Raw genomic sequence first — 71,469 nt, forward strand, 5'->3', positions numbered from 1 at the left:
TTTTGATGTGCTGTCTAAAATCCTGCTGTGTTTAAAAATGTGCTTTATAATCGACGTCTTAGGTTTCCTTGGGCATTTATATTACTATAGCATCTAGCAATCCCAACATCAAGCCTATTAAGGCCTAAAATAAACGTGCACAAAAAGGAGACATTTGTATTGTGGTACATCAAACATCGTTTTTGTAAGAAGGTGTTACGTGAACCAACAAAGTTTGGAAACCCCTGGTGTAATGGATTAGGCTGGGATTCAGGACACCTGGGTTCAAATCCTGCCTCAGCCACAGACTCTCTGAGAGACTTAGACCAAGTCACTTAATTTGCACTATCATAGTCCCCATCTGTAAAGTGGGGGTTGTACTTCCCCAGCTCACAGGTGTGCTGAGGATAAATCCATTAATGGTTCTGAGTTGCTCGGATGCTACAGTGATGAGAGCCATAAAGTACATAAATAGGAATATAGTGTTTGTTTTTATTCATGATTAGGCTTTCAGAAAAGCTACAGCCAACCAGTACTCTGATACGGGGGGGTGGTAGTGACAGCTCTATTTCAAAGCCACTGTGTTCCTTTCCCCCAGGTAAAGTTCCTGATTTATAGGTGGTGCATCCCATAAGTGTTGCAAGATTTGTTCCTTCAGCTGGCTGTCAGTATGTTTAAGAGGCTCACCAATGAAAATAAAGCCCAGGGAAAGAAGGGCGGTTTGAAGAGTTTAGAACAATGTTTAATTTTATGAGACTTGTTAGAACAAGTAAAGATTCTGCTTCAAAGCTGTAAGGAAGAAAGAAGTCTCACGACTGCAGCCTTAGAAATATTTAAATGGTATGGCCTGTAAATGGCCAAGAGTGACTGTGGGTGCATCTCATATGAAATATAAAATTGTATTTTAAATAGCCTCAGAGGAGTGAGAAATACATGTCGGGTTAGGGGAAGAGCCACAGGAAAATTGGTTCCATATAACAGTAGGAGTGAGGTTTTCATAATCACTCAATGTTAGTCTAACTTTGCCACCAACTTCAGTGGGAGCACAGCTAGGCCAATACTGAGTGCTTCTGAAAATCTAGCCCTACTGTTCCTTCTGGCTTTGTGCAGCCTGGTTTTAAATGTCGCAAGCAATTGTCCTTGCCATGCGCTTTGGGTGTAAGTGAGCTCACTGGCACCGTGTTCTTTTCCTGAGCTCTAGCACAGGGGTAGGCAACCCATGGCACGGGTGCTGAAGGCGGCACGCGAGCTGATTTTCAGTGGCACTCGCACTGCCTGGGTCCTGGTCACCGGTCCAGGGGCCTCTGCATTTTAATTTAATTTTAAATGAAGCTTCTTAAACATTTTAAAAGCCTTGTTTACTTTACATACAACAATAGTTTAGTTATTATAGACTTATAGAAAGAGACCTTCTAAAAATGTTAAAATGTATTACTGGTATGCGAAACCTTAAATCAAAGTGAATAAATGAAGATTCGGCACACTGCTTCTGAAAGGTTGCCTATCCCTGCTCTAGTGTTAGTTCTTCTCATTAATGTCCACCCTTGTCCTCCTGCTATCACCCTACCGAACTCCTCTGAATGTTCTCCCCAGGCTGGCTCCCTGGGGACCGTGGTTCCATCGATCGCTGCATGAGCTCAAGTCATTTAACTTTGCTGGGCCTCCGTTTCCTCATCTATAAAATGAGGAAGGGTGCTACTTCACCCCCTTTGTTCAAGTGCTTTACAGTCTGCAGAGGGTTGTCTGTCTAAGGAATGAGGATGCCCATTATAACTGGCTGATTAAAATGAATGGGAATTGAGCATCCTCATCCCCGCCAGGGCTTTGAAAATCCCATATCAATACAACAGCCAGGTGCAGAAGAGGCGAGGCAGGGTGAGGCCCAGCTGGGGCGAGCCTCTCTCAACGACACTCATGGGTCATCTCCCCAGCCATTTGATGTCACTTACATCCCTGGGTCAACCTCAGCTTCAGTGAAGTGTATTTAACGTCTCGGCCAAATTGTGGACTCCTTATTCACACTACTGAGCAGTTTCTCATACAAGTAAGTTGATTAGATTGCTCTTGTGAGCAACTGCTCACGAATGTGAGTAAAGAGGCCACAGTCTGAGGCTTTGTCCTTTTGGAAAAGTCATTCGCACCTCTTTGCTCTCCCTTCCCCTCTCTGCCACATGGTCTCCTTTGCTTCCTGAAACAAGGAGCGCCAGCACCATGTGATCTGCCAGCTCTCCTGCAATCACAGCACACAAAGAACTGTGCAGCTATAAGGAAAATCCTCCCAGCTGCAGATACAGATATTCGAAGTGACACAATCATCCCATCTGATCTCATTCCAGCCATGGCTATTCCCTAGGTCCCATTAAGTATTCTGAGACAGGAGCCCTTGCTGAAGTTAGAAGATATTGTTCAGCATTCTGAGTAATGACCTGCCCAGACCCATCTGAAAAGCAGCAGAGAGGGGTAGGTGCAGGCAAATGAAACCAATCTCTCACTGAAACAAGGGAACTTGCTCTGTCAACTCCAGGTTGCAATCACGTGCTGTACAGGGCAACTCAGGAAATAATTGCTATGATGCTTTTTTTTTTTAAGGTGTTAATAGAGCAATTTGTGCTTTATACAAAGGCTCATGAAAAATCATTAATTGGTCTGAGGGGTACTGACGTGAGTTCATCTATCACTTTATTTGTTTTCGATTTTCCCATTCTTTGGTACCATACTGGCTTGTTTTACCCAGGAACCTGGGCTTGTTTTTTAAATCATTACTCTAATTGAACTAACAATCAGAGGCCCTTTTTCTCACTCACACATAATCTCAGAGACATGCGTTAGTTCTGTGAGAAAAATGTAATTTGTCAGGGATGCAGTTATTCACTTTTAGCATTATTTGATTTGATTTGAGGAGAGCAGTAAAAATGATATAAGGTTTAGAAAACCTGGCCTGTGAGGAAAGGTTAAAAAAACTGGGCATGTTTAGTCTTGAGAAAAGACTGAGGGGAAACCTGACAACAGTTTTCAAATATGACAAGGGCTGTGGTAAAGAGGACAGTGATCAATTGTTTTCCATGTCCACTGAAGATGGGACAGGAAGTAATTGACTTAATCTGCAGCAAGGGAGATTTAGGTTAGACATTAGGAACTTTCTAACTATAAGGATAGTTAAGTACTAGAATACACATCCAAGGGAGGTTGTGGAATCCCCATCACTGGAGGTTTCAAAGAACGTGCGATGTTGTGTCTGGAGTATTGGTGAGTTTGCTTAATGCTTTTTAAAGCTCTCTGAGATCTTCACATGAAAGATGCTGGAATGGGAAAGTATTGGCATAGTTGTATTTCCCAGTACATGCAGTGTAAATGTATAGTGTGTTTTGTAGTCTTAAAATATTAAAGAAATGTGATCCAGTTGCCTGAATTCTCGCTATGCATCTCTGGGTACTGTAGGCAAAACACCAGGACTGAGACAAAACTGTGCATTTTGAATCCTGCCCCTTTTTACTTACATTAACAAAGAATAGACAAATACTTAAGCAAGTGAGCAATATAAATCCTATCTGGCTGACCTAACGAGTGTAATCTTCCAGTGTCCCAATGTGTATGTGATCAGGACAAGCAATCCTACTCAGACACTGTACTGTGAATCTTCTATACTACTCATTTACACTGACAAACATGATTTGTGTTTCCTGTGTTACAGCAATACAAATGTGTTACTTAAAAAAGAGGTGCATAGTTATAAGCCTCAATAAGCAAATCTTGAATTAGATCTAACATATGGTATTGACTTTACAATGAAACATTTCTTATGCTTTTTGAATAGGACTGTGCCTTTAAGAGCTGGGAAGACTAGGAATTCTCTTTAAAGTAGGGGTTCTCACAACAAATTTTTGGTGTCCTCGGAGTGCAGCGAGCAGCTCTGACAATTTTTCCTAAAATACTTAATTACCTTTAGGAGAAACAAAGGAGTATGCACATATACATGTCCAAATCATAGTGATTTAAGTAGGATTTTTTTTTGCAGACTCAATAATAAAAATAATGTACAGTTGTCTATTCTTTGCTGGACCTAAACAGAACAGAAACACAGATAAGGTGCTTTGTCCATTCTTGTCTTTTTTTTCTTTTGCCCCCCCCCCCTTTTTTTTTAAGACTTGCTAGCTACTCAGTCTGCTGTGAAAAGTACACTAACAAACACATAAATATCACTCACTCAGCCCTGGCAATCCTGGGACCCATTGAGCTCTGGATGGGTTGGTGGGTACAGAGGTAGTGGGAGCCAGAGGCAGCAGGGGCCAGAGGTGTTAGGAGGGGTGATGAGCTCAGGAAATGGAGCCCAAAGCCCCATGGCTGGAGCCTGCCACCTCAGGGCTAATGCCCAACCCTACACCCCTTGGGAAGGTGGGGAACTCACTGGCTGCCTGTTCCACCTTTTGTTACTCCAGAAAGGGGGCACTGTTTTCCCCTTCTGCCATCCCCCACACCAATAACCACCCAGGAGGCTGTGGCTACAAGAAAAGTGGCTGCATTTGAGAATTGCTGCAGGTATAGAAGAACAATTGCCAATCCGAAGGAAGTGTAGTGGTGAATGAAAGACCTGTTAGTGCTATAGTAAGGGAGCTCAGTTTGGAGATCCTAGCTGCTAATTAATGGAAATTTGGGCCAGATTTTTAAAGGTACTTGGATGCCTAAAGATGCACATAAGGGCCTTGTATGATTTACAGAATGTTGAATTCCTATTGAATTTCAGTGGGAGTTAGGGTTTGGCTACACTTGCAGCTGTACAGCGCTGGGAGTTAAAGCTGTCTTCGTACAGCTGTGTAGGGAAAGCGCTGCAGTGTGGCCACATTTGCAGTATTTGCTGCGGTGTTGGGAGTGGTGCATTATGGGCAGCTATCCCAGCTTTCAAGAGGCTGCAACGTGCTTTTCAAAAGAGGAGGGTGGAGTGTGACAGGGACCGTGGGGGAGACAGAGAGAGTGGATTTTTGGAGCTGACACTGTCAGCTCCCTGCCTTGCAAGTTCTAAGGACTTGAAGATACACAGCACCAACCTTCAATCATTTTAAAAGTTTTGACCCTTTCCTCCACCCCTCTCTCATTCACTAAATGCAATAGCCTTCAGACCAGCTAAGCAGCTGCTCCAAAACGGACCCCCCCACCTCCTCCGGGCTGCTTTTCTCCTCAAGCAAACACTAGCTGTGGACATTCATCCCCCTGCCTGCCTCATTCATAGCAACCAGTAGCTGTGTTTGTTTTTTAGATAAGCAGCTCCAGGAGCCCCACGTTCACAACAAAACGAAGAGAAGCATCACAACAAAACAAAGAGTGTTATCTTTACTTAAAAAGCATTATGGGAAGGTTCCAGAGGTCAGTTACAGCGTAGTAAGATTAATCACTGTTTACACTGGCACCTCAGCACTGCAAGAGCAGCGCTATAGTCGTTATCCCCCAGGCCGAGGTGGAGTACAGCCAGTGCAGTAGCCAGTGTGGATGGGGAGTAAGTTACAGCGCTGTAACTCTCAATTGTAGCCAAGCCCTCAGGTGTCTAACCTGCCTGGACTTTGTTAATCCCACTACTTGTCTATCTGCATGTTTAGATGCCTAAATAATCTGGCAATTGGTTTAGTATCCCATGAGTGCTTAGGCCCTGGTACTCTTTGTCTTAAAGTATTTTCCTTTAATTGTTTTGTGCAATTCAGCCACCTCTTGCCCAGAGAGTGGTAATCGGGACACAACACGTTGCATGAGAAGTGAGGGGCAGTGGAAATTTTGACAAGGATACCACCGCAAGCCCCTAATCTTATTAAAAAGCACTGCAGCCTCTGTAACATCCAGCAGACAAGATCAAGGTTGTTCAGGTCTCAGCTGAAAGAGCCACACAGGGAAAGTGCACTGAACTGATGCTTATCTACCTTGGCAGGATAAAACAACCATGCTGGGATTCAGACCTGTAGCCCCAGACTACCTAAGCCTGTCAAACCTGATACTGACACTGCTCATCTACTTTAGCTGTAAAGCTCCCTGAAAGTTTCAGGTTTCATTTCTCTCTAGGCAAGTCAGTCCTGCTGAGTCTCATGTGCTATCCTTGCCCTCTCTCCCATTTTCTTCCCCATTAAACTCTGCTTTCAACTGCTACATTGCTCCACCCCTGCCCTTCCTAGTTCTTTCCTCCCTCTGGGCATCAGAACAAGCTAGGAGTTGTCTAAGTAGCTTTCTTTGAAAGTCCGCAGCCAATCTCTTTTATCCGGCAGAGCGGCCCAATGACAGGCTACAAGTATTTCCCTGTCCATTGCTCACAATGTAGCAGCAAATGTTGAAAGGGAGAAAGCAAAGCAAGGAAGTCTCACTGCAGACACAGTAGCTACAATGTCATCTCTCCCTGTTCACAGCCTGTTGAGAGGCAACATGATAGTTAAAATGCCACTGGTTGCTAAGTGGGCACCTTACATTAGTTCTTCCACAATTGCTGCCCCCGTGAAGCTGTACTGGTGTTTGTGCAATGCTGGGAAATGTGAGGGGAACATGCTTGTGTTGACAAGCCCAGCGCTGTCCATTCCCAGCTGGAGACCTTCCGTGTCATAGAATGATTCCAGCTGACCAGTTTGCAACTGCATTTCTGCTCCTATTTCAAAAGAGGCCCTTGCTTCACAGGCAGATATTTTACTTTATTGCCTGCTGCTCCATTTCCCTGAACTTATCATCATTCCCCTCGCTCAATTAACTCAAATTCCCCGTTACTGTTCTTCCTGGCTCCCAGACCTGTGCTCTTCTGCAGTAGTGGAGACTAGATTGCAAGGCTCCACCTTAAACAGATTGCCTCAGAAAGAGTGACTGTCATTAATGTGGCTCATCTCACTTCTTATGTTATTTGGAGAGATGTATGAGCACAGGCCATGCCCAACCTGCTCCTCAAATGCAGTCCACACACTGGGTTGAGTCCAAACTCGTCCCCTGCCTGCTATACAGTTTTATTAATAGAGGAATGAACAGCAGTCCAACATTCAGTTAATATGTATGGCTAGGGTGAACACATGTCCCGTTTTTAAAGGGACAGTCCTGTTTTTGGGGACTTTTTCTTATATAGGCGCCTATTACCCCCCACCCCGTCCCGTTTTTTCAGTTGCTATATGGTAACCCTATGTATGGCTGTTCCTAGGATTGCTTAGCTCACACCCTATTGTCTCTTACCCTATCGCACCAGCATGCTGTGCAAATTTCTGAACTACTTAGATCTTTACATCTTTTTCCTCTGCTCCTGCCATTTCTGGCTTTGCACTTGTCTGTGTATAAATATGAGCCTCAGAGGGGATGCTTCCTGTATTATAAGGCTTTATCCAACATGCTCCTTTAAAATGAAGGCAATTTAAACCTCGGGCCAGCTTTGCTATGTAAACATTGCTCTGGCTTTCCTGCACTTCTTGATAGCCCTTATGAGTATGACACAACTAAGAGCATAGCTGCAAGCAACATTTAATCCGGCACTAGTGTCGTTGTGACAGTGCTGATGCTAACAAGTAGCTGATTAATCCCTTCAATAACCCATAAGGTATCATTATTATTGCTGGTATTGTTATTTCCATTTCATAGATAGGAGAACCCAGATGTGGAGTCTGTGCCTTAGGCTGCAGAGGGATTAACAGCTTCATTCTAAGGCCACAAAGGTCCATTGTGGTCATCTAGTCCAGGGGTTCTCACAAGAAATTTTTTGGTGGTCTCAGAGCGTGGCCACCAGCTTCTGCTGGTGGCCGCTCTGACAATTTTTCCTAAAATACTTAATTAACTTTAAGAAAAACAAAGAAATATACACATGTTGTAATTTATTTATTTTGGTTTTTTTCACAGACTCAATAATAAAAATGATGTACAGTTTTCTCTGTTCTTTAGTGGACCTAAACAAATAATGTGTTTTGCATGTTCTATCTAGTTCCTTTTTGTTGTAGTGTCTTTTGCTTTTTTTTTGGTTGTTTACTTCTTTAAGACTTGCTAGCTCGTAAGTCTGTTTCTGTGAAAAGTGATATTTGTATTTTGTTAATATTTTTCACGGCAGCAGACTTGCTAGCAAGCAGGGAGGCAGTGAAAAGTGGTATTAACGAACATACAAATATCACTTTTCACAACAGACTTAATCAGCCCTGGCAAGCTGGAGAATGAATTAAGCCCTGGATGGGGAAGTGAGTAGAGAGACAGCTGGGGGCCAGGGGTAATGGGTGTGTGTGAGTCTGGGGACCTGAACCCTGCAGCTGCACAGCTGGGAACTGGGGCCAAAGGATGCAGTGGGGACCAGGGGTGATGTGGTGGGGGAGGTGAGCTTGGGGCTGGCAGTCATTGCTGCATGGCTGGGAGCTGGGAGCTGGATCGTGTGTCCCAACAGCAAGAGTCTGAAACCCTGCGGCCAGGGGTCAGAGCTCACTGCTGCACCACGGAGCCCAGGCCCAGAGGAGGCAGTAGGTGGGGGGTGGGATCTGAGCCTGGGGCCGGGGTCAGGGTCCAAAGCCTATGATCAGGGGATGGAGCCGCCCACCACCCCAGTCTGAAGGCCAAGCCCCACCATCTGCCTGCTCCTACAGCGTTTGTGGCTCCAGAGGGGGACAGGGCCCAAACCCTGCTGGCAACCCTGGGAGAAGAGCCATTGCTTTGCTCTCCCTACCCCATCACCACCCAGGAGGTTGTGACCTCATGAAAAGCCCCTGGTGGCAGCATTTGAGAAATGCTGATATTCTAGTCTGACCTCTTGTATAGCATACGCCAAAGAACCTCATCCAGGAATTGATGCATCAAGCCCACAACTTCTGTTTGAAGTAGAGCTTGCATTGTAAAAAGAGATCCAGTCTTGACTAAAAGACTTCAAGTGTTAAAGAATTCACCACCACCTTGGGGAGTTATTGATGGTGCTATAGGTGTTGACTTCTTCTCTACCTGGGAGGTGCTCGACCTCTCCTCCTCCCTAGGCCCGTCCCAACTCCACCCCTTCTTCCAAGCCCCGACCCCTGCCCCACCTCTTCCCCAATCACACCCTGTCCCCTTTCCTCCTCTACTCTCCCAGCTGTTCAGGGGCGTGCAGGAGGCGCTGGGGGAGGGGGGAGAAGTTGATTGGAAGGGCTACTGGTTGGCGGGAGACACTGGGGACAGGGTGTGGGGGCTGGCTGCCAGAGGGTGCTAAGCACCCACTAATTTTTTTCCATGTGTGCTTCAGCCCTATGGATGGTTTAGCCTTCCCGCCTTCCTAGCTCCAAGGTTGTTTTCTTTCCAATGAAAAAATCTCTGAGAGTAAAAGGCCAGTATTTTACACTTGTTACTGATATGAACCAATGGAAACATACCTTAGATTTACAAAATAAATGCATGTGACAACCTTAACAATACTTAATTCGTATGTAGCACTTCTCAGCTGTAGATCTGAGAGTGGGGTCTATGTTCTCCTTTTACAATTAAGGAAACTAAAGCACAGACAGGTTAAGTGACTTGCCTAAGGTCACAGCGCAGGCTAGTGGCAGAGCTAAGATAAGACCCCATCTCTCCTGAGTCCCAATCATGGCCCAGCCATTGGACCACACTGCCTTATACTTATACATTCAAATGCAACCAGCTCTGGGGTGAAACAGGGCAACTGGTTGACAATGCATCATAACACTATCCAACAACTTAAGAAAGGAAATGAAGTATATAACATCCCATTGAAACCACACACCAAACTGGAATTTGACATCCAAATAATAACTTTGTTTAAAATGGATTTTCCTTTGAGGTTTCCCATCCATATACCGATTCTCCCATAGCCTGCCATCTTCAGTGGCTGTAGTTGCTGGCTAACATATTTGTCCGTTAAAGTTTCTTTACTTTTACAGTGCCTGTTGAAAGCTTTGTATAACAGGCACTGATTGCTTGTTTGAAGAGCACAGTAATTGTCTGAGTTCTTTAGGTGATTGAGTTGTGCAGTCTCTGCAGATTATGGTATTAGTTAGAATACAGACTACAGATAAACAAACAAATAAATTAACATGAATGGAAACACAAGCAGACAATGACAGAGCCATTTTTAGCTCTTCCAAGGAAGTGATTCAGATATCAGTGGCTGCTAAAGAAGGCAGCATTGGGGGTTGCACAGAAATTGCTACGATTAGGAGGTGCCTCTGGCATAAAGATCTAAAACCAGCAGCATATGCCCAGTTGTTAAAAGGAGATTAAAACAACCTTTGCACCACCCAAAAAGAGGACATAAAGGGGAGCATTCCCCCCAAGCCAGGGAGAGGAGATGGGAGCTTCTTTCTTTTAATATCCCTTGAATATTCCTGTTATCCAGGGTGTCAAAAGCAATAGGGTGAAGTGAGTTATTACGGTAACCTCTACAACTCCACAGTGTCAGAGCGTGGCTAGACTTCAAGCTGGGGGTGTAATGCCCAGCTCAAGGAGAGACAGTGGTGCTGTCATCCAGCTAATGCACTAAAAATAGAAGGTAGCCTTGCCCTTGGCAGCATGAGCTGTGGGATGGTCTAGGGCAGTGGTTCTCAAATTTTTGTACAGGTGACCCCCTTCACACAGCAAGCCTCTCAATGTGATCCCCTTGGCTTATAAATTTTTTTTAATATATATTTAACACCATTATAAATGCTGGAGGCAAAGCAGTGTTTGGGGTGGAGGCTGACAGCTCGTAACCCCCCCATGTAATAACCTTGCAACCCACTGAGGGGTCCCCCCCTAGTTTGAGAACCCCTGGTCTAGGGTCTCCAATGGGCACATATTCGAGGCAAGTTCAGGAGCTCGGCTCGGGGTGGGCGATTTGTGTGTGTGTGTCTGTGTGTGCGTGTGTGCGTGCACAGGGCTAGGATCAGGACCTTAGGGTGGGGAGGTGCAGCCAGTGCACAGGGCCAGGATCAGGTACCCTGGGTGAGGCATTGATGCTGGAACTCAGGGTGCTCTTGCACCCCTGGCTTGGTTTCCATCATATACAGGGTTTACAGTTTGGGCCAATGGCTCTCAGCACCCGCACTGTACAAATTATTCCATCACCCCTCCGGTGGGGGCAAGGGGTGATCGGGGTCCCAGGCTGGGGGATGCAGAAGGGCAGGCTCAGGGGCTGTAGGAACGGGTGGAGGGGGCAGGGGCTGGGGGAGGGGCAGAGGGGCAGGATCAGGGGCTGTGGGGCGAGGCAGAGGGGGAGATCAGGGGCTGTAGGGGGCAGAGGGGCAGGATCAGGGGCTGTAGGGGAGGGCACGGGCAGGCCAGGGGCTGTAAGGGGGCAGGGGCAAGGATCAGGGGATGGGGGGAGGGGCAATATCCTAGGCTTCCTCCACGTGCTCTCGCCTCTCTCTGCTGTGCCCTTGTGTGGAGGAGGGAAGTGGGTTCGAAAGGCGCCTGCGCAGCTGCCTGTCCTGGCCGCCGAGCCGGGGCAGGAGAGGAGCTCGCCGGCGGGCAGGTCTCGCGAGATGTGACTGTGTCGCGCAGGGGGCGGGGCGTGCGGGCCGTAGTGTATCGGTTGAATGTCTCAGTGTTCGAGAAGGGCCCGGTCGGGCAGCACGTGGGGACAGCGCGGCTCGCGGGGAGCGGCCGGGGGGTGGGCTGGGCACGGTGCGCACTAGGTCTCTGCACCGGGGGCGGCGAGCACCGGACGGATCGTGAGTATCGGCCCGGGCGGCCGCGTTCTCCGGGAGATGAGGGGGTGAGGGCGGGCCGGGCTCCCCGGCCCCGGTGAGAGCAGCGGGCCGGGCTGGGAGCTGCGGGGGCTGAGCCGCCGAGTAGTTTGGGTTTCCCGCTGAGCGGTGACGGGCAGGCGCCGGCGTGGTAGGCAGCTGTCAGCTCTCGAGAGGGAGCCTCCCCCCCGTGTGCTGCCAGACCGCGCCCGGGGTCTCCCCTTCCCTGCTGCCCCATGTGATGCCAGACAGGCCCCCCCAGCCCTTGGGTCACCCCTTCCCTGCTGCCAGACAGGCCCCACCTGGGGTCTCCCCTACTGCCACGTGTGCTGCCAGCCCCTCCTCTCCCACCTGCCTGGGGTCATCCCTTCCCTGTTGCCCACTTGGGGCCCCTCTCCCTTATATACTGTCCGATTCTGTTGGCTATATCTCCCCACTTCTGGGAGTGCAGCCCCCTGGAGCTCCAGGCTCCCTGGCTTGTTGCGAATTTGTCCCCAGCTGCTCCTTGACTGGGGTGCAGTCAGCCCTTACTGGCCAGCATGGTGCTTATAAGGGGGCATTAAATGGCTCTTCTTCCCCGTTGTATCCCTGTTCCTAAACTCTCTCCCACATATATACTGTAAGGGGGGAAATCGATGTTGCATGGTTGTTCCTATTCCCCTCTGTCTGGGTGTGGCCTGCTTGGCTTTCCCTTTTCTGGACTCTTGGTAGCAGGTTTTGGCTTTACCACTGTAAATGGGGCAGGAGGTAGCCTGATTGCATGGTGTGTGGGTGCTGAGAGTTAATTGCATGGTGTAAGTTTCCCACCCAGGTAGCTGTGTTGTCAGTGAGTCTGGCATTGTTGTAGCCAGGATGTTTTATTAACTGTCTTTATTTCACCCTAAGAGAGTGAGGTTGGTGTCAGGTTTGAAAAACCCCCCTGGCCCCATAACAGGCTGTGTGTATAGTGACCCCTTGACCCTTGCTATTTATGCACCGTCTCTGTGGGATTGCATACCTGCAACAGTGAAAGGGGCTGGCAGTGCTGATTTAAAAGGTTAGGATGAGAGGGCCTCCCCTTACAGTCCGTGCCTTTATCTCTGGGAGCTAGAGGGCGTCAAGATACTTTCTTGACCCCTAGCCTGTTGGGATTTGCAGAGAAATGGCTCGAACTCCTTTTTCCCAAGGTCACTCTCCCTTGTATAGGTTTACTGTTTCAAAGGTCGTGTATACCCAGACTGAACAGGTAGTGTGCTGCAGGAAGCAACCTGAGCACCACAGCAGGTCTAGCTAGCAGAGGGCTCAATACAATAGTTTGTTCCCTTGTTCTGAACAACTGGTGTAGGTCACCTCTTTCTGCTCCTGAGCAGGGGCTGGTGTTAAATGGTAACTTCAGGAATGTCGCTCGTCTTCTCGTTGCCAAGTCTGTGCACTTGGCTTGGGCTCCTTTGATCCCAGATCAGCTCCCTGTACTTGTTTCAACCTGAAACAGAGTGCTTCTGGGTCTCCTGGCACAGCCTTACTGAGGGAAGATGAGGGACTGGGCAGGCATGTACCTGCTGCTGTTGTAGATGTGACACAGCTTTCTAACCCACGCCGTCTGGCTTGATGGCGCTTAAATTAGCGAACGAATCAGTGTGCAATCCCAGTCAGGTCTTGCTTGGCTTCATCCATGGCTATTGACCAATGGCTTTTGGGTTTGCTCCTTGGTAAGAGTTGCAGTGTGCACAAATCAAATGAGAAGTGCACTAGCCCAGAGCACATGGAGATACTTCCCACTTAAAGCCAAAAAGCAAGCACCTTTAAACTGCATGGCCAAAAGAAATAGGGGGTGAAATCCTGATCCCATTGAAGTCCATGGTGAAATTTCCATTGGATTCATTAGTCAGGATTTACCCGCTGGTCTGCTTGAGAACTGATTCATATCTGAGTAAATTATAGTTTGGGTTTTTGTTTTAAATCATTGCAGAGCTACTACAATTTGTTAAAAGGCAGCTGGAATGCTGTGATGTGAACTACATGAGTCTCTGATCTGTAAAATTGGTGAGTAGGTAGATGAGACTCAGATGAAGTGCAACATGCCATAGCTGTCTTAGGTGCTGGATTCAGAGTTTCCTGCCAATATGTAGATCTGTTTCTGTAATATCCAGAGGGAATCTTTCATTTTTCAGTATCTGTGTGCGTTAAGCCAGTTAAAGACAGTAGTTAATGCCAATGAAGTCCTAGCTCTCCATGTTTTGTTGAGGAAATACTAGCTGTAGACTCTCAGAAACGCATTATACAGACCAAGAGTCCTGTGAGAGTCAGTGCATGGTGTGATTTCATGTCGGCTGGGAGCTCTGTTGCAACAACTTAAAAACAAAAGTGAGGGTTGACAGATGTGTTAGGTGTGGGTTTACTAGTGCAGACTAGTCCTGTCTCTTTTGTTTGTACAGCACCCAGCATAATGGGGCCCTCTAGGCACTACCAGAGAGTAAACAGAAACTATAATTACCTGACTCTTCTCACACTTCTACGACCTTTACCTGCTTATAAGGCCAATATGTAGCTAGAGGATGCAGTGAGCAAGAGAGGAATTATATTGCAGCACAATCCAGCGGTATTTTATTAGCCTGCTTGCCATGTTTCTTTCAACTCACAGGTAAAAATATAAACTTGAGTTTTTTCTAGCGTCGTCATGAGTTTTGAACAAGTAGATTTGTGCCTGAAATGGTAAACATTCATGGCAGTTTCGCAAAGTGTAGGAAGCAGCTGCCCTCCTCAGTAGAGAAGACACAGTATCTGTAGCGATGTGTAATTGGGGAGTCTCTTTCCCCCCACAAGAAAGCTTCATACCAACCAATCCATAGTAATATGAAATAACACAGAATAAGTGTGCTTAGGGTGACCAGATAGCAACTGTGAAAAAACAGGGGGTAATAGGTGCCTATATCAGAAAAAGTCCCAAAAAATGGGACTGTCCGTATAAAAAATGGGACATCTGGTCACCCTAGGTGTGCTGTACCATAGGCTGTATTGTTAAGGAAGAATCAAGGACAGCAGAATTAAAGTAACTTACATGCTTTGACTTTCAATGTTTCTAGGGGTTGGCTGACTTTATGCTGCTGCTCTAACACCTGCTAGGTGTTATCAGAATGCTGTGAACTTTGTCTCAGGGGAAAGGAAAGGACTTGTTGCTGAGGAAGGTGGTAGCAAGAGAACTAATTTCATATTTCTCCTGTTTGTTTTGTGTCTGTGAATGATCTACAGAGTTACAGCCAAGCAAGCCTGCAGAGTGAAATGAGAAGTAAAGCATATGACCTGCAGGAGCATGGCACGATTACTCCAGGAGGACAGTCTGCCTTTTCCTCAGTAGAGAATGGGTCTTGGCAGTTAGAGCAAGGGATTTAGAGCTGGGCATTCCAAGGACATGTGTACACGATGGATGCTGCGACTATGTCTCTGTAGCGCCCATAATGTATGTGTTTCCTATTGCAAAGGAAAGGGTTTTTCCATCACTGTAGGTAATCCACCTCTCTGAGTGGCTGTGGAATTCTTCCATCCACCTAGCTGCATCTGCTTCAGGGGTTCTCAGATTTCATTGCATCACGATCCCCTTCTGATAACAAAAATCACTACACGATCCCAGGAACAGGGACTGAAGCCTGAGTCCATCCAAGTCCTACTGCCCCCAGGGGTGGGGGGGAGGGAATTCCAAAGCCTGGTGGGGCCCAAGGGCTTCTGCCCCAGGCAAGGGGCCTGTAACCTAAGCCCTGCCACCCAGGGTGGTGGGGCTCGGGCATTGGCTCTGGGCCCCAGCAATTTGTCAGCCCTGGTGACCCCATTAATATGGGGTTGCAACCCATTTTGGGTTTGAGAGCCATTGGTCCCACAGTTTGAGAGCCATTGGTCTACATCATCTGGGATGGGGTTGGCCTAGCTACAGCACTCAGGATGGTGAATTTTTCACACACCCGGGCACCATAGCTGTGTTGACATAACTTTTAAGTGTAGACCAGGCCTTAGTTCTGTTCACGGCTCTGTAACTGGGTTACTATGATCCTTGTCACCCCCATTCCAACCTTGGGCTCTAGCAGGCATTGGTCCTTCCAGCCCTTCCCAACGGATTGGGAGGGCACTCTGCAGAAGGTTCTGCTTGTTGGCTGGATCAGAAGAGTGGCCCTGAAGCAGATTAAATTTAGGCTGTTTATCCAAAAGTCCCGTCTCTGGAGGACCCTAGTATATGTGAGCCTTTCCAGTGGGTGGTGCTTCTCTGGAGGTGTTACAACCTGAGTGAATTTGTCTAATCAACCCCCAATTTTCTTAATTCCTGGAGGGCTCTGGTCACCCTCCTCCAGGAAATTCCATACAGGCCCCGACCCACAGTGATACCTAAATGTATTACAGCAAGGTATTGCAGGAAATTGCTGCATCTGTCTTATTATCCTCTACTCCAGTCTACAGATTTCAAGATACCACTTCCTATCCTGGCACCAACCCTCTCATTCTCTAGCTAGGTAAAGAGCAGTTTCCATTTCCTGTGTTGTGTTATTGAGCACTGTTGATGCTTTTCTTCAGCATGCTTTTAAAAATCCTCACATGATTCTGAAGCTTGTGAATGGATCAAGATGACAGCCCTGGAGACTGAAATCTTGTAATCACAGCACAGGCAGCGTCAGGACTGGCTTCCTCCTGACCATTCACCATTGCCAATGCTATGCCTCTCCTTTGGCTTTTACGAGTTGAAGGAGATCTCAGACTCCATGTCCATTCAGTTTCTGGTGTTTGCTCCAGGTGGCCAGCTTGACTGGATAAGCTTCTGGGGGCTGGGAACTGCTGACTGTGTTTGTACAGCATCTAGCACAGTAAGACCTTGGCCCTCTGGCTCTGCGACAATACAGTAACTCCTCCCTTAATGTCGTCCCAGTTAACGGTGTTTCCTTGTTATGTTGCTGATCAATTAGGGAAGGTGCTCGTTTAAAGTTGCACAATGCTCCCTTATAACATCATTTGGCAGTTGCCTGCTTTGTCGACTGCTTGCAGGAAGAGCAGCCTGTTGAAGCTACCTGGTGTGGGCTTGGAATCAGAGTGGACCGGCAGCCCCCCATCAGCTCCCCGTGCCCCTAAGTTCCCTGTGTGGCGGCTGCCTAGCAGGCTATCAATTACTGTGTGTGTCTGTCTGTTTGCCATGCTGTCTTCCCTCCCTCCATTCTGCCTTGTAGAGTGTGAGGCTACATTAACAACGTGTTAACCCTTGAGGGCTCAGCTGACTGCTACTTCATCATTTAGCAGTAAGGCATTCTCTGGGAAGTATCCCACCCTCTGACTTCACCACCTCAACCAAGCTTCACAATCATCATTGCTGTGTACACTATTAAATTTTGTTTAAAACGTATACTGTGTATGTGTGTATGTATGTGTGTATATAAAAAAATCTTTTGTCTGGTGAAAGGTTCCACAGAAAGTTTTAACAACCCCCTTACATTAATTACATTACATTAATTCTTATGGGGAAATTGGATTTGCTTAGTCGTTTCGCTTAAAGTTACATTTTTCAGGAACGTAATTACAATGTTAAGCAAGGAGTTACTGTGTAGCTATTGTCCCAGTGAAAACCAGAGCTCCATTGTGCTGGGTTCTGAGCAAACATATAAAGGAATCAGTCCCAAACCTTTCTGGACACGCTTTTTTTTTCTTCTTCAACATTTTGATTCTGTAGTTATTTGGTGCATCACAAAGATTTCAACTCTGTAACGGTTTCTTCTTATGGAATCACAGGACTGGAAGAGGCCCCGAGAGGTCTTCTAGTCCAGTCTCCTGCACTCAAGGCAGATTAAGTGTTATCTAGACTAGTGCTTCTCAACCTGTGGGCCATGTGCGGCCCTGTTAGCGCACAGATGTGGTCCAGCTGTGTGCTTAAAAAGAAAAAAAAAATCTGGGTCCCGGCTGCCTGGCCCTGTGCGTGGCGGGGTCCTGTGCCCGGGGCTGTGATCCTGGTCTCTCTCTCTCTCTCTGAAGGAGTCTCTGGGCAGGGGTTACTGGACATAGGGGTTTGTCACAGGGTTTAGTGAGGCTGACAATGATAAATAAGTTTAGAACCACTGATCTAGACGATGCCTAACAAGTGTTTGTCTAACCTGTTCTTAAAAATTTCTAATGACAAAGATTCTGCAACCTGCCTAGGCAATTTATTCCAGTGCTTAACTATCCTGACAGTTAGGAAGTTTCTACTAATGTCCAGCTTAAGCCTCCCTTGCTGCAATTTAAGCCCATTGCTTCTTGTCCTATCCTCAGATGTTAAGGTGAACAATTTTTCTCTCTCCTCCTTGTAAAAACCTTTTATGTACTTGAAAACTGTTATCATGTCTCCCCTCAGTCTTCTCTTCTCCAAAATAAAACCCAGTTTTTTCAGTCTTCCATCATAGGTCATGTTTTCTAGACCTTTAATAAAGTCCTCTCTGGACTTTCTCCAATTTGTCCACATCTTTCCTGAAATGTGGTACCCATAACTGGGCACAATATGCCAGTTGAGGCCTAACCAGCACGGAGTAGAGCAGAAGAATTACTTCTCATGTCTTGCTTACAACACTCCTGCTAATACATCCCAGAATGATGTTCTGATTGGTGTTTTTTTGTTTTTTTGTTTTTTGGCAACAGGGTTCCACTGTTGACTCATATTTAGCTTGTGGTTCACTATGACCCACATATCCCTTTCTGCAGTGCTCCTTCCTAGGCAGTCATTTCCCATTTTGTAAGAGTACAACTGATTGATCCTTCCTAAGTGGAGCACTTTGCATTTGTCTTTACTAAACTTCATCCTGTTTACCTCAGACCATTTCTCCAATTTATTTAGAAGGATAAAACTTTCACAACTGCCTAAGTGACTGTCACTTTTGAAAATGTTACCCTAAGGTGCTTCTTTCATGTGAAAAGTGATTTCAATGGACTTTTGTCTTTAAAAACATTATTTTTAAATGATGCATCTGAATTTATCTGCAGCTCTCATCCTTGTGTTTTTTCTCTAGCATGACCCATTTACTTATTAAGATATTTTTGACATCTCCAAAACTCCTGGATAAACAGGCTGGTAGCGTGTACCCTGAAGGACTCTTAACAGTCTCCACTAGTAATGAAATAATTAGACTTGAAGCACTACCTTCTAGACTTGCTGTTAATACCTGCTGATCTAAATGTAAGCATTCTGTGACACTTCTCAGTAATACAGCCAATTACAGTTTCAAAAGTGACTACTGATGTTAGATGCCCATCTTGAGACACCTTACAGGATCCGGATTTTCACTGTGGGTGCTCGGCACTTAATACAAATGAGGCCCTTTTAATTTGTTTCATGTGGGGAGCCTGCAAATTGAGAAGCCCCAAATCACTAGTTGCTTCTGAAAACTTATGCTTTTTTCATATGTGTTTTTGACAATGATAGAAAAAAAACAACCCCTAGGCCTTATTATGTTCCATTATGTGGGTTCTGTTTAATTTTTCACTGTCGCAGCAAAATTTCCTGCTGTGCATAGAAGATGGGTACTCCTTCATGGGGCCATGCATCACCATTAGCAAGGTTAGAACTTGCCTTTTGGTGACTGATCCAAACAGTTCCTCAAAGAACAGATCTGAACAGATGCGACGTGAGACTACCTTTAGCACTGCTACCACCATTCCTTCCTGGCTGTATGGCTGAGAAACATAACATCTAGTAGAACTGAATAGGTGATTTCCAGTGTATACATGGCAGTAGTCTTGTGCTCCATGTGGGTTGCTTATGCGTGTCCCTAGCGTTCCATAGGTGCTGTTTGTAAATTAGCAACTTGGCGTGTCCCTGGAGCCTCTTAAAATTGGTTGAAAATGTATTCCCATCAGTACCATGTCTGCGAAACCTTCTCTTAAAAGGGTGACGTTTTTAATGTGGTATACTTGCTTTGGAATTCTGGACCCCATTGACGTAAATGGGAGTTCTGCTATGAACTTCAGTGGGGCTTTCAGTCCTTCTTAGCACTCTGTCCACAGCATCTGCTGTGCAAGTTTTTTGTTGGAATGTAACCAGTGATCTTTCGCAGGAGGTGAGGGTGTCCAGCACTCTGCAGGATGAAAGGATGGCCTGAGGGCTAACACGCGGGCCTGGGATTAAAGAGCATTGGCGCTGCCACAGATTTCCTGCGTGACCATAGGCAATTGCATAATTGCTTCGTGCCTCCATTTCCCTGTTTGTAAAATGGGTCTGATGATACTTTTTCTCCTTGCTTTCATCTTACCCATGTAGATTACAAGCTTCTCAGAATAAGCAGCATCTTACTATGTGTCTGTACAGCCTCTGGGCAGAGTCCGTCCCTTGCTGATTCTATCTCTGAAGCAGGGAATGTGACTTCTTGCAAGGAACCTGTTCCCTCTCCATTCTATACTGTGATGTTTTGCTTCCTCTTCCTGGCCTGCCCGAATGCAGCATGCTTTTGTTTCCACAAGCACTTGACATCGTTCCCTTCCCTGCAGTGCTGCTTTCAGAGAGCGAAGTGCTGCTTTTAGTCTTTTCTCTTCTGAAGGGGATTAGTTGAGTGTTCGTTTCAAATAGCTGTTTGGCAAGGACTTGTTGCTGTGCAGTGCGTATGCTAAGTAGCTCTTGATGTTGCTCTTTGCAGTTACCTGTTCGCCTGGCAAGGTTGCCACTTGTGATCAAGGCCTGCAGCATCCTTTCCCAACATTTGAGTGCGCGGAGGGGGAGGGGGGGGGGACGGGGGACATCTGCTGCTGGTGCTCTGCTCCCTGAATGTTGTTCTGTGTGCTTTCCTCTTCCTATTTTGCTTTTATTCATCAGGCTTTATTTGCACAGTAGGGGAAAAGTGCACTGCAGAGACAGTGTGGTCTCCAAATTTGGGTGTAGTGTGTATGTACTCATGCAAACTCACATTCTGTTTGTGGAAACTGATACATTTGACACCTGTTTGACTTCCTTGAGAAATTATTTGTTTAAACCATTCTCCTGTTTGTAAACTAAACATTGTAGCATCTTGAGTGCCTGCCTGAACCAGCGTCTGTCAAAGTCATTGGAAGAGCTTAGGTGGGGCAAGGAGCAAGCCAAGTGCATCAGTCCTGGAAACTGACTCCTCTTCTCCAAGCTGAATGGAAGCGCCGGAAAGAAACAACGTGGCTGTTGGGTTTTAGAAATAGTTTCGGTCTTAAAGAGTTGTTAGCAATACTGGTAAAGCAACTATTTTTAACCCATGTAAGCACAATGCTGCCTCCTTAATCTCTTGCAAAGCACTTTAACAGGAAGTTAAATTGTGATACGTAGGCCAGGTCTGTGCTAGGGACTTCCATCGGGGTGTGGAAAATCCGTGTAGACTGTGCTATGTCGACGGGGCACAAGTACTGCCTCTCGGGGAGATGGATTAACTGTGCCAACAGGAGAAGCTACAGTGGCACAGCTGCAGCATTGTATGTGAAGACACACCCCTAATTACAGCCTTATCTGTTAGTGGCTGGAGATGGACCTTCAAAGAGAACTGCAGTTACAAAACAAAGTAGCCAGGAAATTCTGTCTTGCAGTGATTTGGTGGGTTGTTTTTTTTTTTTTACAAAACTTGTAAAGTATGGAAATGTGTATTTAATGTCACTCAGACAATCTTAGTCTTTCTCATTGCCCTCACACCAGCCCAGCATTGGGAGCTAGCTTTGCGCAAATCCTCTGCAGTGTCCACTTGGCCTTAACAGTTTAGGTTAAGTCCAAATGTGGGACATCTTGCTAATCCATGTGGTCTAACATCTCTCTTCGTTGGTCCTGGACTGCGGCGGTCATGGCATCCAGTCCCAAGCAGGGATCTTTTACCAAACTAGCTAGCTGAACACCAGACTGCATCACAGCAGTGACATCCCCACAGAGAAGGCCGAGGCCTTTCAGGCAGCAGAAGGCCTGCAGCAGTCTTGTGTAGGGACGCAGGTGGAACGGACATGTCTGGAGCCTGTGCGATGGCTTCATTCCAAAGCTAGGCTGGTATAGAAGAGTGGCTTGCGAGGGAGCCCTTTTGACTTGGATGCAGAGGTCAGGAATCTGAGCAGAGAGGTGGGAACGGGCTCACAGGCAGAGTAAGGCCATTGGAGGGTGCTGGGCTAGGGGTGACTTTCATTCCCCAGTCAAGGCACCAGCCTAAAACAGGAGTACTCTGGATTCAAGCAGTTTCCCTGAGTTTTCCCCCTAATGATGTTGCAGGAAATGCATAACTCCAAAGGTAAGATGGTTTGCGTTTGTCTGGGCTCAGCTTTCTTAGGGCGAGTCTACCTTGCAAATGCAGCGTCTGCACTGCTGTAGAGTTTTGATGAAGATGTTCTAAGCCGGGGTAGGCAACTTACAGCACGCATGCCAAAGGCGGCACATGAGCTGATTTTTTTCAGTGGCACTCACACTGCCTGGGTCCTGGCCACTGTCCGGGGGGCTCTGCATTTTAATTTAATTTTAAATGAAGTGTCTTAAGCATTTAAAAAGCCTTATTTACTTTACATACAACAACAGTTTAGTTATATGTTATAGACTTATAGAAAGAGACCTTCTAAAAATGTTAAAAATTTATTACTGGCGCCTGAAACCTTAAATTAGAGTGACTAAGTGAAGACTTGGCACACCACTTCTGAAAGGTTGTCGACCCCTGCTCTAAGCTGATGGACCCATTGGCTTAGTTATTCCATGAGAGGCGGTAGCTTCTCCTGTCAGTATAGCTCTCCTGCAGACATAGCGCTGTCTACACGGAGTTTAAGATCAGTATAACTGTCGCTTAGGGGAGTGGATTTTTCACATCCCTGAGTGACACAGTTATATTAAAGTAAGTGCCCAGTGTAGAGCTAGGCTTCACCAACTGGAAACAGTGGAGAAAGTTCTGGCTAACCCACTGCAAGACTTTTTTGTTTTAGGTATGCTCTGCATAGTTTTTGAACAAAGGAGCTGGCAAATTAATGCCCACAAGTTGGGAGTAGTGGAGGGGTGTGTCTTTCAGATTCACTTCTGTTAAAGGAGCTCATGATCCTAAAAAAACCCTGCCCCAATAGCTGTGGTTAAAGCAGTGAAGAATTATCTATACTGCCCTCTCATGTGACTACCAGAGTGGCTCTGAGTCACTGGTTGAGTTGAGCTAATGCAGGAGTTGTAAATAATGAAGCAATCTGTTGAGATCGGATGAAATAGGGATCTCGATATAGGGATGAAATAGGGACCTCGCTATAGGAAGGTGATACAATCGGTAGAGGAGGAGGGAGCCTGGCAGTATGATGGGGTTAATGTTATGAGCATGTGAACTGTGAAGTTATTGCATAGTGGGAGGAGTCCACTCATTGATGTGGTTACATCCACACACTTGCAGGGGGTGCTGTAGCAAGTAAATGGTGAAAGGGTTAATGTTTGTGGGGTGCTATTTGCATATGTGTAAGCTTTGCAGCTTGTAAAGACACTTGTAGCAAAGCTGCAGCTGGTCTATTCTGATACTTCACTTTAAACCATCGCTTTTTTCAGATGTCTATAAAGAAACTGCTCTGAACTCATCTGCTCTGGCCTAAAAGTGGTGCACGCAGTCCTAATTCACAGGTGCTGCTGCTCTGATACCTAGGGCCATCTCTACACTATGGGTGCTATAACAGACTGCTACTGCCTTGCAGCTATGTTGCTGTAGCGTAGACACTGCTTACATGATAAAGGCTGTGAAATTAAATGTTAATACAGCCAGATATACCAGTGTAGCAGATTTAAATGCAGATGAAGGGAGTGGGGTGTAGTATGATCAGCCCCTAGACCTTACACTAGACCTTCACTTCTCTGTGCCTCAGTTTCTTCCTCTGAAAAATAGTTCTGATAATTCTTACTAACTTCAGGGGTTTGGGGGTTTCTTCTTCACAGAGCATGCTGATTGTTGGATGAAAGGTGCTGTGATGTGTTGATCATTCTTCACGTGCTGAAAGCTCATGTTGGCTTTGCTATAGCAAACCACGCACTTCATGTTAACGAGGTTTTGGCAAAGGAATGGTGAGGGAATGTCTCTTGCAGCCCTCTTCTGCTGCTACTTAGATTTGGGGATGAAAGTGTCTATGAAGCAGGAATCTTTGGTGCTTTATAGCAATTTGAATTCTAACTCTTTTATATTCAGGTAATTCAGAGGTTTATCTGATTGCAATTTAATTTCTTTTTTAAATGCCCCAGTCTGAGGTCTTGTCTGACCAGACCTTTCCTCCCCTGAATTTTGATAGCTTGATAGTCAACTTGTGTTTTATAAGCTCACAACTGTGGGTGTCTTCACTTTAAGTGCACACAGGAGGATGTACTAGAACAATGGGGGCAGGAAGGATGGGGAGAGGAGTCCTGACTGGGGTGGGCATTCCGCAACTGATTCTGTAGTTTAGGTTCAGAGGGAAGACTTAACTCAAGGTGCTGTTGCAACCTGAATCCAAGGATGCTACAGATCCCTGTGTTAGCACCTCATCCTTCCCTTGGTTGTCCTCTGGCCAGTTTCTTGTGCTGCCTGCCTTTGTGGGACTGCTTGTCCCTCAGCGTTTAGCCTGCTTTAGCAGTGCTGTGGTTATGTGCCTCTGAAAGCAGAAGTTAGGCAGTACTTCCGGTGAGAGTTTGAATATACAGATGGTCCCTGTAAGCCAGGGGTAATGAATTATTTTTGGTCAAGGTTCAGCCTCCAGAGAAAATAATATAAAAATAACAATAATGATAATTAAATAAAAAGACTTCATGGTCCGTTCAAAAGCATCTGGAGGTCCAGATTTGGCCAGTGATACGCCTATTGATTACCCCTGCTGTAAGTCATACGTCTGTCCTTGGTACCCAGCGAAAGGGTTGGTACAGATGCCTAGCTCCATCTCATGCTTTGATCTGCCAGGGGAACTGTGACTGGCTGACACTGAAGTGGGGCAGGGCTGAAGTTTTTTTGATGGCTACTTCTTTGTACTAGTCAATCTTGTTGTCTTAATTTACCCTTAGCAACTGTGAGGACTGAAGGCCCCTCCATCAGATTTTGTCATCTGCTGTTCCTGTGTGGCTTATGAGGCAGAGCATGTGCTATTGGCTATTTTTAGTGTGGAAAATTTCAAGAGCCCATGTGAGCCAGTTGAGTGTAAGTGTAACTGTACCAGTCCTGTCCAGCACTCCTTCACCTGGGCAGTATTATTTCTTCAGTGCCGTATTCCACATCCCCAATGCTGCAGTACTAGGCCATAATACAATTGTGCATTTTATAGGGAGGAGTGTCACCTTGCCAATGAAGCATGGGACTCAGTCGGGAGATCTGGGTTCTGTTTCCAGCCCTGTGGCTGGCTTGCTTTGTGACCTAGGCACTCAAGTAACCAGTCTGTGCCTCAGTTTCCTTTCCCCCTGCGTTATGGAATATTAATGTCCATAAAATGCTGTGATGGAAAGAGCTCTGAGTACAAAATATTGCGAGGCAGAGAATGAACACAGTAGCAGTTCTCCAGGAACGTATTCCGATGTCTGGAGCTATTGACTCTCTTGAGTAACACGTTTAAAAACAAATCGTGATTTGTAAAGTTGAAGGAGGCTGGTTAAGGGAAGCTTTGAAAATCAGCTGGAGTAAACTTTTGCTGGGTTTCTCCTTCTCAAACCTTAAGACTGAATTCTCTGGCCTGCCTGTAAACCTCGTACTGTTAACATTTCAAGCCATATAAGGATTTGTATATAAAGGATTGTTTATTCTGGCTAGGGAGCAGCAGCAACTTAAAACATTAATCATGTCTAAGACCCTGACATAAGCAAGTGGAATGAGTCTGTGGTCCTCTGCTTGTTCTTTAAGATAGGACAATGTTTGTTTACAAATGCCATGCCCAGCTCCCATGGTCCAGCAAACCCACTCTTCTGCTGAGCAGTTAAAAGTGGATTGCTTGTGCATCACAGCTGGCATACAAAACTCAGGGCGCCAAATTCTTCCTTCACTGTCTATTTAAGGTGACATCTGTTGGTGTTATACTGTCACCTGGCCAACTCAGTGTTTAAATGCCTGTTTCTATTTTGTATTGAGCCTGTGGCTTTTATAAAATTCTCTAGACTAGGAAAACTTGGGTCCCTCGTTACTCTGGTTTAACCCTAGTGCCAGCCGACAGCTCTCACTGAAACTAAAGGCATAACAGTGAAATCGCACATCTTCACGGGGAACATTTGCTGAAGCAGTAGTCCCACTGTGAATGAAAAATCACTGAGTTAAGTTCCCAAGTCACTGAAATGATGAAAGTTATCAGTGTTCTATACCACAACACTTATATTTTTAGGGGTCTTATTTACCAAGCCCTGGGCTCAGGATGTTTTCCCTGCAGCTGTTACTGCTGTCACAAAGCAGTGCAGAATTGCAGGGCACTGTTCTGTGCTCGTGCAGTTGGTGCCACTTCATAGGGAATGGGCTAATAGAGCAGTCTGTTTAATCAGGAAGGCTCACTGGGGATGTACTTATGCAAGCATATGTAACAGTGCTTTAATTTAGGCCTGTGGTACACCCAGGAGGCAGCTTGTGTGGTGGTTCTGCATTAATTATAATGCATAACTTAAGCATACAGCGAATGAACTTCATGGACTGATTACAATGCACTATTGTGCTGTACAGTGGAGGCTTGAACTTTTCTTAGGAGTATGGAGGCTTTATCCTTTCCACTTTAAAAGTGCATGGAAAAACTAAAAGCCTTAAACTTATTTTTTTAGTGAGTTGAGGTTATTTGAGCCTGCAGAACGTGAATCTACAGCTTGAAAAGATGTAATGTTGGTTAGCTGGAACATCTTATCTTCAGCAGAGTAAGTCCTGCTAATCAAGCTGTGCTGGGCAACTGGGAAGCCACTGTGGTTTCTCCCACTCGACCCCCCATGAGGTTTCTAGCTTAAATCAGGCAGGTACAGTGCGTGCAGCTGGTTCTACAAAAGAATTCCTTATGTAATTGAAGAAAGCACTTACCCCAGCGGCTTGATGGAGTGGAGATGTTACTGTGCTGCTTAATTGATGGCTGTGGTCACTTGTGCTTCAGTGGTTTGGAATAAAAAAAGGCATTGTAGACTTCATTGTCCCTGTGTCCCGAGTGTCACTTAGTGCTGATTATAGTGTCTTAACTGTGGAGGCAAAGGCAGGGATTGTACAGTAGGAAAATCCAACTGAAATCCTAACCAGTCTCCAGTTGAGTCTGGATAAAGAAGTTCAGTATAAGTACAGGGGATGGAAAGTGTTTTGGAAATCCTGGATCGGATTTTTTTACGTGACTGGTGATTTTTGCCAGGCTTGCCCCTTCAAAAGGGCCTGATGATCAGAGTATCTGAGGACCTCACAACTTTAATATATTTACCTTCTTAGTCCCCCTGTGAGGCTCTCTGTGTTTTTTAAAAACCGGGTCCCTTTAAATCAGTAGTCGCTTTTGACATATCTGTTCCTTGTGTTTACATTAACACCAACTCTTTTCCAGTTCAGGGTGAGAATGAACATGGCCGATAGAGACTGCCATGGTGTTTTCTTCTTCTCTAGTTCAAGAAAATATGTGCTTCTAAAAAAGAGGTGTAACACCAGCCAACACCAAACTCTTCTCCAGTGAGCCATTCCCACTGTAGTAAAATTTACAGTCCCCATAAAAACAGTGTTTACTTCTGTCACTCATTGGCAGAGACTTCTGGGGTCTGTCTAGATGAAAGTTCTTAATGTAGCCAAAGACACCCTGTCGTGCTTTAAATCCTGCTCAGTGCAAAGGTAAAGTGTGAGAATGGGCTTTAGCTAGGCAGTATTATTATAATGGACAATGGTTTAGCCAACTCAACCTTCCAGCTGTGTAGATTTTTGTCTGTTAAGGAAAGGCATGTCCGCCCTGCCTTTTTATAACTCAAACAACATTGGCAAAGGAACAGCATGACAGTCAAAGCATGTGGCATGAGTCTCTCTTTGGATTGTAAGTGTCTGGCATGAAGTCACGAGGCCTCGAATCAGAAAGTGGAGGCTCAGCTTTCCAAAAAGTCAGAGGAATAAGAGGCAGCACTTCCATCAAAGCTGCGCCCAAAGCAGCCAAGCTGAAAGCTTTTTAAAGAGATCTTCTTAGGGAATATTAAGATCACTTTACCCTAAGGTTTTATAGGTACAGTGCAAGACTGCTGTTATCATGTAGTCTAAGTTTGAAACACTAAAGCCTTGTCTTTACTGGGGATAGGGGAAAAGGGGTTCGCTAAGTAAAGGCAGTTGGTAACTTTCACTTGATTAGCAAACACTTGGCTCCCCTGTGGTCTTTAACTTGACTTGCTAACTTGTGTGAAAACTACAAGCTGCCTTGTCTCTTACCTAGTTAAGCGCACACCTCCAGTAATATTGCTGCATTACAGAGGGGTGTTTGGGAGGAGGAGTTAGGAAGCATCATGGGCTTCCCCCTGGGGACTTACGTTCAAGTCCAGGTCTGGCTTGCCAGACCCTGGCAGGGTAAAGTAGCTAGAAAGGGAGCAGATTGTCTGAATCGTAGTCCAGTGTCCCCGGGTGGCAGGCTACCCAGCAGTATTACAGTGGGAGGAAGCTGTCTCCCTGTCCAAGCTGCTACGGGAATTGAAGAGAGAAGGGATGGTAAAAACAAACAAACAAACTGCCCTCTGTTTGGGCCAGGAAGAATTGCCCTGTTCTGTGCAATCTTTTATAACTGAACAACCAGGCATATACGTTGCTTGTGGGAGAGGGCAGGGCATATACATTGCTTGTGGGGGGTTGGTTTGGTGTTTTTGCAGGCCTAATGCAGTGAGTCACTTGGAATGTCAAAGCTGCTTGTGTCAACTTAAATTTGCTGCACTGATTAAGGTAAATAATGGTGCTGGAGGGAGCGGTTCAATCTAGAACTTGCAAGGAAGGGAACTCCTTTAGTGAGGATATCCCACGGGGCTGTGCAGCCCCCGCAGCTGAGGGACTGGCTAGCTGAAAGGGCCGTTCAGTGACTCCCTAGTTACCAATGTTGTGATCCCAGATCAGCAGCCTCTCTGCCTTAGCAGCAGGCGGAGTGTGTGTGGGAGGGGGGGAATGCCATACTGTGAATGCAGCAGAGTGGATTAGCAGCTCACATGACCTTGAAATTTGTTAATGTGCTGAAATGAATCCAGAGCAGAGCCTGCCTTTCTCCAAGTAGCATTCTGATGCAGGGAATAGGAGGTAACCCTCCACGTGCCTTCTTGCTTACTGGTTTCTCTTTATAGACGTGAAAGCACACGCCTAAGCTGCTCCTACTCTCAAAAGTAAGTCTTTGGTAATAAAAAAAACCCTTGCAATTAACTGATGCTGTATCTAGCTCAGCAGAAAATGTTTTCATGTCCTGGATTCCAGCCCTGGGGTGTGTTTGTACAACATCCAAACAATGCGCTCTGGAAATAGCTGAATGCAGTGCTGGTGAAAGACTGTAGCCTGGGAGGCTGATGTCCTGGGTCCCTCCTCAGAAGGAGCAGAGTGACTTTCACTCCTGCCAACACTGTGCGTTAAACTTGACCTGGAGACACTATACCTCTAGGAGTAGAGGGGAGCTGCTTTCCCAGGTCCTGGCCTTGTTGCTGACGCTTCCAATGAGGTTGCTGCCTCAGCCAGTAAGTGGGGTGTCTCTTTGCTTGTGTTTTGGAAGCAGGCTGAGGCCACCAGTTCATGACACCAAACAGCTACTGGCTAGCAACAGGTCTTGGCTGCTACTGGTTTAAACCAGTGACCCAGAGGCAAGAGACTCTGTATCCCATTGCCAAAACTCAAAGCCAGCCGCTTTGCAGAGTGGAGGTCTTGGCCCCCTTGTTAATGATAGAAAGGCTGTAACTCCGCCAGGAAGTGCGGAGATCATACTACTGCTTTGGCCTCAGTACACTTCGCCATGGCAGGAAATCCGTGCTTCCAGGAGGTGTAGTTGACTTATGCCTTCTCAGGGTGAATTAGGGACACTTGGAGTTGCCTTGATGTGTTTTGTCCCTTTAAATCAGTCTCATGACACTAATGTAAATATAGCTGGTAATTTAAAAAAAGAAAAAACTCACAGTACTGTCCCCAGCCTAATCTCAGTCCCTGTTAAGACAGAATGATGAAACTTTTACACTCCCCCGTCTCCCCAGTTCAGTTTCTTCAAATGTTAATCTCCAAAGCATCGATTCTCCTTCAGGGGCACGGAGAGAGACTGTATTTCCTGCTAATTTATTCATACTGTAACCACACTTAGAGGAGCGTTTCCTAGTGATGCAAAGGAAATCTCCTTTGTCTTTTTCAGTAGGCCCTTTCACTGTAGTATTTGAGCACTGACTCATCACCAGGCAGGCCAGCCTCATGGGATGGGTTTTTTTTAAAGATGTCACCAAGGAGAACCCAGTCGGGGAGAGATTCGGATTCCTGCTGTACATTTATTCCTAAAGTGATCTATCCCTACATCTGGTGGGAGGCGGGGGGGATACATATAGCTAGAATAAAGCTATTCTAGGATGTAAGTTTTTTCCCTTCTCTAGTTAAATAACCTGCTTTGTGTTTGAATTTCAGTGCACTACTAGTCTGAAAATGTTTAAGCAGATATTCACTTCCGGGGAAGAATATATAGGGATTTCCATGCTGGATCAGCCCAACACTTCAGTTAGCTATCCTGTCTCTGATAGTGCCCAGTACCCAATGCTCCAGACAAAGGTGCATGAAACCCAGGTTAGGAAATAACCTGCCCTGAATTCCATTAGAGATTGGTTTGAATCCTAAAGCATGAGAGTTTATATCTGTTGTGAAACTCTTGTTTTTAAACTGTGGCTTTAATCCTTGCTACCATATCTCTGGAGGTTCCTGTTAGCCATGCTGATCTTCTGGTAGGTCCGAGCTCTTGGCCTCAGTGATAGCATGGACTTTGTTAGTGGCCTTTGCTTCCACGTTTTGAAATCCAAAATTGTTGACTGAGTATCTACAATATGGCAGTGTTAAATTAACCAGCTGGGGAATCTGTATGACTCCACCTCCTTCAAGAAGTGCAATATTCCTGAAACTCTTTGCTTCCAGGGGGCTGCCTGAATACTAATTGCTGTAATGGGATGGCATTCTGGAAACTTCAGCTACAAGGCAGCGTAACGTGCCTTGGCCATTCAGACCACTCTGCTATCCTCCCATAGTCATGCTCATCTAATATTGTAGGTCCTACTCATTCTCTTGTGGGTGAGTTTCTCTAAAACTAATTTACCATAATTAAAACCGTGTGCTGATTAACTTGTTTCAGTACTTGCATTATGTAGCTGCATCCTTCAGGCAAAGACCCAGCTATAGACAGAGAAGACTAGGGAAGGAGGGGTGTCAACATGTGTCTTGTTTATCTTGCAAATCAGCTGATTAGCACAAGGGGTAGAAGGGCTCCTAGGTTTCTGGCCGTGCTTGGTGTGTGAAATGCCAGATGTCTGTATCCCATATTTTGTGGTATCCCATGTACAGTGGCAGGTTGGGGAGTTGGGTGTCTTAAAGCATTTGTAGCTTCGAATACGTGAGCAAGTGTAGTACTTCCACCTCCAGTGAATCTAACTGTCATAAGTAATGGCAGGAAGGTCCTAGGTGAGGGGCTGGGGTGCCCACTCTTAATGGATGTGTTGTGTTTTTTAGAATTAGACCACCTGGCTTTCACTTGAGAGAGCTAAGCTTTTCAAAGGAATATTTAGATGTGACTTCTGGTTGGGCCGCACACTTGAGATCTGTTAAGCACAGACACTCTTTCTGCCATTTTTAATTTAGAGAGAAACAGTTTTCTTAAATGTCCCGTTTTCTTCTTGCTGAACTGCAGAACTAAATCTTGTGCATCAAAGCAGCTGGGTGTTTTGATGGTACAAATGAGAATACTCACTTGTATATCCATGTTTCCTTGAATTAATATTGCAGTGGTATATTTATGGATGGACATCTTCATTGTGAACCTGCTCGGACATTGTGGCTTCAAAATTTCAGCCCTCTGCTCCTTTTTGACAGTAGCTCCTAAGCAGATGGCAAACCCCAGATGTGCCTGTGAGGGAGGGGGAAATGGATCCAAGAGAAGGCAGAGTGGGAAAATGTACTAGATGAGGCAAGGCAGAGTCTAGTACATACTGGCTTTTAGTATTAAATAGCTGGCACCCCCCGTGAGCTGTCCCACCTTCTCATTTTTATTTGCATTACTGCTGTTCCTGGAGGTCCAGTCTGAGATTACGGACCCCATAGTGCTAAGAGCAGTGGATGCTCCTAGCAAGACAGTCTCTGCCCTGACAGACTTGTGGTTTAAATAGACAAACCAGGCGAAGGAGGGGAGGGGAGGCAGAGGCACAAAGGGGTGAAGTGATTTGTTCAAGGTAATGAAGTCAGCCAGTGGCAGAAGCTGAAATAGAGCCCAGATCTCCTGACGGTTCTCTGCGCTGGACCATGCTGACGTAGCAGAGGTGTTCCTTTACCTAGACAGAAGTGCTTTGCTTTTAATCAAAGTAGCCAGTGATCTGGGAAGAGAGAGAGGTTTAAGCTACACTGAAAGCAGTCAGTACAACTAGCTAGATTTGGCCAAAAAAAAATTTTTTTCAAGGAATCTGTGAAACCATGACCCCTCCCTCATCCTTTCCGAGCCCCGTGCAAGTCCCCAATATAACTTTTCTCTCTTTCTTAGGAATCTTCTTATTTTTTTAATGCTAGTTACATCTCTCTCTCCCCTCTCTAGGTATAATTGCTGAGGCTCCTTAAAATGGCTTTACGCTTCCGCACTTTCTTCCCATACGCCTTACCTGGAGTGCTGGCACTTATTGGTTGGTGGTGGTTTTTTTCTCGTAAAAAGGAGCGTACAAACAATCATGACAGGCAAGCATTAGCTGGCGTGGAAGATCAGAGGATTGAACCTCCCGTAAAGGAACCTCTGTCCAGAGCAGAAGTAAATGCTACTAAAGAACTGCCTGTGCCCTCGGAAGAGGACTGCCCAGAGAATGAAACCTTAACTTCCCAGCTGTCCATAGGGTTAATGACACCCTCTCTGGCATGTGATGCTCAACAGAGATTAGATTCCTCCAGGGACCATCCTGCCACCACAGTAACGACCGTCGAATTGGGCACGTTTGAGGACGACAGTGAAAAACTGGAAAGAGCAGCATCTCGAGATGAAACCGGGTCCCTTGCACAAGTGTCTCCCCCTTCAGCCCCGAAGAGCGTAGAGTGCAGTGACAATGGTGTGCTTGTTACCAAGCAGGAGTCAGCTTTCAGTGGAATCCCAGAGCAGCAGCCATTGGTGTGTTTCGTGGTAGAGTCAGTACGAGAGTCTTTGGGAAAGACTGGGGAAAGTGGTGAAGCAGAAATGACACACGATTCTCTGGAAGATCCATCAAAGGAAATCCAGTGCCCAGCAGCCACATCCTCAGACGCTGGCTGCCTGCCAGACCTGGGCTCTGAACCAGAGGATTCAGCCACCGCCCAACCTACCATTTTAGATGATGATAGTAAGGAACTCATGGGCATTGTCCCAGGGCAGAGAGAGTCTGTAGTTGGGAAGTTACTGAATAATTGTGTAGAGTCTGCTGGCTTGGACCTGTCCAGGGAAGAGGAGATGTCTGAGATGACTGTCAGTACTGTGCTTAAATGTCATGGAAGGGAAGAGAAGTGCTACAGGGATATGCAGTCAAAAGGAGATTGTTTGGAAAGAGAGAGAATTGGAGAAGTGAGTTTGGACAAAGATAAAGTTGAGAAAATAGAGCAAGCAGCCATACAGATTATTTCCAAAGTCATCTTAGCAGCTACTGAGGAAGTGCTGTCTAGTTCAGTAAGTGATGTGTCCAGTAGGATCTGTGAAGTCGCCGTCAGCCGGGTTGATAGACCGCTGGAGAGAGTGAGCATTTCATCCGATGAGATGCTTGCAGTGGAATCTAGCAGAGGGAGGGAAGCTGTTTCCACAGAGAGTGTTGCAACGATACCTGTTCCCCTATCGGAAGAGAAACTCCATCGTTACGTGTCGTATTCCAGCTGTTTGAAATACGGGCGCTTATCTAACCCAGTGCAGGTAGACCCAAAAGACCGTCGGCCAAAGAAGTCTGTGCACAGTGAAACACGAGGAGATAACCGGACTTTGGTTACGAACAATGGAGAGTCATTCGAAGAGTCTCATGCAGTAACGGAGGATTCTGGATGCAGCGCATGTACATCAGAAGATGGGACGAACGTCGAGGATCCTTTGCAAAGCACATCACTGTCTCTCCTATCGGGCCAGCATTCGGACTTGCTGAGCATGTCTGTGATCCAGGACGCTTCTACAGAGCAAAACGTGGCACAGAGTGCGAAACCTCAGACCCTTGTATTAGGGGAAGACAAAGTGCCATACAGCAATGGGGTGCTGAAAGGGGACAGCGCAGATCTGAGACATGAGACGCACTGGACAGCAGAGACAGACGCAGATCACTCAGGAGGTAAGGATTCACATCTCTTTGAGAGCCTCACAAAAGACACATAGGGGAAGGTGCGTTAGTACAGCACTGAAAAGTCCTGCTCAGCAGACACAACCCCAACCCTCATCACAATTCAGAGGGCCTGCTTGTTGGTAGGATTTTTACCAAGTTATAGTTAGATGTGTCTTATGCTCAGATGGACGGAGTGAACCCACCCTAGGCTGCCAGCTCCTGCATCCCACAGTGATGGGGGGAAAACCGTAGCTAGCTACATGGTGTCCAGGAAACTCAGCAAGACACTGAGCATGCTGGCCCCCATCCAGCAAAGCATGTAAGCAGATGATTAACTTAAAGCAGGTGCACTGTCCCATTGAAATCAGTGTGTGTTGGATCAGGGCCAGGGAGCTCAGCACCTTGCAAGCATGAGCCCCAAAAGCGCAAGCTTGTCACCGCTTGAGCTCAGGCAGCATCCATTTAGCTGTGAGCATGAGGTTCTTGCCTCTGGTGTGGACCGTTCACTGAAGGGCTGCGATAGTGCCCGTTTCTGAGAAGCACGTACATGTGAACGGATGGAGCAGGGCAATTGCTTGACGTCCTAAGACAGCGTCATCTGTGTCTGCACTAACATGGTCTGTTCGCTTGGAAAGCGGGTGCATGATGAGAAATCTCAGCAGCCCGTGCCCACGTGTAATGTGTTTGACTTGTCGGGGTTCCCCCATCTCTTTGCTGTAGCATCTCTCTCTCTAGCTAGTGGGTGGATAGTGTTAAAGTCGGGGGTTGTTTTCCTAGCTGCTTTATGTTAGGCTGACCGTGTGTGGACAAACACAAACTTCAGCCTTAAAAACTGTAAACATTCTTCATACAACCCTCCAGCGCACAGCTCCTAAAGACAGGCTGCATTCTGTAGTCACTACAGAGTAACAGGAGTGCTGCCTGCTGCTAGATAGCAGGCTCTACAGCTTTTAATAGGAGACTGGGATTAACTATTTTCTAGATGTCCCCTCTATAAGAAACACTTCTTACTAAAGGAAGAAATTACTCTTACCCTGCTGCATATGCTTCTTGGAATGAGTAGCGGCAAGAACAAACACTCTAATACGGGGTGAACTGAGACCACATAGTAAAGCGACAAAGCTCTCGTGCCAGGACAAAGTCCGAGGTGATGTAGGACAGGGATTCTGAACCTTTTTCTTCGAGAGGACCTCCCCGACATGCTATTAAAAACTCCACGGTCTGCCTGTGCCACCACAACTGGTTTTCTGCATATAAAAGCCAGGGCCAGCATCAGGGGGTAGCAAGCAGGGGAATTACTTGGGGCCTGATGACATTGCTCAGGGTTCGGCTTCAGTCCCAGGTGACAGGGCTTGGAGCCCCAGGCTTCAACTCCATGTGGTAGGGCTTCAGCTTTCTGCCTTGGCCCCCCCCCGAAACCTGCTCGTGTCCCCAATGGGGCCTGGGACCCCTGGTGGAAAACCACTGATGTAGAAGGTGATGTAGGTTATTTTGCATGTGCGAATTGAATGCTGAAAGGGAAGAAAGGGGGTGTAACAGGAAAAGCCGCCTCCTGCTCCCTTGTCAGCTTGCTGAAATCCCCACTTGTCACAGCGGCATCTTGATCACCGAGTCTGAATCGGGACCCACCAGGCAGATAGCGAATTCGATTGTATCAGAGCTGTGGCCTGACTTGGAAAGTAGCAAAAACAGAGTAGCTCCTATGCTCCCTTGAGGTTTTGGTGTACTGGAGCCAGGTGGCCAGAATTCAGAAGAGCAAGTGAGGACTGTTGGATCCTCATCCCAGTGATGTACTAACAAGCAGATTGCTGGAAGCTCATCACTTTTATCATCCTTTTAATGATCTCCTGGGCCTCCCCCTCACACTGCCCCCCAACCATATTTGAAATGTTCAGATGCTGTTTAAGACATCTGTGGCTTCCCATAACTGGGGCTAACGGATTCTCACCCTTCCATTGCTTGATCTACTGATTACTTGAGAATTCCTTGTTAACCCGCCGAGGCTTGGTAAATTCTAGTCCCCAGATTAGGCCCAGAGTTGTTAGAAGTACTGTTAATTTGGGAACTCCCATGTGCAGGGTTGCAACACTCAGACTTCGGGAAGAAGCTTCTGAATTTGGAATGGTTTTGCTAACACAATTAGTAAACACACAAACAATCCAACCGAACCAAGGAGGCAGCAGTAATACAGTATTAACTTCCTGTCTGGTATCATGTCATACCTATAGTCACACCATCCTTGTGGAGACATAGGACCGATGAGACAGGAGGTGATCCACGAGGGTCTTAACCTCTGGCATGCCAAAACGATCCAATGGTCAAGGTCTGAACAGTTTAGGCTCTGGTTAGCCCTGCTATAGAGTCTGGTGGCTGCTGTGAATATTCATAAGAATGTTCGGCCTCCTTTGTCCATAACGAAATTCCTCACCCTAATAACATTGGGGTGTCTTTATGCTATAGGTTAGTATATTAATTATCTTAGTCTTCCAAACACATGCATCAGTTGGTTGCAGTAACAATAGTGCGGTTGAACATCTGCTGATGTTCCTATCCTAAAATATCCAAACTGGCATCAACTGCATTCTTGTGGTTACGTGTCGGCGTTATTTGTTCACCAGAACAAAGTCTTATGATATCTTGTGACTTAAGTTAGACAGCAGCGACCTCACTGATGCGGCCTACAGCTTTAGCATAGCTCATGCAAAGTGCTTAAGCTAATATCTTACAGGCTTGGGCCTGTAGGGCTCCTACATTACTGCTTGATATACCTTGTATCTCTCATACCCTTCTGAAGCAGAAGATGCTGTCTTAGCTTTGGGCCTCTGGGAAGCATAACCCCCAATCTCAACTCCCTACCACAAGCAGGTTTTGAGAAGTATTTGGGCTTAATTATTGGGTGTTAAGCATCAGGTACATCTGGATTCCCCATTCAAAGGTCAGGGCCCTCTTGTGCTAGAGACTCAGTCCCTGACCCAGAGAGCTTGCATTCTAAGGGTCCGTCTACACTACCCTCTGGATCGGCAGGCAGCGATCAATCCAGCAGGAATCGATTTATCGCGTTTAGTCTAGACTTGATAAATTGACCGCCCGAGCGCTCTCCTGTACTCCAGGGGCGCGAGAGGCGCAGGCAGTCGACGGGGGAGTGGCAGCAGTCAATTCACTGCGGTGAAGACACCGTGGTATGTCGATCTAAGTACGTTGACTTCAGCTATGTTAGTCACGTAGCTAAAGTTGCGCAGCTTAGATCGATCCCCCCGCCCCCTCACCACCCAGTGTAGACCAGAGCTAAGTAACTTACTGTGTTAGCTGCTATGTTGTGTGCTCAACTGAGGAGTAGCAGGGAAAGCTCTGCTCGCTCACGCTCCAGTGGCATGAATCTGATTCCCATTCAAGGAAGGCTTAGGTGAACTTCAGCACATTAGAAGTGATCCCTTTCCAGTTTTCAGTGAAACTAAATGGAATTTCTTAACAAAGGGCCTCTGTTTCTCACTCTTGGAAACTTGCTTCTATCAAGTTTATCAAATCACGTGTGTCAAGATGCATCTCTTGCCAAGAGACTGCGCATGTTATCTTTGGCTTGCCACGTGTCTCTAAGTTCCTTGGGCTTTCCTACACCCCATCCCAAAATGACTAAGATCTTTAATATCACCTTGGCCCTCAGAGGCTTCTTCAAGACTAATAGTTGGAATGGGGAGCAGCATACATTAGCTTCAGCAGGACTCTGCTTCGTTGAATTGCTTGGGAGATGTCTGGTTCATGGCATCCTGAAGTCCTTTAAGGTGGATTTTTGTTTTTTTTAACAGCTGGAATGTTCCACGAGTCTTTGAAGGAGGTCCCTTTGATTTGCGTCAAAGATTTCCTTCCCCTTCCAGCTACGGGTGGGAGGACTCAGGAGCACTTCCGATTCAAATTGTAGGAAGGGTCTATGCTTTGCATTGAAGCGGCCATGACCTTCCATAAAGAGCTTTCGATCTGTCTTCTATTGATGTTTGCAGGGGCTCTCTCACTGAAGTAGCAGGGCCCCTCCTGCTGAACGGGGGGGCCAGTGATGTGCTGGTGCTTCTCAGTATGTGGTCTTCTGCAAAGCCATAGATCTTTGGCGGTGGCTTATTCCTCCCACTGCTTTTACCTTGGTCCAGGGCAGCAGTAATGTAATGACAGGAGGCTTCCAATGGAAAAGACTCATCTCCTTTGCCCCAATAACCCGTAGCTAGATTTGGAGTCTCAAAGATGAAGAAACCTTCTCACGGCTAGTATTCCACTGCCAGTCCTGTTTAATCCAAGGGGACGTAATTCTGATACTGTAACTGTACAGAGTTTGCATTCCACTAGCAATAGCACCTGTCTTCTGTATTTGACCCTGCACAAACTCTTGATGTCTTACACTCTGCCCACTGCATTACAGAGTATGCTTGTGAATATGGCGGCTCCCAATTAGATTCAGATTTTTTATCATCGGACATGTGGAATTCTTCAGGAGGTTTTAGGGGACAAAAGTCTGTTTCTAGCGGCCTGTTCCCATAAGTAGCACAGAGCAACCCCTGACACACGTGTTTCTTAGAGGAGCTGAGAATTAAATAGCAGACTTACAATCTAGAGTGTAAAGTGTGTATACACTAGGGCTCACAATCAGGGATGTAGGTGAAATGGGAGTGTTGTCAGACTTCATGCAGAGTTGAAGAGCTTGGATTATCCAGACTGTCTGAATGCTGTGGTATGGTTTTTGGTGTTTGTTTTTATTTTTGTAGGTTCAGATGTAAATAGCATGGATTCTGTGGACAGTGGCTGTGCCCTTGGGAAGACGGAGAGTTGCCAGAACTCCAAGTCAGGAGTAGAATCCAATAAGTCTGAGCTCACTGTCTGGGAGATAGAGGTGCCAAAGGTAACGAGCCAAATACTCAGCATCTGTAACTCCCTGCACTGACCTTGGGGAGTGTTGGCCAGCGGTTAGCAGGGGACCGGGAGTCAACTTCTGGGTTCTAGTCCTGGCTCTGCCACAGTGTGATCTTGAGCAAAGCACGTGGCCCTTCTGTATCTTCCTCTGCCTATAAAACGGGTGCGGTGCTCGCTTACCCTTCAGGTTGTTGGGGCTTAACACTCTTTGAAATATCTGTTGAAGGACTCCAAATGCAGAGAATCCTTGTAGGGCTGCTGATATTTGGTTTTAAGCGATAAACATCCATGGCACAAAAAACCTGAAGTTGTTTATCCAGTAAACCCCAGAAATGGTGATTTACATCTGAGCGCAGAAATGCACACTACACAGGGGTGATTTCTAAAGCGCACTAATGTGTTGCACATCTGTTGGTCTGTGTGGACCATGCTGATGCACATTAAATGTTCCCTAGTGCAATTGAATGTAGTGGTGTTTCAAACAGTTCCACATTCCAGCACACAAGGGAGCCTTATAAAGATGTTACTACAGTGTATGTATAGAGCCTCCCAAACTCCTGATATTCAACCCCCTGTACCCTGATGTACATAAAACTAAAAATCGCTAAAAATACACCCCCCAATGAAATTAGTAAACCCCAAAAAACAGATACCATGATTCTCTGTAGAGGGGGTGCTTTGGCTTTTCTTGCATGTGGGGGACAGAGGATGTTCAAGTGGCGTTCTCTATTCTCTGCTGAAATTCTGAATGTCTAAGGGGCTAATGCCCATTAATGTGCTGACAACTCCTTTCCAGAAAGAGCAACTGTCTCTGGGTCTGGGAAGGATGCTCCATGTTCCCTCCAGAGCCTCCCATCCCCATTCTGCACTTGCCCCATTGCCCAGGCTTTGCTTCATAACATTCATACTTGCACCTTGGAGCCCTGGATGACTTCACAAGATCCCTTCTAGAACTGGTCCTTGTTGCTCCTGAGTCATCCAGAAGGCTCACAGTTCAGCAGTATAAGGCATCACTTTCCCAAATGGGTTGAGCATGCTGCCTCCTATAGTGATGCAGTGGGCCCAGTGAAACTAGGTGAGAAGTTTCTTTTTATGGGATAGCCTAATCTAGGCACTAGGCCTTTGTGTCTTTGCTGCACTCGCTGTTTCTGCTGACTAGAAAGATGGACTTAACAAATTGTGAGTAAATCAGAAACTGCCTTGGGCTACTAAACAAAATCTCGCTAAACTCTGCTGGGCCAATGTCAGTTTACATTCAGTAGAAGCCAAATCTGTGCTGAGTTCTGATTGATCTCCACAGCCTGTGGCATTTCTTGTAGGTGAAATTAAGCATTTGAAAATTAAAGATCCAAAGTGCTGTTCTCACTCCTAACTGTGAATTCTCCATCTAGCACTTGGTTGGCCGGCTGATTGGCAAGCAGGGGAGGTATGTGAGTTTTCTGAAGCAAACTTCTGGTGCCAAAATTTATATCTCAACACTACCTTACACCCAAGATGTCCAGATTTGTCACATAGAAGGTGAGTGAGATGATTCCTGATTGTGTGTTGTTTTTTTTTGTTTGTTTTTTTAAGTCTGTGTTGTCTAAAATCTAACCTCTGGGCGCTTAGATAAAGGAGTGAAGAACTGACTGCAGCTTGGATACTTGACTTTGAGTCCTGTGCTCGAAGTGCTACCACCTGTGCTTCAAATACCATCAATGCTAGACCCTGTTTATGCTAGGAAGGAAGGTGAATTTTTAACATGTTAAAATCATGAGGGAGAGCATATGGCTTACCTCAACCAGCTGATGGGTGTTAACACACAACTACCTTGTCTACACTAGGATTTTAAAATGTCCATCTTTCCCTAGTGCGGACAGGGTTTATGGGGTACCATTTTCCCAGACCCTTCTTCCAGAGAGGTATGTGAGAGAGATTGTTCTAGATCTGTTTCCCTAACCATATGTCTGCACATAGTGACATGGAGACCCCAAGAGTTCCTCTGAGGCTATGTCTACCCTGCAGCTGGGGTGACTTGCAGTGCATGTAGGCATGTCCACGCCAGCTGTAAGCTAGCTGGTTTGCCAAAAAATATGGGTATGGGCTTCGGCGCTGGCTGCATGAGCCTGCCTGACACCTCGTCCACACCCCCACTGGATACATACAGTCTTGTGCTGCCCATGCCACCATGGCCTCCCTGCTGTTTTCAGCAAGCTGGCTAGAGCATGGCTAGCACAGGTATGTAGCCTATAATGTGTTAGCATCTAGCTAATCCCCTGCTAACAGCCCCGCTAACAGGATTTAGGTAAAAACAAAAAATGTGGAACCAACGTGTTTGCAGCCGTTGGATTTTTCACTTCACCTGTATTTTAGATCCCTTTTTCCTTGTAGGTGTAGACTGTAAGCTCTGTAAGGCAGGAACTCTCTCAGGCTTGCCCTACGCTGGAAGCTTATACTGGCATAGCTGCGTCAGTCAGGCATGATTTAAAAACAAAAAGCGCCACGCCCCTGACGGGACACATCCATGCTGACAAAATCTCCAATGTAGGTGTTGGTGGAAGAGGGCTTCTGCTAACATAGTTAACTTCCTTCCAGGATGTGGTGTTCCCGTGTCTACTGTCCAGGGCCCTGCTGTGCTGGAATAGTCTTCGTAGTGGAGGCATACCCTTAATGCTGTACCTGAACAGTGACCAGCACAATGGGACTCATTCTTGTAACCTCATCACCACTGTAATAACATAAATCAGCTGTTGTAGATTTTGACAAGACTAGTCACTGAAAATAAACTTGTATTAAAATATTTTTTTAAATGATTAGGGGAGCTGGGAAAATATTCCATTTGCCAGAATCTTTAAAGGGCCACTGTACAAAGAAATATCACTTAAACTATTTATCTTGGTTACTCAGACACTAGAGATGATGTATTAAAACTGAATTGTTTTAAAGGTACTTGTTGCCCTTTATGCGTCACACAATGCACAGACAACCTGTGGAACTCCTTGCCAGATGATGTTGTGAAGGCCAAGACTATAACAGTTCAAAAAAGAACTAGATAAATTCATGGAGGATAGGTCCATCAATGGCTATTAGCCAGGATGGGCAGCGATGGGGTCCCTAGCCCCTGTTTGCTAGAAACTGGGAATGGGCAACAGGATGGATCGCTGGATGCTTACCTGTTCTGGTCATTCCCTCTGGGGCACCTGCCGTTGGCCGCTGTTGGAAGACAGGATACTAGGCTGGATGGACCCTTGGTCCAACCCAGTGTGTCCAGTCTTATGTTAATCTCCGTGCTTGGCTCATCATGGACAGATGCTGCGATGGTTAGTTAAGTTTGCTCAGTTTAAGGGATATTCCTTGCACTAGTACAACACTTTTTTGGGTCACGGAGTGTGGTTGAGAGTTTCAAAGCAGGATATAACCATGCATCTTTCACTCAGGTTAATGGCAGGGATATAGCTGGATCTCCTGCATGGCTTTGAAAATACCAGCTGTCAAGACGTTGTCACTGAAACTTAAACACACACAAGAACCAGACCACACTGGGGATTTTGTTTTAGCTGTCTAATGTGGGGCTTAGCACTCATTGAATAGCCATCTTTGGTGAAGCAGAAACCAGTGCACAGTGATCCCATGGCAGGAGACATCTTGGCTCAGTTTTATTTACAGCTGTGTATCCAGGCTTTGCCCCACATCAGAAAAGAGATTGTTTGGTATAGACAGGAAAGGTCTGTATGTAATCGTATCATTCAGGAGGAGTTGCAAGGTACTGCTGGTCAGGAGTGCTGGGACAATTTGTATAGTGGGGGTGCTGAGAGTCGTTGAATTAAACTGTAAACCGCGTCTATGATAGAAACCACTTCAAGCTGGGGGGAGAGGGGGGGCGCCCCTTGTTCCAGCACTTGTGCCCAACACAACCACGTCATTTAACTCAGTCTTTTTGTCTTCCAGGCTCTCAACATCATGTAGACAAAGCGCTGAGTCTGATTGGTAAGAAGTTCAAGGAACTGAGCCTCACCAACATTTACGCTCCTCCAGCTCCATCACTAATGCTGCATTCCCTGCCTATGACTTCCTGGGTAAGCCCCAAGTAGCATGCCAGCCGTGTTTATGTAGTTAGACTGTATGGACATGCCTAGGAGATGTATCCATAGAGACACGTTGCATTCCCTCTTCATTTTGCCTATCCAATTTCAGTTTTTCCATTAAACAAATATCAAGGATGGCCTGTCCTACAATGACAGTGCACCATAATCTGTTCCATAGATGGGTGTGCACTGAGTAATCGTGCTCCTTGCTTCAGAACAAAGAAGGCTTCTTTGATCCATAGCAGCCACCGTACAAGGAAGCAGCCCCACAAGATTCCTTCGAGAATGTCCTTTGCTTTTCTTGATCAGCACAGATGCAGTTGTTGCATGTCAGACTGTTTCCATCTGTTGTCATGCCGCCCTGTGTTTAATTTCCTGGAATATACTGTAGAAAATGTACCCAAACCTTCAACGCAAACTTGCTTAATCTCTGGCAGTTACACATCTGACGTAATGGGCTTTTGCCTGCAGACGAGACGTGTTTGCTCAAAGAAATAACTCTTTGGGTTTTTGGTTTGTGCATGAGGAGATATTCTGGTTCTATTCTTACAATCTATTTGCCACATAGTCAAAGACGGTCAGTCAGTTTCTGTATATATTGGTTGTCATGTGACTGGTAGAATCATGCTGAATTGTTACTTTCCAGTAGCATCACGTTCCCTTTAAACGTCTATTGCAGTTATTCAGATCTGGCATCATAATCAACCTCCATGCTTTCCACACAATTTTTCCCATCTGTTTCCCTTTCCAGATGTCTGTAAATGACAGTCCATGTGGTAATAGATCCTACTGGATACACCATGGACTCCAACATCTGTTAAATAGCTAAATATAGCTTGGGAATATATACTTCTGTCTGCCTCCACGGGTAGCAAGGGGGCTGCGTGTTTCTAGTTCTTTGAGCCTTCTCACTTAGATTTCTGTTTATAACCTGAAAGGGTAACTCTAATACAGCTCAGGTTGTGGTAGGTGCCTTTAGGTTCTGCTAAGTTACAGCATACCATCAAAAGCCTGATGGCTGCACAATGGCCTATGTGAAATGACTTGGCAGGGAAATCTGTGAAAGTGTTTTCATCTCAGAAACCACCATCCCAAATTGCTACTTATTTGGCAGCCTCAGTAGAGAAGCCAGGCGCTCAGATGAGCATGGAATTAAACTTTCTCCAACAAGTGATTCTACCAGATCAGTGTTGGGGTATTTTGTCAGGATGGCACAAAATGAGCTTGCATTGTTGTTGCCTATACTAGTCTCCCTGCCCTATTGATAAATAGCATCTTTTAGAGTTGTCATCATGCTTGCTGCTGCACAACATGCACAATTGGTGCCCCAAAGAATTTACGCTAATCTGACTCCTCTTCATGAGAACACGTGTCAACAGTGACTCTCTGTCAGCTGGTCCTAGGTTCAAACTCTTCTCCTAGAGGTGAAGATCTAAAGAGCCCACTTCGGAACTCCTGAACCACTACTAAACCACACATTTTTGTGTGTGTAGTAGAGTAGATAAGGTATCAGTGAAACTGCGTTTGTTACTAACCTTTGGAAAGAGTGAAGCTCACATTGCAAAAATATGTTAATGGAAATATAACACTCTCTTTGTGTCAGCTCATGCTCCCGGATGGAGTCACCGTAGAAGTAATTGTCGTTAACCAAATCGACGCAGGACACATGTTTGTGCAGCAGCACACGCACCCCACGTTCCATGTGCTGCGCAGTCTGGACCAGCAGATGTATGTCTGCTATTCTCAGCCTGGAATTCCAACTCTGCCAACTCCTGTAGAAGGCAAGTCATTTTGTTCTTCTTGAATTGTCAAGCAGAAAGTTTCCTCCTGGGATCTGTCCCTGGTCTTTCCTAGTAGCATCTAGCAGACTTTCGCCTCTGCACTTCAGAGTAACTTCAGTCTAGGCTTCACTGAAAAGTGTTTTTTCAGTGCCTTTCCCCTGCACTGTTTAAAATATAAAACTACAAGCTTTCCATGTTATCCAGTTTGCTCTGCCCTCCAGAGATGAGGGGCTATGACAGAACTTGCCATGGGTCAGACAATAGAGAACCTGTATAAAAATGGGACGCAATCGTTCTTCACAATGTTATTTACAAATTAATTAAGCTATGTGAGTTTCCTCTAAGGAGACTTGGGAAAATAATGTGCAAAATAAGTGGGTGTTTGCAACTCCTATACATTGGGCAGGGTACAGTGGAAGATGAGTGTAAAAGCTGTGTTTAAAACTATTAGCAAGCTCCTTATAATAGACTTTGTGGAAGGGGTATTAAAGTTCACACTTCAGGTCTTCAGCAAAGGTCAAAGCATTAGAGGTCAGGATGAGCCCTAATGTGGGCCACAGACTACTCCACATCTGGCTATTGCAGAGTTCTTCCATTTTCCTTTGAAGCCTCTGCTGCAGGCCAGTGTCAGAGATGGGATATTGGAACTAGACGGGGCTTGGTTCTGATCCAGTCTGGCAATTCCTGTCTTCCTACCAAGGTAAATTCAAACCAGAACTACTCTGGCTGATTATAAACTATTCTAAAGCTTTGAATGTAAATCTTGCCACAGTCTGAGCTACCATGAATATAAGTGTGAACTTGAGTATTTTTTCACACAGCGCATAGTCAACCTGTGGAACTCCTTGTGAGAGGATGTTGTGAAGGCCAAGGCTAACAGGGTCAAAAAAGAACTAGATAAGTTCATGGAGGATAGGTCCATCAATGGCTATTAGCCAGGATGGACCGGGATGGTATCCCAAGCTTCTGTTTGCCAGAAGCTGGGAACGGGCAACAGGATGGATCATTTGATGATTCCCTGTTCTGTTCATTCCCTCTGAGGCACCTGGCCACTGTTGGAAGACAGGGATACTGGGTTAGATGGACCTTTTGTCTGACCTAGTTTGGCTGCTCTTACGTTCTCATGAGCAGCATTGCTACAAGCAGCATATGTTACCAGTTTCTTGGTGGGGGTGGAGGGCGTTTTTTATTTACCTTTCCCATAGCCAGTGTTTTCATCTCCTCTCTCTCTAGCCTTGTCAGTCAGGGAGCAGCATTGCTGCGTGTTCCTGAAGATGTTTGCTGCCAGCACCCTAATTATAACATCAGGATTATTTTCTTTGCTATCAAACACTGTCATTTTCTCCTTTATAGAGGTATAATTTCTGGCAATGCCTCCAGATTGCTGGCATCCGCTGTGGGCGGAGGGGGGGAGAAGCATTCCTGACATGGCTCTGTGTGTGTGTGTGTGTCTCTCTCTCACTCTCACTGAAGCAGTTCAGCATGGTGTATGGGTCCAGCATGATGTACCCATCTTTAAACGAGGAGGTGTTTAATTGAGCAGGGGTTGGGTCTGTGTGTGGCTGTTTCTTGGTGGTTCAGAAAGATGGCAGCTCAACAGAATCTTTTCTTTTCAAGGCACCTTCCGGAGAACAGATGTTTGTCCACTCTATACAGCATCACTCAGAAGTGCCATGCTCCTGGAGAGGACTATTCAGTGTTTCACAAACACTCTGAATACTTCTCTTGCTCAAGTTACTCGTTTTGAGCAGCTATTTTAAAACAAACAAGTGCAAAATTGAACACGCTGAGTATGTTTAGAGAGAGTTTAAAAGCTTCTTATTACTTCAGGCAGGGTTAGTCACACATCTACTTAATATCACGGTATTGTGCAAGGCGGAGAGAGAAGTGTATTGTTACTGCTGCTGCTAGTGGTGCCGGCCACGCTTATGTTAGGCACCGTACGCTCATATGGTGAGAAACAACCCTTCCTTGATCAGAATAAACAAGACAAAGTGGGAGGGGAAACCGAGGCACAAAGTGGCACCTTGACTTGCCCAAGGTCATTCAGCAGATTGTTGGCAGAGCCAGCAATAGAACCCGGGACTCCTAGATCCTTGTGCAGTGCTCTGTCTGCTGGATCATGCTGCCTCCCTGCTGCAGGGCGCCAGGTGTCTCGTCTGAAAGCAGTGTGGGCAGGTAAAAGTGTGTCCTCCCCGACACTGCGCTTCTTCCTCAGACCCAGGAGCCTGGTGTCTCTGCTGTTCCAATGGGACTTCTAGAAACAGGCACTAATGCTGAATCTTCCCACTCCGCCCTCTTTTGCTTTGCAGTCGGTGTGATCTGTGCTGCTCCGGGCTTGGATGGCGCTTGGTGGCGGGCTCAGGTTGTCGACTACTTCAAAGATAACAATGAAGTGGAGATCAGATATGTGGACTACGGAGGATACGAGAGAGTTAAAATCGACACACTCAGGCAGATCAGGTCAGGAACTACGTTTTTCTTCCTTGGACGGGAACAAAAAGGGTTTAACTTTGCTAACTAAGTGTAATGGCTTGATAGGTATAGGTGTCTCCGCAGTATAATGAAAGCATTAGGGGGGAGTGGTTCTCTCAGCAATGTACAACCATGTGGGACACCTGGCTTCCTCACTGATACTCTTACTGCTTACATAGTGATTTTCATCCATAGATGTCTAAGCGCTCCACAGAAGAGGTTAGATGTAATCCTCATTTAAGTAGTGGATAAACTGAGGAACAAAAAAGTGACTTACCCAAGGGCACCCAGCAGCAAAACCAGGAATAGACCTTCAGTCTGCATGTTGCATCCAATCCCCCATCCACTGGGCTGAGCTCATGAAAACTCTGTCCCTGTGTAGTGACATGCTGGGTGTGTTTGGGGAACGACGCACTCCTTGTTCTCTTCCTGGTGGGAAGTGATGAGGCACAGATACAGAGCACGTGGCCAGCTGGACCAGAGAGAGACATTGCCCTTTCAGAGAGGGTTCCCCCAGGGCACACGATTTGCACGACTGTGTTGTGGCATGGAAAATGAGATTGTGCAGAGCTAGGGCAGTGGAAGACAACTTGGGAGGAGAACAAATGGAGAAGCACTCGTAATCCCTGCATATGAGTGTAACTTCCAGCTTCCTACCTTGGCAAGCTTTAGGTTCTTCTAAAAATTTCCTGCCATTGCTTTGCTGCTGGTAGACAAGGTACCAGTGATTGTTAACACTTACAGTGCTTAAAACATGGGTGCCTGCCAGTGGCCTGGTCTGTGCTCCTGCTCCTAGTAGAGAAGCTTGAATGGGTGGTAGGAAGCATGAGCAATCTCTGGTGTTGTACACCCAGCTGGAGTGGTGGGCGAGATGAGGAAGCAATCTCATTATTATAGTTGTGCCTAGAGGACCCGGGTGAGGTCAGGGCCACAGTGTGCTAGTTACTCAGTGTAACAAGCACTTAGTAAGCAATGGCCCTTCGTCAGAGCTGATGAAGGACTGGAGAAAAGGAGCACTCCATCTTCATTTTGTATGTGGAGAACTGAGACCAAGTGGAGAAGCCCAGAGCTTGAACCCAAATCTCTCATTTCCATGCCTTAGCCACAAGATGCTCACTCCTCTCATATGAATTTTGCTCAAACCCTTGTTACGCGTACCGTGTCTATTCTTTTGGCTGTAACTAATCTGAAGCAAATGAATTCCTGCCCTATCAGCCATCATCAGTTTAAAGAGTAATAGGGAATTAGGGCAGAGGTGTGTTCTTCTATTCAAGTTGATTCTTTTCTCTTTTAAGGTCTGATTTTGTAACACTACCCTTCCAAGGAGCAGAAGTTTTATTAGACAATGTGGTGCCGCTTTCAGGTAACATGAATCACTGGAGAGAAACTAATGCTAGGCACTCATGGTGCTTGGTTAAACAGGATGCCATCAGTTGAGAAGCCAGAGTTGTTTAGACTTTCTCCATACCGTTTCGAGTCCAATATCTGAAGTTACTAGAAAGTGGATTAGAATTTTGTTTTCTTGCTTGGTTTTTGTTTTTGCCAGCGCTGTGGAACTAGTTTCACTATCTTTCCTGTCTAGTCAGTGTGTGGGTTTTTCCCGCGGCTGTGGATGGAAAGAGAAACAGTTAGGGAAAAAATATGAGACTGTAACTTAAAACCACAAATTGGCAGAACTCTACCAGAGGGCAGCATGATGACCTAGAACTGCTCTTTAAAGCCCTCTTTGCCAATGGACTAGATAGTAAGTGTACTGTCTCTTTAAGGTAACTAAACAAACACATGCAGATGAATTCCTTAATCTACTAGACAAACCTCTGATATTCTCATACTGAAATTGATGGTATGGACAGTTCTGAGTGTTCTTAAAAACTGTCCCAGTGCTGGAAGAGGAGGGGAAATTCATGACTCCACGAACAGCTCCTATGTTGTTGCCGATAGAAATCCAGCCATGTTTTGCTAGTGCCTAAAAGGCTTTTCAATTCTCGATATTGAAGGATGTTATCCTGACCCACTGATAGCATCCTTTGATGTCAAGACTCTGGATAGCAGGAGAGGAAACCCTGCACAGGCGGTAGGCACAGGGTTTGCCTCTGCTGAGGCAGTAGATGGATGGCAAAGGTTGAAAGTCATTCTATCCCAAGCTACCAGCAGCAGAGTTCACTGTTTGCATGCACTCTCCAATAAGGGACCTCTTGCAACATCTGCAGCAGCATAGGGACTGTCATTGCTGCTGATGCTGGAGATGTCTCACAAGGGTGGACCAAGAACAAAGGTAATCTAAGCCCAGAAGGTAGATTTTGTTTTCACTTCCTCAAAGCTCAGTGCATTTGCCGCATGGTGCTTGGGAACCAGAGAGCCACACCTCAATGTAAATAGATCCCTCAGCTTGGGCAATGAAAGGTACACAGACGGTATTAACGAAGAGTGCAGGTTGCAATGTTAAAATTCCACTCATCCTTCAAGGGATTTTTTATTCTGTTGGTTAAATTCCATTGAATAGCACTAAGTTCCTGTTCACATATTAAACTTCCTGCAGGAAAAGTGAAGTCCTGAGCTTCCTAGGCTCAAGAGTGCCTCATTAAAAACTGAAACATTGATGTAAACTAGCATATGTGAAGACACCCAGGGTCCTTAGTAATTACTTTGAATCCATTTATGCACACGTGGCTACTGAGCTACGATCCTTTTAAAAAGAGAACTGTTCATCATCTTCCTTCTGTGACACATTTCAGTGTGATCTTGTTTGGCTTCATAGACTAGATGTCTGTAGCAGTGATGAGTGAGATTCTTTAGTCTGTCTTATGCAGAAGATTATTGTAATAGTCTCTTCTGGCCTTAGAACCTGTGAATGTTTGACTTGTTTTCTCCTTTTCTTTCCAAAGACGAGGATCACTTTTCATCAGAAGCTGACTCATCTGTTAGTGAAATGACCAGAGGTACACCTCTGCTTGCACAGGTATGTATCTTATTCTGCATTTGGCATTAGTGCAACGGCTACTGGAATATTGTGACCAGTGCTGGTGTCAGTAATTCAAGAAGGATATTGATAAATTGGAGAGGGTTCAGAGAAGAGCCATGAGAACTAGAAAGTATGCCCTTAGTGACAGACTCAAGGAACTCCATCTATTTCTCCCATCAAAGAGATGGGAGAAGGGGGTGACTTGATCATGGTCTGTAAGTACCTAGATGAGGGGACAGAGATTTGATAGCAGGCTCTTCGATCTAGCAGACAAAGGTATAACAAGATCCAATGGCTGGAAGTTGAAGCTAGACAAATTCAGCTTAGAAACAAGGCTTAGATTTTTAATAGTGAGGGTGGTAAAGCATTGGACCAGTTTACTAACGGTTGTGGTAGATCATAGAATATCAGGGTTGGAAGGGACCTCAGGAGGTCATCTAGTCCAACCCCTTGCTCAAAGCAGGACCAATTCCCAACTAAATCATCTCAGCCAGGGCTTTGTCAAGCCTAACCTTAAAAACCTCTAAGGAAGGAGATTGCACCACCTCCTTAAGTAACCCATTCCAGTGCTTCACCATGCTCCTAGTGAAATTTTTTTTCCTAATATCCAACCTAAACCTCCCCCACTGCAACTTGAGACCATTACTCCTTGTTCTGTCATCAGGTACCACCTAGAACAGTCTAAATCCATCCTCTTTGGAACCCCCTTTCAGGTAGTTGAAAGCAGCTATCAAATCCCCTCTCATTCTTCTCTTCTGCAGACTAGATTCTCCATCACTGGCAATCGTTAGATCAGGAATGGCCATTTTTCTAAAAGATGGGCGCTAGTTCAAATTGGAATTAATTCAGGGAAGTTCTTGGCTCTGTGTTATATATGAGGACCAACTAGATGAGCACAATGGTCCCTGCATGTATTTCATAGATTATAATGCTGGAATATGAGCGATGTCTAGAAAACTGCCAGTGCTGCTTATGCTTGGGCAAGAGGCTCTTATCCTAAAGTAACAGTATTCCATTGTACTCTGATGAATGAAACCCCTCAGGAGATGTGAAACACTCAGCTCTTACCTGGTAATAGGACTCATGCTAGTGAAATCTTATCTCCCAGGAATGGGCCACGTGTTCTCTTGAGTAATAACACCGAGCTCTCTTATGCTGCTCTTGAGCTGTAGTTCTTAAAGCAATGGTCAAAGGCGGGAGACTGTGTGCCACTGTTCTCCCTCTCAGCCTCAGGAAGTGAGAGTTTAACAGCAAAGCTGTGTCTCAGCTCACTGACACACCAGCTTGTCTGCTGTGCTCTATGCTAACATGTATGTCTGGTTCCAGGTCACAAACTATGACAGTGCAACAGGCCTGCCTCTTATCCAGCTGTGGAGTATGATGGGAGATGAGGTGCGTACACTTGCAGAAATGTAGTGCTCTGGTTTGTACAGACTGAGACGTGGGTTTAAAAACTCTACTTGAGTTATGGGGAGTTCTTTTAATGTTGCTTTCAGGCTGGTATTTCCTTCATCTGTCTCTTATTTTTCCTTAGGTGGTGTCAATAAACAGAGCTCTGGTGGAAAGAGGATTTGCTCAGTGGATTGACAGTTACTAGTAAACTCTGAGAGGCCCCAAGTGACCCTTTTTTTCTAAAAAAAAAAAATAAATAAAATTTAAAAAATCCCTTTTTTTGCACTGTATTAGAATTGGGTTTGGCAATTCTGTAGGGAGGACCTGTTTGTTTACACCACTGCGCAAAACTCTGTGGTCCATTGAGACTTGTTTGCTTGACTGTTACCATTTCACTTGAAATACATACCTCGTTTCAGTGAAAGGCAGGGAGTTACTAAAAGCCATAAAAAAGATACTGTAGCTTTAAAACAAAACCTGTCCCTGGCCTAGTTCTCAGAGTTATTTTAAAAAGGGGGGGCGGGAAGTGAGTTTTCTTGAAGCTAACAAAACACCCCTACCATGTGTTAACTGGCTGCAGGTCTGTTGCACAGATGCCCCAGAGGTTCAGTGGCTGCTTTTTCTGAAAGTGATGTTGGCTGTTGCTTAGAAATAGGTTTGCTGCCTAGAAAGCCAACACAAAATATGTAAAGGATTTAAAGTTCAGTTGTGTATTGACTTTTTTCCATGTTGTGCCACCAATTTGCACAAACTTTGTTAATCTGATCCGTGACTGATGCTGGGAAACGTATGAATTGCATTCATGGCACTTACCCTGGCACACATCTCATGGTAGAAATGTTTTAGGCTGGAGCTGCATGGGAAGAAAACTTCATCTGTGCAGACCTTTTGAAATGTAGGATGAATTACCACTACAACCATAGATTGTAAATCTGCTATGTTCCAGATCATGTATTTAAAAAAAAAAAAAAAATAGATTGCCAAACCCGATTGTAATTTGTAACCATTTTCTAGCTGTGCAAGTCTGTAAATATATATAAAATCATTGTAATATTTTGTATAAGAGAAACACTGGAAATCACAAAGGGAACTTGAAAAGATTTTTTTTTCCCCACAACAAAATGTTCGCTATGAGTAGAAACGGTTTGGAGTCCATCAGTACGGCTGACGTACTCGGAGCATCCGAATGTGGGAGTGTTTCTGCTCTGCTGTGTACAGGATTAGCGTTTGCTCTAGATTGCTGTATGGTATGATTTGTGATCACTGACTCCTTTGCTGTACAGATCTGTTTAAAAAAAAAAAAAAAGTAACAATTTGGAATTGATATTGCAGTGGTGTTCTTTCTCTCGATTTATGTTGGTCCCTTTTAGATTGATATCAAATGTGGAATTTAAAATTTTGTTCAAATAATTTAAGATAACTTAATACTATTAAAAAATATTGTACTGTACCTGCATTTAGACATGTGTATTGAGTTGAGATTTGTTGCTGGCTGGGAAGACACTTGACAGGAAAGCGCTGGTATAATCAAGCCTTGGAAAACGAGAATCTTTCAGACCAATCCAGAGACTCCTTTTTTTTTCTTTTTTTTTTTTTTTTTACGTTCGGTGAGCTGATATGCTGGTCCACCGTGCAAACATGAATGTAGCTGCCTACACCAGGATTTGATCAGATCCATTCAGATATGGTTTGATTGTGTTCTCTTTTTTATGAATTCTCTCTATTCGGGGGTGTATGGTTTAATGTTAGCAATAATGATGTCCAGTGAAAACCAAATTGATAGCTTGGTTAAATCTAAAAAACAAAAAATCCTCTTGGAATGTGTTTCCCATTTCAATTAAAGCTCAAATTTTAAGCCATCTTAATCAAAATGTGATGAGTAAGAGCCTTCATTTCCAGCCTCTTGTGGTATAGATGTGGGTGGGAAGGAATCTTTACTTGATAGAGTGGCAGGTGAGACCAAGTAGTGATGGATTTTAGATGGGACACAAAAAGATGAACTTTCAAACCCCTGTTCATTGAATTCTCTGATCACTACATCAAGTTTTTGTGAAAGACCTTGGACAGAGCATTTATTCTCTCTCCTTTTTTAAAAAATAAATCTTTACAAAAACCTTGCCATGCAGTCTAGTAAGCACTGGTGCATCGGGGGAAGAGTATATTATGTGCAGATGAAATATGAGCTACGCTGCAGTTTGAAAGAGGTGACCTCATGTCACAACAAAGGAGTTCCTTACCTTCAGTTTTGTGAAGATTCTAGTCCCAAGCATACTGTTCTAGTTCTGCAGGCTATGTGGTTTCTTCTGAAATTAGCAGGTGTACTCTTGTGTGCTGAGCAATACGATAATGTGCATTGGCACCTGCCTGTTACTGTCTAGGTGCTTGCATGGCCCTCATAGGGTCTGAGCATTGTACAATGATTGGTGGATTTTATCCTTGCAACACTCCAGTGAGTATGGCAATGCTGTTAGTTCCATGTTACAGATGTGCAGCTGAAGCACAGAGTAAATAAGTGACTTGCCTATGGTCGTGCTGGGAGTTGAACTCTGATCTCTTGCCTAGTGTCCTATCCTCTAGGCCAGCCTTTTCCCCGACAGGACGTTGCACAGGGCATGAAATTTCACAGCCCTGAGCAATGTAGTTAAGCTGACCTAACTTTGTAATGTAGAGAAGGTGCCAGTTCTCCTTAGTTACACTCAAGACCCCTTCAGAATAGACACACAATGCAACCTCCTGCTCTACAAGTTACTCTTGCCATAGCATTGTTATTGTGCATGGCTACTCTGACTCCCAACAGCAATTTTCACCTTACGCTGCACTGAAATAATCTGTGGCTGGCCTGGTATTTCTTGGTAAGTAGTTTAATTGTCCGCGTGTTCCACGCATCTGTGTGCGATGAAACCTTTCTACTGTCTCCCCATGGGGGGAGCAACAACCCCATGGCACTGGAAATGTAAGGCTGAGGAGGCTAGGTTGATGAGCTGCAGCAAAAATGAAGAGTGAATGTGATTTGAGGCTGGTAAGAGTTCACCAGGGTGGGAGCTGATTCTTTAAACAAGCTGGATGCTTAATTATTTAAAATAATAACTTAAAGTCCCCTCCCACTCAGGAGCTATCTTCTCTTTCCCAGAATCTAGTTAATAGTCGTCAGAGCCTCATCAAACAAGCCAGTCCATAATTTTTAGTTCTAAATGCTCAGGGTAGATCCTGGAGTTCCTAGCATGTGTCTCTGGGGAAGAACTCTTTGCACTCTAATTGTTCATTATGAAGCTTAGACATTCGTCTTAATGCCTGTGTTTTCCCTGGCTGCTGCAATAATGTGCTAAAAGTTTGCAGCTCCCAACAGCTATTGGCAGCTTAATGAGGGGAAGTTCCTATCTTGTGTTGTGCCCCTCATTTTCTGGGGGAGAGAACTGTAAGAGGAATCCTCCTTTGCCTCCATTGGAACTTGGGCAGGGGGAATTTCCACTGTTTAAATTTGTAGTAACTGGGACACAGGACAAAACTAGACATCTCAATGTCATTGGAGCACAGAGGGGAAGACAGGAAAATACTTTGCTTTTAACCTCATATGGGCCCAGTGAAGGCTTCTGCAGCACTAATAATGATTAGAAATTGCTTTCTGGCTGCTTGGATGCCAGCTGATTAGCATGCAGCCCTTTTTTTGTGTGCAGTGACACCTGCCTGAGCAACAGCATTCCAATGCCTGTACCAAGCCCCAAATATAATATATAGAATATCAGGGCTGGCAGGGACCTCAGGAGGTCTAGTCCAACCCCCTGCTCAAAGCAGGACCAATCCCCAGACAGATTTTTGCCCCAGATCCCTGTAGAAGCAGCCTGCTCAGTATTGCCTAGGAAGAACATTGAGTCTGGAATTCAGGAGAGTTACTAAATGAAAAGTGCTGCTTGAGCCCAGCACTGATACAGTTGAGTAGCAAGTCCTCTCCCCTTGCTGTGGGGGGAAGCCATAAGCAGGGGCAGCTGTGAAGAGTGTCAGTAAGCAGGGGCAGCTGTCTGCAATCAGTGGGAGATGTGGCAAACAGGAGGAGGTTGAGACCAGGGGAGCTCATCCCAAGCACAAGGAAGAAAGGTGACTTGAGAAGGGAAGAGGGAAAGACTAAAGGGCAGGGAGGGGAGATGTAGAGGGAACAGTTACTAAATATTGGGGACAATTTAGGTTTAGAGAGAGAAACATTGCAAATGAATGAATGGGAAGGCCAAAATCTGCCCTGGAAGGAAGGAGCCTGAGAGGAAAAGAACAGTAATGGAGCAGCATCCAGGGAACTAGAGCTGAGTAAGTTTGTTGGTTTTCTTTACAGGAGTGCACAGCTGCATATTACAGTGATAGGTTTCCTGCTGTGGAAACATCCTGCTAAGCCTTGAGGTGTAAGTGAATAGGTGCCCAACTAATGGTGGTGTGAGGGATCCCATCTTTTGGCTACTAAAGGGGCATTCAAGCGACTGTCTAGTTCTTGGCTTATGACCCTGGGTCTGTGTTATGTATACCTTAGCTGAGGCTTAGACTGGTGAGCCATCCCAGTAGGGTTACTTTGACTGTCCCTTCAAAGGGCTTCCCCTTTAAAGAGAAGCCGTGTTCTTATTATGGGTAAAATGAGGGAGGCCTCTGGAGAGACCTAATTTTATAACTTCCCTCTGGAGAACATCATCCTCACATCAAGACAAACAGGGCAGGCACTGGCTTTTCTCTGCCAACAGCGACTGCTGGTGTGCAGTGCTCTTTAAGAGGGGGCAGTTTTTCTGCCTGGCCTCCTGCCGGACTCGCTTGCTGCGAGTTGTTGTGACAGACTTAGGCCCCAGAGCTCTCTTTGTTTCCATTCATTCTTCCCAGGTGTAACTCATGGCTCCTGTGAAGTTACACTAAGGAGGAATTTGGTTCTTTCCGACAAATCCTCAGTGTAACGGAGCCAGTTCTCAGCCAAAGGGGGAGGGACGGTAGAGTAAGACTCCTGGAGCAGGAAAAAATAAAGTAAAATCTTGAGTGTTAATGTAATGGGTGGCACACAATAGCCTCCTGTCTAATATTAGCTTCCTGGGATGTGACCCCTGGCGTTAGAAACTAATGAGCATTTCAGCGCCTCGGCTTGCCATGGCTGCATTCACAGCAGTCTCACAGAGCAGCAGGCAACTGAACTGTTGGTTGAAGATGGAGACTTTATTGGCAGTGTTTGCTTTAAAAAAACAAAATTCCATTCCACCCTCAGGAGGCACAATACAAGCACGTTGTGTCCTGCCACTGTTGTCAAAACATCTGCCTCACAGCCAGCCCTGGTGAGGAGTGCGGCCATTTCAAACTGTTATGTTGAAAAGAGCAGCAGTAAAGCCCTGTCCTGCCCTTATCTCCACAAGTACTGTGTTCCGTTTCCATCGCCGCCTCTCTAAGAAGCAGAAAACTGCGAAAATGGAAAGGGTTTTGAAAGCTGGGATTGTTTGGCTTGGAAAGAAAGAATAAAAGCAAGTCTGAGAGGTATTTGGAATGAGCAGTACAGGGAAGGTAGCTGTAATATGGGAGTGCTTCATGGCCCAATGAACACACTATTTTACAGAACACTGAAAACAAGGAGCCATACGCTTTAACTCAGACACATACTGCTATGTGCCACAGTGGTTCAAATACAAGGGGGACTCAGTGATGTTTTTGAGACTGACACAGGTTAAAAGGAAACAAAGTTAAAATGCCTAATGACGCTTCCTCCTTTTGTTGAGTGTAGAATCTGTGGGTGGAACTCACTCGTCCAGGTGTTGGTTTCGGCAAATATCTTGGTGTGAAAAATAAGAATCAGATATTTATATTGAAAAGCGATAGTCTCTCCAGTCACACAGGCTTGGGTGAAAGGACAAGGGTTGTTACGCCTCATGCTTCTAGCCATATAGTGCTTTTGCGGGAGACTTCCCCTGAATCGTCCATCAGGGGAGAGGAGGTTGCAATAAATGGATTGTTGGTTGGTTCAGTTATGGCAATTTTTATGTCCTAAGTACAAAACTATATTTGTCACACTGCTCATTTTTGATACTCAGCTCGACTGTCTCCTTGATTTAAGGACTTTGAACTACTGTCTCATGCTGGTCCAATTTTGAGGTCCTCTCATTTCTGGAAAATAACATGCTTTCAACATAATTTGTAGATCCTGAAGTTTTTTTTCCCCATGTGCTGTTTGAGTCTGGATGCAGGAGACTGCTAGAAATCCAACCTCTTTCTGAAGTGTACCCTTAGGTACAGTTTGACTTCTATATTTGAGGGAGAGGGGACAGCTCCTGTCAGGTCAATGGGGCTGCATGTGTGGGTGGGGGCAAATTCCACACCTGGCTGAAGCTTGTGGTTTGGGGGGGAAATGCCCCTCTTACTCCTCCCCCCTAAAGTACACCGATGAGAGCACCTAAATCCTTCCCCACAACCACTCACTGACCTGCTCCTATCAAAATATCCTCTTTCATCTTGGGTGCAGGCACAGGTGTAAACATGGGCGGTAGTTATGCTGGTGCTCTGGCTTGTACTGGTGTAGGTAAAGGTAGAGTTCAGTGCAGGTCTCTCACAGCTTGTTGGAAACAGTCACCCAGGGAACCAGATTAGAAAACACATGTCAGAGCAAAGCAGTGAAATGATCCCTCCCTCTGTCAAACACAGCCCACTTCCTGTGGGCTAGTGTCAAGCAGGTCATGCAGTATAGACCAGGGTACCACCAGGTGAGTGAGTTCTTGTCCCAGTTCTGCCATGGACCTGTGGGGTGAATTCGGTCCAATGGCTGCACTTCTCTGTACCTCTTTCCCCCTCCATTTAGGCCTTTCCTAAAGAGCTTACAATTGCCTCATGGCTCACTGTGTCATACAGGGCCTGGCATAATAGGGCCTTGATCTCAGTGTCTTTAAGTGCTACAGATAAACACATCATAATGACCCAAAGTGGGCAAAGGAGAGAGATGTATGTATCGCTCACACACACAGTTGTCCTACAGGAAGGAGAAATTGAGTGGGTTTTGTTTGTTTGTTTTTTTTAAAGGGAAATGTACCCTTCCCCCTTTGCTTAATAATCCCCAGGGCTGAGGGTTTAGCATTCTGAGCAAAAAAACTTCAACTCTGAGACTGACTTCACCTCTTTGTTTGTTTGGTAGTTCCCTGGTTTGCTGACCTTTCGGCCACATTGCAATTCCATTTCTTTACTCAGGTATTTCCTGAGGGCTTGATTTTCATGGTATTATGGTAGCATCTACAAGCTCAGGGCCTCTTCGTGCCAGATGCCATGTGCACAGTAACAAGGCAATCCCTGTCCCAAAGGCCAGCATCTCTTAGTGGGAGGATTATTTCCTTGGAGGGTGGGGTGAGTTTCCAGTTTATGCAATGGATGTTGATTGGTTTGGTGCAGTGGACAGGAAGGTTTTCTGCTCACAAACTCATCTTCACTCCTGGCTACTTCCATATCTATATCTCCTCAGGTACTTGGAACTGCTGTCCCATGCTTCCTGCTTCCAGATATGGATGATCCTGGGGTTTAAAATGCTGCAGCAGCCAGTTGACCTCTGTGTCAACACAGCGTCTTCCCTAAAAGCACTGGGGCAGTGTTAGGGCAACAGCCCCACAATGACAGGAGAAAGAGGCATAGTTAATAAACCAAGTCTGCTATGTCTTCAGCAGCGCCTCAAGGCACCAGGGCTCCAAGTACGTGCCTGGGGCGGCAAGCCATGGGGGGCACCCTGCCGGTCTCTGCGAGGGCAGCAGTAAGGCAGCCTTCAGCGGTGCGCCTGCGGGAGGTCCGTCGGTCCTGCTGATTCGGCGGTAATTCAGCGGCGGGAATGACAAAGCTGCGAGACCAGCTGATCTCCTGCAGACAAGCCGCTGAAGGCTGCCTGACTGCTGTGCTTGGGCCAGCTAAAAAGCTAGAGCCACCCCTGTATGTCTTCCATCCCCAGTATCCTTTTCCTCTTTAACATACCCTTCTTCTATAACAGCTACACCCTATTCCATTCCTATCTCAAAGAATGGAGGCGAAAAGACGAGACCATGTATAGCTTTAAAAGTTTAAACAAAACTCTTGGAACTGACCAGGTGTGTATTTCCCCATCACTGAGCAATGGGCTTGCTGTTCTAACCCCACCCTTCCCTGGGTTGTCGTCTTCAACTGAAGGGGAAGGGACTTTGTCTTCTTACAGCCTGCAAAGGGCTGTGCCTACCAGTTGCGCTCAGATCAATAATACAAACTCAAAGTTGTGTTGTTTTGCCTGAAGGACTTGACTCATGTGCTTGCTTTCAACAGCTGACCCTTCCTTATCATCCTGAGATGGCCAGATAGTTTCAGTAGATGGTGCTGTAGAACAAGCTACCAAGCTGCTCCGCTGCTGTCGTTTCAGCGAGACGGTAGCAAGTTGGCATTATTTTAGCCTGCAGCATATAAGGGCAGTTCAGCGATTCAGGTTGCCTGGACTTGAGTGGAGAAATATAATCATGAACTATAGGATCCCAGTAATTTCCATCTGCAGGACTGGATCGGATACCTTGACTGGCAGAATTTTTTGTGGGGATTAAAATTGCATTACCACTCTTGGGTTCAGATTCTACTTTAAAGGTGCAAGGTCTCATACCCCTTATTTGTGTTTTTTTTAGGATCTGACCCAGGTTAGTGTGACTTTTTTTGTCAGCTAGGAAGAGGAAATAAAAACTTAAAAGTTAATATTAATATCAGTTACATAAAGAAAAGGGGAAACAATGAGAGTACATAGTTTATAATGTCACCAGACCTGTTGCTTAGGGCCAGATTCTGCCCCTCTGAATCTGATGAGGAATGTAACACCTTGCTCTCCGAGTAGCCCTACTGCAATCCATGGACCTCCTTTCAGAGTACGGTACTACTTAAGATGAGCAGCAAAGGGACAATCTAGCCGGAGGTAAAGCTAGGAAAACTGTCCATAGGGTTTTGTCAGACTATGGGCTAGATCCTCACTTGTTGTAAATTTGGTGAAGATCCAAAGCCATTGTAGCTACGCTGCTTTCGACCAGCTGAGGCTCTGGCCTAGAACTTTTAAATGTATACTGCATAGTTCCCCTTGAGATGGTCACATTTGTGTTCAGAAACATGTTATAAAACCTCTGAAAATTATCAGCTCTCAGGGCTAGATCTTCTCCTGGTGTAAAGGGGCATCACTCTACTGAAGCCAATGCAGCTACATTCATTTTCCAGCTCACCAGCTGAAGACCAGGCCTTTAATGTTAAACATAACAGTTTACTGCAGTGCTGCCCTGTGAGTACATGCAATCCTGTGAGTAATAAAAATAATGATCCTCCTAGTATGGGGGTGGGCTAGAAATATAAGGGGGAATCTCAGCTTTTGTTACCCAAAAAAGGGCAGTGGGGGAGCCTGAGTCCCAACTGCTTTAAGGCCCAAGGCCAGCGGGTATGATAGATATGAGGAGGCTAAACCTCCCCTGGTGCAGCAGCCACGGAACCTGCAGCCAGACACTTGGGCCGTGGTGGCCCCGCCTCTTCCCTTTTCTTCTCTGCCCCTTCTCTGAGGCCCCCACAGCCTGCTACTGCTGCCTGGTGAGTCTTTCTCCACTCCACCCCCACTTCTCCAGAGGTTCCCACCTCTCGCTGTATCCCTCCTCCTCAGCCCCCCTCACCCGTGGGCGTGACGAGGGTGTGGTGAGCGGGCGGGGGTGGGTCTTGGTCTTGCAATGGACGGGTGGGGAAGTGAGGAGGGACACGGTGAGCAGTGGGGGGGGGGCTGGGGTGGAGTGTGGGCAGAAGAGACGGGACAGGGAGCTAGCCTCCCCCACGGGGAGCTTTACCCGCTGTCCGTGTTAATGCTCCTTTACACTGTTCTGAATCTAGGTTTCTAACACCTAGAAAGCTGTTGCCTTTACCTAATGTAAACCCGTCACTAGGTTGTAATCTCATCACTCAGGACTGAGCTCTGGGCGCTGGAGTTTTGGAAAGTCTCCATCTCGTGTCACATTTGTAGAGGATAGTGCTGCTAACCTACTACTGTTGGCACAAGCGCCTGACCAGCCAGCCACCTTGCCGCTAAGCCAGCTCCTCTACTGAGCTGCCAGCGTGACCTCTGCCCACCAGGGCGGCTACTCAGAGGTGTGAGAGGCAGCTTGATCTAATTGACTATGCAAAGTAATGAGAGCAGGGGACTAATCCCCAGCTCTGACATTTACTCCCTCTATGGCCTGGGTCGGATCGGGTCACGTAGGCCATAATTTTCAAACCCAGGTGCCTAAAGTTAAGCACCTGAATCTAGAAATGCCCAGAACACCTGCCCCAATGTCAGTTAGACACTGTTGTTTAAATCCCTAGATTTAGGTACATAACATCACACACACAGTTTCGGAAATGTTTGCCTAACCAGCCCTGTGCCTCAGTTTCCACGTGTGAAATGAGGATGAGCAGAGCTGCCTTGCAGCAGGCTCGTGCTGGCTCAGGTTTGAGAAATACGCTGCAAATTGTAAAGCTGGCAAGAATGTGGAAAAAACCCTGCAGTGGCCAAGTGCCTTCTCGCTCTTTATTTGGACAGCAGGGCGGGGGCACCCTGGGAAACCTCTTGTTAATACTGACAACTAGGCAGAGACCCAGCAGGAGTTCTTAGGCCTGGTCTACACATGTTATGTAACTATTTAACTATTTTGCTTAGGAGTGTGACTTTTTTTAATTCAGAAAACAAACCAACAATTGCAACTTCCATTCTGGCCTATTCTATTCTTTCTTTGGGTATGTCTACCCTACCCACCAGATCGGTGGGCAGCGATCAATCCAGTGGGGTTTGATCTATCGTGTGTAGTCTAGACATGATAACTTGACCCCTGAGTGTTCTCCCGTTGACTCCTGTACTCCAGCTCGGCAAGAGGCGCAGGCGGAGTCGACGGGAGCGGCAGCAGTTGACTCACCGCATTGAAGACACCACGGTAAGTTGATCTAAGTACATTGACTTCAGCTATGTTATTCTCGTAGCTGAAGTTGCATAACTTAGATCGATTTTCCCCACACACACACACATACGTTGTAGACCAGACCTTAGTCTTTGATTTTACAATGTTGAGGTTTTTGTTTTGGGAGCGTTCCTTCCTTTTTGATATAAATAGAAACATGGAAAACATTATCCAATCAAACAACCCAAAATTTGGACCACTAGCCATACCCTTATGATGTACAGCAGTTTTCAAGATCATATGGATTTTAGATTACTTACAAAAAACCTTACAATTCAACAGTGAGAAATTTTATGTCTACACTGCAAAAATAGATGTGTCCATAACTCAGGTTAGTTAACCCATGTTGGCTAACTTGGGTTAAAAGGGTAGTGAAGACACAGCAACTCAGCTTTTAACTTGGATTAGCAGGTTGAGTTCAAGCCCATAGAACAGATCTTCACTGTTACTGTAACAAATGGTTAATGCTGCTATTCTAGGCCCTGTCAACAATGGGGAAACTTTGTGAAACTTTCAGCGTCACCAGCGTTAGTGTAGCTAGGTTGCCAGATGCGTTTGAAACCTCAACCCAGTTAGACTTCTTTTGAATAGGTAAGGGGAGACAGTGTTAAACATGCTTCTGGTAGCTGGCAGGCAATTTATACCAGGGGTCCCAGTGTTGCTACCACCAGCTGAGCTGAAAATTTCCCTAATGCGATCAGGGCCACAGAGCGGTTACGTGATTGTTCTGCCACAAACTCATTGTGCGACCTGGGACAAGTCCTTTAAGGCTGGGTTTTGCGAATCTGAAAATCCATTTTAATCTCTCTGCGCCTCAGATCACCTACTTGGAAATGCCTTTCCAGGTCTGCTGTGAGGCTCCGTTTGTATTTTGTGGGAAAGGTGACGTATAAGTGTATGTTTTTATTAGTAACGTGATCTCTTAGTTACTATTTCCTCTTCTGTTGTAAAAAGGGCCCTCATTCCTCTGCTTGCCCATCTTCTGTGTAATAGAAGGGATAAGTGCTTATTGCTATATTTATATCCTTTTACAGCTGTCAATCAAACGTGGCTGGGTGTAGGGGGGTTGTTTTGTTTTTAATGTTGGTATGTTTGTGTTTTGCTGTCACTATTCAGGAGGTCCTGTCTGTCTGTAATTACTGGTCTATCATTGTCTTGGCATGAAAACATCTGCTGTCTCCTAGTGATGCCCACTTCTCCCCAAAGCTCCTATTTCTTTTGAGAGTTTCATGGATCATGTTGACTTCTGTTTTCCATAACATCCCATGCATCTCCGTGTACACAGCTGTTTCTCTCACATTCCCATCTCTAGCCATCCACCTCTTTTTCCATCAGCAGCTCCAATGCGTTCAAAATTTCGCTCATCTGCTTATCAAATCAATATCTTGCCTGCCACCTCCTCTGTGTCACTAATCACTGTAAACATACTGGCTTTGCATCTAGCTGCCAAGCCTGTTTTCTCCTGTCATCAGAACTAATTTTCTAGCTCACAACTGAAGTCTTTGTTCTTCTAATTTAACATTTTTAAGCTAATTTTCCGAGGCTTTTTGTTCTGATTATGTTTCACTCTCTGCTAGCCTTTGATTTAGATCTCTCCGTCCTGTGACTCTCTTTCTATATTGTGCTGGCAGTACAGTGTTTGGGGGCAAGCGTAGAAAGTCAGCATTCAAGGTGAAATTGCTGCCCTTTGGCTCCATTTCTAGAATTTTCCTCAAATCAACAGTCAAGATTTTTAGCCTCTGATATCAACAAACCCATTAAAGCCGAGATAAAGAACAGTTTCCAAAATGAAAGCTGGTCTTGCAGCTAGGGCACTGGATGGAAACTACTGGAAGGTGCTCAGAGAAATAGGGGGTTCAAATCGCAGATGTGCCACAGATTTCCTTTGTGGTCTTGCACTTTATACTGGTATAACTACACCCAGACTCTAGGGCTTTTATTAGTTTAAAAAAAAAATCTCACACACCTCCATGAAAATAATTATATCAATTAAACTTCCAAATGCAGAGTCGGCCTTACACCTCTGCGTCTTATTTCCCCAGCTGCAAAGCACGGATAACGATACTGCCATTCTCCTACCCTTTGTCCGTCTCGTCTATTTAGACTGTAAGCTCTTTGTGACAGGGGTTGTCTTTCACTCTGCGTTTATACAATGTCTAGCACAATGCGGCTGTGATCCGGTTGAGACCTCTAGATGCTACTGTGATAAAACTAATAAACAGAAAGTAAAAGACTTTTATTCACATTAAATCCGTGATCTTTGTACAGCTGAAAATGTCTGTGGTGTGCCCATACCTCGAATATTACATGCCATTCTGGTCTCCCCATCTCAAAAAAGAAATTGGAAAAAGTACAGGGAAGGGCAGTAAAAATGATTAGGGGTACGGAACAACTTCCATGTGAGGAGAGATTAAAAAGATTGAGACTGTGCAGCTCAGAAAAGTGACGACGGGGAGTAGGGGGAGAATATGATACACACCTATAAAATCATGACTGGTGTGGAGAAAGTGAATAGAGAAGTGTCGTTTACTCCTTCACAAGAACTAGGCGTCGCCAAATGAAATTAATAGGCAGCAGGTTTAAAACGAGCACAAGGAAGTACTTTCATACACTGCAGAATCAGGGACTATTGTTAAGGCCAAAAAAAGAATTGTGTAAATTCATGGAGGATGGGTCCACCGATGGCTATTAGCCAGAATGGTCAGGGATGCAGCCCCATGCTCTGGGTTTTCCTAAATCTCTGATTGCCAGAAGCTGGGACTGAATGACAGCGTGGATCACTCGATAGTCGCTCTGTTGTGTTCACTCACTCTGAAGCCTCTGGCACCAGCTACTGTCAGAGACAGGATTCTGGGCTAGATGGTCCACTGACCCAGGATGGCCGTTCTTATGTTCTGATATTAATGTCCTGTTCTTGAATGACTTTGCAGGAGTTTGGCACCTGGAGCGTGTGACTGAGAAATGGTTATTTATATGTTGATAAGACAGAGGGGTGGCTGTTGGTAGGAAATAGAGGCGGGGATTAATGAATCAAGCAATAATTTTTTCGATGAGAGAAAAGGCCCCCACACATATCATATTTTTCCCTCAGGAGTATAATATTTATGCAGAAATGGCTCAGGTATTTTTATACAGGGGTGTGTGTGTGTGTGGTGTGTGTGTGTGTGTGTGTGTGTGTGTGTGTGTGTGTGTGTGTGTGTGTGTGTGTGTGTGTGTGTGTGTGTGTGTGTACACACACGGCTGTAAAATCATAGATTAAGGGATCTATTCATCCAAAAAAGAGTTGCGTGTCTGTCAGAGTGCATAATGACTGCCTGATTCAGAGGCACAAAACACCCCTTACGCACAAAGCAACACAGGGCTAAGGATTTAGCACTCAAATCCCGACGTCCTCATGCAGGCAAAGCTCCCACTGCAGTTACCATAGGCCTGGAAACCCCCTGTTGAGCTGACCAGCTCCTCTTTTGACTTGCACCTGCATGGGGAACAAAATAACAACGCCAGCACGTTGTGCGTTATGGGAATGTGCGCTGATTCGCTGAAACCTCTGAGAGGCCGACGAAGGAGATTGCCCCACGTCTGCCTGCTGTGGGGTTTTAATCCCTTGCCTCTGAAGTACCTGGGCAGGCAGGATACTGGACTAGATGGATCTTGGTTCTGATCAGTCTGGCAACTCCTGTGTTCCTAAGCCAGTGAGAGTTTTGCCTGAATGATGACTGAGACTAGTGGGGGAAAGGCCAGGTGGGAATGAGTTTTGCTGTGTTCTGTGCATCAGGAGAGAATGAGGTTGGGGAGGTGACACTAATATTTAAACACAGGGTTGGCCCCAGTGCAGAAAAATATGCCAGAGAGGACCAGTGGGGGAAGAAAACACCAGAAGGTTCCCTTCCCAGATTGTTCCCTAGCAGGTGGAAGGTTTGCCCGGCTGCGCCCTCCCCACCCCATGGAACACACATGGTGGAGGTGGATTGCCCCTATCTCTGGATCCCCCAAGATCTGTTGGAAGCTAGATTCATCTGCACAAAGCCCCTGCGTGTCTCCCCAGTGCCCCTGTCAGCTCAGCTTAGATGGAGACATGCCATCTGACTGACTCCCCCCGGCTGCTCTCCTGAATACAGCCTTAGCTGTATTAACTTGGAACCAGGCTGGCCATTGGGTCAGTGAGGGAGGATGTAGCTCGCTTTTCTAAGTTGCTTGCAGGGCTCTCCCAGTGGAGGACTCGTGGTATGGAGACAGTACTGTCTGTAGAGACAGGATGGATGACAATCCAGCTGCAGTGAGGAGTATCAGCCGGCTGTATGGGTGTGTGTGTTGGAACTTTCATAGACATCTTTCTTAAATCAGCTGATAAGAATAGAAGAGCTATCATGCAAAACAAGCCAGTGACTCATCTAGATCTCCATTGTGATGCTATCAGTGGTCATGGCAGGAGGCTTCCAAAGAAGGCATAAAACCCCTTGGGCAGCACGGTCCAATGCACTAGGCACTGGGCAGGGAGTCAGGAGATTTTGAGTTCTAGTCTCAGTTCTGGTACTGACCTGCTGTGTGACTTTGGACAAGTCATTTTACCTCTGTGTGCTTCAGTTCCCCATCTCTGAAATGGGGATCATGATACTGACCCCCCCCCCTTTTTTTTTTTGGTCAAGCGCTTTGAGATCCACGAATGACAAGTGTGATATAAAAGCACAGCATCGTTATCGTGATCATTATTATTATTACATGCATTCGAGGGGAGGGGCGCGAATTCTTCCATTTAACTAGCGATGGGGCTTGGTTTGACTTCAGGCTATTCGCTGGTTAATGATGTCTGTCTGGACAGGTCAAGCGTGAGCCAAGAAAATTGGAAACACATGGGGAAAAATATTTTTATGAATATTTTCCCTCTCAATTATTTCAAAATCATTGCAATTTGAGATTTTTCTGAAAGCATCCAGTCCAACAAAACAACATTCTCTCCTGATTGCGTTTGATAGCTCTGATAGTGCAGAGACCAGTTCTCCCTTTCTCCTGGCTTCTCAATTCCACCCTTCCACCCCTCTGCCCCCACCCCCCATCAAATATCCATTTGAGTTCACATTTTCCCCCAACAATGTCTCCAAAGAATCACAAATATGTAATATGTGTCCCGACGCTTGTATTTTAATAGCGCGGAGCAAAACCACATCAGCACAGTCAATTTCACATTCAACACATTATTGCTATTTAAAGCGCACAGGTATAAAAATGATTGGCAATCCAGCTCTTCCAGAAATCACAGGCTGCTGCCGCTTGCCAGATTGTGATTTTTTAATATTGGCTGCTTTCTGCAGTCATTCCCTCACCTTTGACTTGTAGATTTTCCCCCACGTCAAAACAGCAAAATCTTTTTTGGTCATAACGGACACATCGCTTGCTGCTGAAAAGAAGTAATTACCATTTGAAAAACATAAATCTGCTGAGTGATTGGTCAGTTTGCTCCAGTCTGAGCAGCCGTTTGCATTTCCCCAGCCTTGCAAAATCATTTTCACCCGTGAGCTACTTTTTTTGATGGGCAAATAAAATACCATTTGTTTTCTTCCCCCCGTTGTTATTGTGGTAAAGAGACAACAAGTTGATTTTTGGCCCTGGGCTGCTAGCTTACAAACTGGATGAAAGATTTTGCTTCCTCTTTGGTATAGCAGAGATCCACATTTGAGCGCTCTGCTGAGCTGAAAGGTGTTAGGCTTGTGTCAGGGCTGGCTACATGAGAAAGTTGCACTGGTCTAATGTAAGGTGTGATTTTAATCCGATATGGCTAAACCTTTGCAAGGCCCCATGCGGGCACACTTATTTCTATTTAAACCAGCCTTATTTTGGTTTAGTTCAAGTTGAATAGGAATCAGTTTGAACTGAACAGAAATAGCCACTTTTCCACCAAATAAGGCATTGTCTTCACTGCAGAAGAGGTGTGTTTATACTCTGAGATAGCCAACTCATGTAAAATCCTAGTGGAGACAAGGCACAGATAGCTTTTACCACGATGCCTCTAGTCGAGGTAACACCATACCCTGCCCCTGGGGGTTGCAAGGACTAGCTACATCAAGGTAAAAACTACAGAGCCTGCTATCTTGATGTAAAAAACACACCTATTTCTGCAATGAAGATCCAGACTAGGAAAGTTCACACAGGAGTTTGTATTTGTTTTATTAAATCAGTTGAAAGTGACACCTTACTGAAACCAAGGCAACTTTCCCAGTTAGACAAGGCCTCCCTGCTTTTGTCTTCCAGTGAGAAGAAAAAAATGCAAGTTGTACCAACTGCGATGCCTGTTGGTCAAGGAGGCTTAGCCTGGGAAAACAGGTTCTCTCCATAATATTTTGTTATTGTATAATGACCATTATCTTTACCTTCACGGGGGGATTGATCCTGAGACCTCCCAAGCTAAAGCATGAGCCAGTAAGTCTTTTGCAGGCAGCTCTCGCAGATTCATATTCTTTGTGGATTGGGCACATAGAGGGTCTTGCCTAGTCTGTTATACATGGACATGGTCCATAGTGGGGTTACCATTGGAAATATCACGTTCCAAGATGGCAGGAACTAAATCTCACCATACCCCTGCTGCAAAGGTCCCCAGTATCTTCTGCATGGCTATCAAAGCTACCTTCGTCTGAAAGGTAGATAGTATGATCCAATGCATAAGGCACTGGTGTAGCAACTGTGATAGCTGGGATGGATTCCTGGCTCTGCCACGGATTCACTTCATGATCTTGCACAAGTCACTTTGCCTCCAAGTGCCTCAGTTTCCCCATCTAGAATATGAGCATCATGATGTTGACTCTTAAATTTGAAGAGTACTTTGGCTGAAGGGAGGCATTTAGCTTGTCAGTGTTATTCATTTCTTATTACAGTGGCCCTGCTATGAAGTACCAGCGGGAAGAGAGCAGTTGTGTGAGGTTAGGGAAGCCTGATGCTAAAAAGGAAGTGCCCCCCGGCTCCCGACACGCTGAGTTTGTTTGTAAAAGCTATTGAGAAAACAAGGTGTGTTTCTGCCTGTGCTGTCGACCCACGTTTACTGCAGGGAGCACTGGGACCGAGCGAACACACTTAGCAAAGTGACATTAAACAGCGGCCTTTTCCTTTTCTAAAAATACCTTTTCTCTTTTGTTTCCAATGAACAACAAAGGAGACAGCAAGATGTAGCCAAGAGCTGCAGGATGGGATTTGCTTACTCTCATTAAAAGCCGGAAAGCATGGTCCGTGCTAACATACGAATGGTGCCCCCCACTCCCTCCTTAGAGCTGAAACTCCCATGCAGCCCATCGGAGTTCTGCTCCTGTCTGGTGTACACCCAGCTCATGAGAGCCTTTCACATTTCCAAAGTGGGTTAAACTAATTCAGAGCAAGGCAATCTTATTCCAGAAGAAGTGTGTCCACACATGGAGCTGTTATGCTGCCATGGCACATGCAGTGTCCTGCGAGTGCAAGACAAAGATCCGGAGCAGCCCAAGCAACACTGTGGTCATATGCGCAGCTGAGTGGGAAGCAGCCGGCAGTGCCTGGCCCAGCTGAAGGCTTGGTCTGTGGGTCAGTTGGTACCATCACACCCAGAGGCTGGGAACCATGTTTTCAGAGTGAAGCTAAGGATAATTGAAACATCAGTTTATTCTGCATTATTGCATCAGGGTTTGTGTGTGTATTTCCCCAGTGGGGCTTTCATTGCCACACTCTGCAGCTCCACTGCGACTAGCCCTTTGTCTGCTTACCGGTGCCTGACTGCCTGCCCACCCCCCAACACCTGCTCCTTAAAGTCTCTGCCAAGGGATCCCCCGGCTCTAACTGCTCCTCGGGAGGAGGTGCAGGGGGGACATTGTTCCCTGACCAGAGGGGATGCCACAAATTCCTGCAGACTCTGAGCCTGAATGTCCTGTAACTTGCTCCTATAAATGGGGAATAACCCCCCCTGAAGTCATTGGAATTAGGCTTGTGTAAGTGAAAGCAGAGGCAGCCTTCTCTCTGTAGTGACTTGCTCGGGTTTGCCCTATATATCTAGGGTGGAGAAAGTAACCTCTTATGGGTCATGGCTGCTCCTACTTCTTTGTCCCTAAAGATGGATTTGGATTCCTGCAAGCCCCCGCAGAAGGCTGCTCGTGGAGCTGAAGGCGGGTTGGATGGAGAGTCTTGTGGAGGTAGCGGTCCCCTTATTTGCACTTCGCCTGGCCTGATCTGAAACGCTGGCTCCCCTCCACTTGCGGAAGGGATTAGCTACATCATAACATCCAGACAAGATAATCTCTCCAATTTTGCCTGGGAAAAGTCCCTGACAAAGAGCAGCAAAGCTACAATAATGCCAGATGAAACTCTAATCAAGTATGTCTTCTTATTTATTTCTGAGCGAAGTGTGGGTTGGGATTATTTTCTGCATTTCATTTTTCTTGGGACATGAAGGCTAAATTTTGCCTCCATATTCTAAGTCAGCATCTATAATAAACTACAGCGACACAGGAAGGTAAGAAAAGGAGGGTGGAGATGGGGAATTTGTATAAAGGTTTTTAAAACTTTTCCTTTTAAATGTTTAAGTGAAAAGTCCTTAATTTTCAGCAGTGCTGAACACCTGCGCTACTATTGATTTCAACCTGACCGGTGGACTCTCCGCACTGGATATCAGGGCCATAATGCTTGGAGATGACAAAGTGATCATCAAAATAATCCAAACACAAATGGCCTGTGGTAGAATTATTGTTTGTAATAGAGTCCCTGGAGTGCTAGGTGCTGTACAAACACATAGCCAGAAACAGTCTCTGCCCCAAAGAACTTAGAGCCTAAATAGACAAGACAGACACGGGACGAGAGGGGAAAACAGAGATGAAGTGACTTCCCCAATGTCCTGTAACAGTTAAGTGCCCCTAACAGAGCCCAGGTCCTCTATCCATTGGATCACACTGCCTCTCATTTATGCCCTGTTTCTAGGACTCTCTCTCAGTTCATGCATTGCTTTGCAATAGGTCTTTGCAGCCAGGCTGTTTGCGGTATTCACATGTGGGTGGCTATTTCTGTTATGTTATGCCTTTGAGGGCCCTAAAAGC

The 71,469-nt window shown here is 45.8% G+C and overlaps 1 protein-coding gene across 1 annotated transcript; it reads left to right on the plus strand.

The window, feature by feature from the left end:
- The first annotated feature begins 11,404 nt into the window (after nt 1-11,404).
- On the plus strand, nt 11,405-52,461 carry AKAP1 (A-kinase anchoring protein 1). The gene is made up of 11 exons (XM_032779399.2): nt 11,405-11,582; nt 32,205-33,930; nt 38,670-38,803; nt 40,206-40,332; nt 42,742-42,869; nt 44,482-44,659; nt 46,972-47,122; nt 48,430-48,497; nt 50,020-50,093; nt 51,423-51,488; nt 51,631-52,461. The coding sequence occupies exons 2-11, from the start codon at nt 32,229-32,231 to the stop codon at nt 51,691-51,693; spliced, it is 2,691 nt and encodes an 896-aa protein (XP_032635290.1). The 5' UTR covers nt 11,405-11,582; nt 32,205-32,228; the 3' UTR covers nt 51,694-52,461.
- The last annotated feature ends 19,008 nt before the right edge of the window (nt 52,462-71,469 follow it).

This window comes from Chelonoidis abingdonii, chromosome 20, assembly GCF_003597395.2.
Source record: "Chelonoidis abingdonii isolate Lonesome George chromosome 20, CheloAbing_2.0, whole genome shotgun sequence".
Taxonomy (NCBI): domain Eukaryota; kingdom Metazoa; phylum Chordata; order Testudines; family Testudinidae; genus Chelonoidis; species Chelonoidis abingdonii.

What these genes read in the sequence shown, in the direction of transcription:
- AKAP1 (XM_032779399.2), top strand. Translation starts at nt 32,229, where the DNA reads ATGGCTTTACGCTTCCGCACTTTCTTCCCATACGCCTTACCTGGAGTG. An exon ending in AGACGCAGATCACTCAGGAG is followed by an intron (nt 33,931 to 38,669) that starts GTAAGGATTCAC and finishes TTATTTTTGTAG; the next exon opens with GTTCAGATGTAAATAGCATG. An exon ending in CAATGTGGTGCCGCTTTCAG is followed by an intron (nt 48,498 to 50,019) that starts GTAACATGAATC and finishes TTCTTTCCAAAG; the next exon opens with ACGAGGATCACTTTTCATCA.